Below are 57,679 nucleotides of genomic sequence, written 5' to 3' on the forward strand. Positions count from 1 at the left end.
GCGTCCGTGCGCTGGTGCCGCGGAACGGCCCCACGTTCTCCTCTTCCTCCCCCGGCCTCCACCGCCGTTTCGGCTCCCTCTTCCGCCTGCCGTGCTCGTCCGACTAGCTCATTGCCGTGCTCGCCCGCCGTTCGCTCCGCTCGGCCGCCGCCGCCCATCGCCGCTCTGCCCGCATCCTAGCGCCGCTCCGCCCGCCGCCGCTCTGCCAGCAGGCCGTGCTCGCCTGCTGCCACCCGGTGCTGCTCGGCTGCCGCGCGGACCCGCCGCAACGCTCACCCGCCGCTCGCCAATCGCCGCCGGCCTCATCCACTGAAGAAGAAGAAGAGAAAGAGAAGAGAAGGTGATGAAAATAAAAGAAAAGAAAAAAAATATGTGCTACTGACATGTGTACCCCACATACTTTTTTAAAAAAAATTTCTGACTAGGATACCATGTCAGCGAAACCATCCACAGATACTGCCATGGGACCTCCTTTGAACAGTTTGTGTGAGTTTAGGGGTACACATTTCTAGTTTGTGTGATCTCAAAAATTCTCGCTGTTAAGTTGAGGGGCCTCCGGTGAACTTATTCCGCATAGAATTGTCAAAATCCAGACCAGTAAATTTTTCGGCCCAGATATCCGGTCGAAATGGGCCTGACAGTCCAAGACAAGTCCGCCCCAACCTGAAGTTCAGGGACACGGACGGATCCTCTGTAGTCGATACTGCGTCGGATGGAAAATCTACAGCTGAGATCAGTTCATGGCTGTAGGAGTACTCCGCTAAGAGCATCTTCAAAAGTCTCTCCATTTCATTTGTCAAGTCAAAATGGTTGTTTACTCCAACAGCCTCTCCATCCGTCCTCTCTATTTTGAGTCTATGACATTGCGATCCATGCGTCAGCATCTATACCCATTCTTTCCCATCTTTCTCCCCCTCTTTCTCACCCTCTATCTCTTCCTGTTAGCACTTCCGACGACGGTGCGGACGACGCTGACGGCGGCGGAGGTGCGTGCGGCCGAGGACAGCGCGGACAGCGGTGGGCGCGGCTGGGGACAGTGCGGACGGCGGCTGGCTCCGGCGCCTCTCTCCTCCCTACTGTCGCCGTCGTGCGGTTCTGCTGCACTGCCTTCTTGCCGGGGGAGAGAGAGATGGGGTGGGAGAGGGAGTGGTGGGGCCCACGAATTGCCAGGCAGGGTGACTCTCCAAGTTTGGCCAGTGAGGGATAAGATTTGGCCATCTGGATAGCTTAGCTAATAGGATAGAGAGGCTGTTGGAGGGCTTTTTTTTTTTCCATACTTACTAAAATTTAACTTGGCCAGCCATTTGGCCATTCTATTGGAGTTACTCTAATGCCGCACCGCTGTAGAGTAGCGGAGCATGAATTGCTGCCGCTTCACGAAAATAGCATGTTATCGCAAGATTTTTGAAAGCTACATTCAAGTTGTATTATAATTATATTATGATTGCATTATATTTACATATGTTAATTTTTTTTTGAGAAAATTTATCGTCAAATTCTCCGCGCTGTAGAATAGTGGAGCATGAATTACTTGAGCCTTTGTGTTTTTCAATAGCTTGACTTTCTATTCTAATGCAGTTTACCCTTGTTATAAGTTTGCATCTAGGCTGGTCGGCCACTCAAGGAGTAAATGATGAACAGTTTCCACAGCACAGGGGCACACAGTAATTGCCATTACGCAGGATCTCATCATCTGATCTAGGAGTAGTACAATCAAGTGAATCAACCCTCCAGATAAAACTGCTACAGTAAATGAACGCCATCTCGTCCACACGGTAGACCGGAGCGGGTGTTGAGGCAGGGTAATTAAATCGTGTCATCCCTGTAGCAACAGCGCACGGAACTACTGTCGCTGCAGTCACCGGAAACAATGTGTAACCGTCGTCGTACGTGCGTGCGTGCAGCGCCGTGGATTTGATGAATTTGAAACGTTGTACCACGGCACAAGAGCAGTATATAACCGTATACTACGAAGTAGTAGTAGTTAGTACTGTAACTCAGTGTGCGCCGTGAAACAAGCTGGATTTTCCACATTTTAAAACTTTTTTAAAAACTTATTTTATAAATTGATCTTTTCAAAAACTTATTTAAGGAATAGATCTTTTTTATGGCGCCGACATCATTGATGTTGGGGTTCAACATAATAGCGTCTGACGATGTCCCCTAACCTTTCCACGAAAACTAACTCAATAATAAGAAGGGAGTCAGCGGCAATTATGTTGGCCTCGAGAATATATTTGCTAAAGAAAAGGATCTATAAATTTGCAACAAAATATATTTATAAATAGATTCCCCGATGTCAATAACATTGATGTCAAATAACCGTTGAACAACAGCACCAACATTAGTTAAAAACGTTGACATCATGAAAATGGTTCATTTTATATTTCTAAAATAAGTTATTCTAAGGATATTCTCCAGTGTAAACTACTCCATCTATTTCAAAATAAGTGTAGTCATGTAATTCAAATTTAAATTACAGGGTTATACTTGTTTTAGGATGTAGGGAGTACTCCCTCTGTCAAAAAAAAAAGCAATATAGGAAAATGACATTTTATATTCTAACAAATCTGGAAAGATTGTCTAAATTTGTTATAGGAATACTCTCTCCGTCCCATTTTAAATGCAGCCATGGTTTTTCGCGTCCAACTTTGATCGTCCGTCTTATTTAAAAAAAATTAAAAACATGAGTCATGAGTAAAGTAATATTCATGTTTTATCATCTCATAACAATAAAAAACTAATTATAAAAAAGTTTTAAATAATACGGACGATCAAAGTTGAATGCGGAATCTTATGGTTGTATTTAAAATGAGACGAAGGAAGTACTCCCTCCGTCCCAAAATATAACAACTTTAGGATTTGTTCTAAAATATAACAACTTCTCCACCCACATTTTCTTCACAACCAATCACAAACCTGCACCATTCACTTCTCCCACCTACCTCTACTACTAATTCAATTATAAACCTCCACCACTCACTTATATCTACTTTCTTAATAACCATGTCCAAAACTGAAACTTCTTATATTGACAGAGGGAGTATTTATTTTCAGGTTGATTTTTTTTTTCTTTTGACGAAGGGAGTACTCCGTACGGCAGGGGGAGCAGTCCGTCCGTCCAATCATCGGGGAGACCGGAGACACGAAATGACGAGGCGGATACGAGGGACGATACTACTGTACGTGACGCGACTGCAACTACGACGCGGTCCGGAGTGGCATGTAGCCTGCGGCGCGGCGCGGCACGGCACTGCACGCCATTTAAACGTCGCTGTGCTATGGCCGTACTACGTGTACTCTCACTCCTACTCCACCGCGCGCTCGCGCCCAGCATCAAGATGGGCATCAGCCATCGCAATTAGCAAAGGCTGCCCTCCCTCCCTCCCTCCCCGACCGAGCGAGCAAGAGGACAGCGGGGCACGGACAACCATCTCCATCGCGCCCCATTAATTGCTTCCCCCCATTCATGTCGGCCAAGCACTGCACCTCATCAAAGCTGCAGCTGCGACGTCAACTCCAACTGGACCAACTCCTCCCCCATCATCAACGACGAACGCGAGACGAAACGTGATACGCACTGCTACATCCCTAATTAAAACTCGCGTCACGAACTCACGACTTTGCGCAGCAATCGTAGTAACTGCACCTTCTGCTGCGACTACGTCGAGCAATTAATGAGCAGATGTAGTACTGCTACTGCTGTACTATGAGATCACTACTACTAATCTGGTGATTAATTGCTCTAATGAGATGATGATTAGGATGGTGGTCGAGGAAGACAAAAATGGAAAAGTTGATTTAAGGGCGAAAATGCTTTTTGATCAATTACATAGTGGAGCTAGGACTACTAGTATCATCATCATCATCGTCATGATCATCCTCGTGTTCTATGGAGTACGTGTTTGATTGATTGATTCATTGATTTCCTAACAGAATTGGGGGCATGGCTGGCTAGCTAGCTATGGCTAGTCACATGTGTCCACCGTGGCGATGCAGGTGAAGGTAGGGTAGGAAAGCTAGGTGCCGAGGAACCCCACGTTGAGGTCGATCCGGGGCTTCTTCTTCGGCGCCGGCGACGGCGGCGGCGGCACGTGCGACTCGCACCGCGGGCACCGCGGGTCCGACCGGGAGATGAGCACGTACAGGAAGCACCTCGGGCACGCGGCGGCCACCATGCCGCCGCCGCCCGCCGCGGACGGCGAGTCGCACCCGTCGCCCTGCTCCACCGCGCCGTCGCCGACGCCGCCGCCGCCACGGCGCTTCACGGAGGAGGTGGTGACGGACGACGACGACGGGGACGCGCCGGCGCTGTGCTGCTGGTGCTGGTGGTGCTGGTGCTTGCCGCGCTCGAACCGCTCCAGCGCCGTCTTCACCTTCTCGATCGTGCACACGCTGTGGTACGTCGTCGTCGTCGTCGTGGTGCCGCCTGCGCCGGAGGCCGCCGCCGCCGTAGACGACGGGCACGGCTTGGCGGCGGACGCGGCGGCGCCGGGGACGGGGAAGAGGTTGAGGTCTGTCGGCGTCGCCGGGCACGTCTGCTTCTGCAGGGACAGCTTGCCGGACTGCACAAACACAAGCAGATCAAGGTAGAAATCGGATCAGAGGAGAAAGATAAACCAATTTTGGATAAAAAAAACTGTGAATTTTTCAAGGTTACATATAAAAATAATGAATTGAGACCAATATTTGCTTTCATTCTTTCCATTGGAATTACGAGAAGAATTCTTGTTGCCAAGATAACACGGCAGAGGAAGATAAACTGGCCACAGAAAAAAAAAAGAATTGACTGTACCAACTCTTACGCATATTGAGTAATCGGCCAGTAGATATTCTGACAAAGCAAAGTAATTTAGTAATGAACATACTCCTGCTAGTATTTAAAATGGCTTGCTCGAAGTTTCTTAGATTAGGATTATCTACCTGTCTATCCATTAAAAAAAGAGACCAAATTTGAAAAGAGAAAAAATCTTGGATCGAATTAATTCCTCCCCTTTGTGTTACTCTGCGGTGCTGTTCCACCAAACACGCAGTACGGCCATAAATCACTACTCTGAGCAGGTTGTGATCATTAACTCCCGCTCTAATTACCCAACTAAACAAGCCAAACTAGCCAATCAAGCATCAATTGAACAGCGAAGAAGAAAGAGATATGTCAAGAACACGGCCTTACCACGGAGTCGTGCCTGGCAGTTGCTGCTGCGGCGGCGGCGGCGTCCCTGGCGTCGTCGGCGGCGACGCAGCCGCCGAGGAAATCCCTGGTGACGAGCTCCGCCGCCCTGCCGCCGTCCGCCGCTCTCGCCATGTACCCCAACGCCCCTGCGACCATCTAGCACTAGCAGCTACTAGCTACCACACCACCACCACCATACACAACCCCAAGCTCCGACCAATCAACAAAATTCACACCACACCACACCACAGCAAGCAAGCAAAGCAGCAAAGCTAGGCAATCCAACAGAAGATTTAGCTTAGCATGCAGCTAGGAGGAGTAGCAGAGAGAGCTGAGAGACGGCGAGACGGAGAGGGGGAGATAAATATAAACAGGTTAAAGAAGAGAGAGCAAGGGAGAGGGAGAGGGGGAAGGGAAACAGGGGAGGTTTTGGAGGCACGCATGGGCGCCATTAATTAAGGTGTTGGAAAGGCAAGGCATGAGGACAAGATGTGCAATCAATGCGGCCCGACCCCTCCGCATTGATGGCAAGGCCTCCCGGTGTGTGACGGACTGCGACGGTGGACCAGCCCTCCCTATACTACCGTACTCCACTGCACTGCTGACTGCTGCTGCTACTACTACTCCCTAGCGCTACGCGTAGCATCTATCTATGGCTCGCTTTCACTCTCTCTTTCTAATCAGAGGGGATTTGGAGTAATGGAGAGGAGGGGGCGTGAGGCTTATGTAATCCGTGTGCATGTGGGAGGTGGCGTAGATGACCCGGAGTAGGAGTATAGAGTACTCCTACCATACTCTACCAGATTCACGCACGTACTGGCCCTTTTGTTGGGGATTTCCAGGGACCCATGCCCGAGGTATCTTCTTTGGGATTGGTAAATTATGAGTGGGCTCTACGATATATACTAACCATGTGAAAAAATATAAAGAGTTAAACTATTAAGGTGGTTTTAGGTTAAAAAATGTTATTCTACCCCTATTTCATATTATAAACCGTTTTAACTTTTTAGTCAAATTTTTTTAAGCTTTAACTAAGTTTATAGAAGAATATAGCAATATCTTTTAGAAAAAATATGAATTACCCTCCAACTATTGCGATAGTACGAATTAATATTGTCGATGATAAGGATTGGGGGTACCAGAAGTACCGTGCTTAAAGGGGAGGTGCCGCCCTCGGCATCCACGTGGCGTTCGCCCCGAGGGGTCGCGTCCATGGACGAGTGGAGGCCGCCCATACCTGACCCAGAGGGTCGGGCCGCCTCGACCCCTCGGGGTGGTCACCACGTGGCCGCCATGCAAAGGCGATTAGTAGGCACCCTTCCGCGCCCACCTAACCGCATTCAATGTGGGCGGAGCGAGCGTGCCTTGCAAGGACGAGATGGGACAGCGGCAAGCCACGCGCGGTTGGTATGCCCTGTCCCATCAAGGTGACGAGAGGTGCAATGCCTGGGATGACGTTCCCAGTGCATGCAAGCCTCCAATCTTCATCCATTAAATGAAGAATCACAGGGATCCTCCCCAAAGTCGGAGTAAAAACACTCAACCCTAGCTTGTACACCAGAGATTCAGAGACTTCCAAAGCTCAGAAAAATCATCATATACAGGAGTAGGGTGTTACGCTTCTCAGCGGCCCAAACCTGTCTAATCCTTGCCGTCTCGCCGCTTGGACACGGCCCCGACCCCCCTCCTCGTTTCTTTGTAGCATACTCGCTTCCTCAAACTACACCCGCTGCCCCCGGCCGAACTGAAGAAGGAGGGGCCTCTCAGTCCTCCAACAAACATATTAAACCACACACTATTGAAACCGGATGAATTACCCCCCCCCCGACTTAATCTGGAGCTGTTTTGGTCCTACATGGCATACACGTGGCGCCGATATGGAAATCCAATCAGCAAAAAAAAAATAAAATAAAAAATATAGGGCCCACATGTCATATTAACCCCTTCTCTCTTTGTGTGCTGTTGGTGTTGGAGGTGAGCGACGCGCGGGTGCGGCTCCGGCTGGCGGTAGGCACAATGGGAAGGGAACCGGTCAGGGAGCGCCTTTATTTTCAGGGTGGGACGATTATAATCTCGTCTTCGGCCAAGCGTCTTAATACATTCCTTTTGTTGTAGTGGGGGCGGCGGGGCGTGACTGGGTAGCTCTGGTCAGCAGCGGGAGCAGCGAGGAAGGGGCGTGGCTAGGAGTGCACTGCAGGCAGCGGGGAGTGGGAATTGATCGGCGGCGAGTGGCGACAAGCATGTTTGGGTGGCTCTAGGCAGCGATGGGGAGGGGCCACGACTAGGAGTGCGCTCCAGGCGACGATGGGAGCGGCGGAGAGGAAGCTTTAGTCGGCGGCTAGCAGCAACGGGCGCGACTGGGATGGCGGTGGCGTGGCTCGCCTCGCCAGTGTCCACATAACTTCAGGGGGGAAGAGTGGAAGAGGGGCCGCAGCGGATGGCGCTTGCCTCGTCGAATCCTGCCTTGCAGGAGCCGCCTGTCGTTTTCCCTCTCTTGCCGCTACCACCTCCACTCTCCTGACATCCTCCTCTTCCTCTAACTTGTCTGGACGGCGCCACCTTCACCGATGCCGCCACCATAGCCGTCGCCGCTTTCCCCGCTAGTCTTGGAGGCTGCCGCGGCCATCGCCGCTTTTCCCACCTGCCCTGGAGGGTGCTGCTTGTCATCTCTTTTCCTCTCTCTCTCTCTCTCTCTCTCTCCCCTCTCCCTCTCTCTTCATCGGTTGGATGGGGGCAACGGCAGTGACGACCGGCTGAAGAAGGCGGGGTTCGAGATGAGGGCGACGATGTGAGTGCCTAGTGGCGGCAGTGGGACCATGGGGCGGCGACGCAGGTGCCTCGAGGAGTTGACGGGACCCTAGGGCAGCAGCAGGACCTAGGACCGCGGTGCAGACATCTGTAGCTGTGGCCTGTAGACAATGGAAGAGGAGAGAGCAGCTTACATGTGGGGGCCCTCTAGCTTCATAAGAGAGGGAGAACGAGGTGGAGGTTGACATCTGGGGCTTGTGCCACGTGTGTGGCAATGTAGGACTAAAACCGCTAGGCGGTTATTCATCTATTATAAATAGTTTAGGGTTTAAAATGTTCGGTTTTTGTGGTCCATGAGGGAATTTTGGTCGACCACGATAGATCAGGGCGGTAATTCATACTTTTTCCTATTTTAAACGTAAAACAAAGAAACTATCAAAGTATATTCAATGTTAGATTTAATAAAACTAATTTAGTTCTATAAATATTGCTATACTTTCTATAAACTTGGTCAAACTTCAAGAAGTTTGACTTTTAAATAATCAAAGCGACTTATAATATGAAACAGATGGATTAGTATTTGACAGAAAAATACCCTATAAAATCATGTGAATTGTGAACCATACATGTCGGAGCGTGGAAATCCTCTAACGGGTAAGTGTGTGCTACCCCTAGGAGATTCGACTAGGGGCAAGTTTTGAGTTCGGGCCCTAACCGTGAGCGAAAGATGAACACATGGGATTATGCAGGTTCAAACCGCATCGATGCGTAATACTCTACTCCTATCTACGAACTATGTGTGGATGATGAAATTGGTTTACATGGTGAGGAACTGAGGGGAACTGAAAGCCTAAGGATGTATGCTAGTTTGCTAGAATCAAAACCCTCTATCCATTGGCATGGATCCTCTTTATATAGTTTAAGGGAAGTCCACAGTGCCATTACATTGATGTGGAAGTGGGTCCTACACCACTAAATGAATCATGCTTGGTCTAATCATTGTCTTTTGATCCAGACGGGGATCAATGTTTCCCTTGTTGATTGATGGAGCGAGCATGCCGATAGTAAAAAAAAGATGCACCCGTCCTTATTGTCCGTAGGCCCATCTAGGTGACGTCTCGCATGGGTACCCCCACACTCCCCATGTTATCGACGAGATGGATGGAAGGCATGCACCATATCACTATTAATATGGGGGAGCGGTTGAGCAACTCCCTAGCCCGATAACTTTTCCTTGACGTGACTACAAACGTAAGTGAGAGCGCATGGAACGCATTTTGGCCCTCGCTCGGGGCATGAAGTGCACTTAGGCCCCTCTCCGGGACCCAAAGATATTGGGCTTCGTTTTTGGACGGCCGTCGTATCTGGGGCACCCTACATCCCTAGGGCACCCTAGGAACTTAGGCCACCCTACTACTAGGCATGAACTGTTCTTCGGAGTAGGACGAGCTTCTCGAAGATGTCGAGGATGAAGGAGTTCATGGTTGCACGACTTGGAAATGAGGCCCTTGCTTGAACACACCTGCCACTATACCTTGAAGATGTAGATCTTGTACGTCTTGATATGTATCGTTGTCCCCTGATGCCCTAGGGGAATTGGGACCCTAGTTCTTGTTTCTTCGACAGTATGACTGCTTCAAGATTCATGCAACAATCTTAATCATATCTCCTCCCTTCCTCTCCTCCCTCCTTACTCATAGCCGCCATGGGACTGAGTAGATCAAGCGCTCGTTCGCTCGACTCCCCCCGTCATTGCCGCTGCCTAGCCACATTAGCTGCTGGAAGGCATCAATCGCATCAGTGAGCCCATGCCCCCAGGCGGCCTCCTCCCCCTCCCCTCACCCCCTTCCACCCTCTCATTTTCCTCAAGCCGGCAGCAATGAGAGGCCCTTGCATTGTTTTCCTCCGATGGCAACGAGAAGGTGTCGCACCAGTGAGCCCATGCCCCCGGGCGGCCTCCTCCCCCTCCCCTCACCCCCTTCCACCCTCTCATTTCCCTCAAGCCGGCAGCAATGAGATGCCCTTGCATTGTCTTCCTCTGATGGCAACGAGAAGGTGTCGCAGGAACTAGAGGAGAAGAGCTGGGATCGTCAGAGCACGAATCGATGCAAATCCTAAGGTTAGAAATCTGTAAGATTTTAACCCCAATAATATGTCGAATGACATTTAACAATTCCGATAAAAGAACTTATTACTACGAGAGGTGCTTTGGGATTAAATGGATGATCGAAGGAATACGGAAAATTACTTCACATGGAGTGAACAAAGAATATAATGTATGGTAGCAATATTCTTAGGATGATGGCAGATTTGGAGTGCATAATGTATAGTTTGAAAAATTAGAAAATAAAACTTTGAAAACTTTTTAAATTTTTGGGGAAATTTGGATTTATTATTTTTCTTTTTTTATTTGGAAAAGTAGCTAAATGTACTCGTCATACGTTATATATGAGCCAACGCGTCATACAGAGGAGGGAGTATCTATTTTGTGTCGACAAATTAATTAGGTCAAAGATTGGATCAGTGACAACTTCGTGGTAGGAAGGTTAGTTTCTGAGTTGTGACACTATATGTGTCAACTTTCATAATTTAATACTCTCTCCTTCCCTAAATGTTTGACGCCATTGACTTTTTTAAACATGTTTGACCATTCGTCTTATTCAAAACCTTTTGTGAAATATATAAAATATAAAAGTATATTTAACAATAAATCAAATGATAGAAAAAGAATTAATAATTACTTAAATTTTTTAAATAAGATGAACGGTCAAATATGTTTAGAAAAGCCAACAGCGTCAAATATTTTTGAATGGAGGGAGTAGTATCCACATATGACATATATCACACACCTACCCGAGTAACCGGGAATGTGTTGAAATCAAACATTTGCACGGACTTTTCCCTTATTATCGTCAGCGTTATTATTGTTACGGCTTGCCGACCATAACGATTGACAACGCCCCAATTGAAAAAGAAAAATCTCGTTCAAAGAAACAAAAGAAAAACAGCTGTCTGTTAAAAAAAATAAAATAAAACAGCTGTTGTGTTTGATGGAGTAGTAACGTTGTTAGAATCAACGCAGGTTTAGCCGCACGTGGAATTTTAGCATGTGCTAACTGGCAAGTGGCAAAGCATGACGTCATGCACGCATGCACCACAACTGCTAGCAAGCTATATTAATCCATGGAGGACCGTATATGCTAATGGAAATCCCAACCCAAATACTTATTCATATTCGCTATGTTACATAGACACCACATATATAAAAAAGTGGTTTCTTACATGTGAAATATTTCTTCGTATTTTTTTCTATCCTCTCATTAACTCTCTTACTCCGTACTAGCTTATTTTTTTTCACTTATAGGACGGTATTTACAGGTACTTGTTACAATATTACTTCCTTAGTTACATATTAAATTTGTCAGGGTTACGGATAAGGTATACCCTCTATCATTGGATGTAAATTGTATACTTGTCAGAGATATGGGCCCGGGGGTATGCGAAGTGAGGGGAATCTACATTCCCATCCTGCCATGTGTCACTACAGCCTGGTCCTGCCCCCGCATTCCGCGAACCGTAGGAGCGGCCGGGGGGTCGGAGCCTCGGGGTGCCACGTCATGCCCCTCGGGCCCTTGCGCCGCTTTGCCCCGAGGCCCTCGCCCAGCCACCATTTGGCGGGGAGAGCAAGCGAGGAGGGGGGCCCTGGCTAAACCTCCTTTAATGTGCGCAGCGCCCCAACTGCCCCCTGTCGCATTTAATACAGTAGGGCAGACGTGCAGCGTGCTAAACTGACGCGTGATGGTCAAGAATGACCGGTCTGTGACTGGCCTGATGCCGGTCACGTCTGACTGGACGGACAACCGTGCTCCCACGTTGCATCTGCTTCCGGCGGAGTGGAGGTAGGTATGACCCGTCCCATCGGAGGGTCATTCGGATGGCGGCCATTGCAAGTATTCACCCATTAATGAGGGAATGACAGGGCTATCCCCCGTGTCAGGCGAGGGACGGCGCTGGGCCTCGCTCAAGGACAAGCTGTGGTTTAGCTTCCAGGCGAAGGCGCGGGCCAAGTTTTGGTCAAGATAGGGTGGGTCCCCACCCAAAAGAAGAGTAGGTAGATGCGGTGCATGTGGTATCCCCTTGAGGTATAAAAGGAGGACCTTGCCCACCGAGGAACAGGACGACTCTCAGAAAACCTGAGCTCGTGGAGGAGGGAAGTAAGAGTGTTCTCCCGAGTCTAGGAACTCTTGTAACTCTCAGTCTAAATCCCATACACAGGAGTAGGGTATTACGCTCTATAGCGGTCCGAACCTGTATAATTTGGTTGTGTTCGAGCTAGCTAGGAGCCTTGGGAACGAATGCGTGATTTCTAGAGGCGAGCTTTTTCCCCCAGCCGAACTCACGAAAGGGGGGTCTCACGATGTCCCGCTAGAGAGGATCACTCCTCGACAATACTGATACGGTATACCCACGCGTATACGGGTAGTCCCCGTATACATTAAAGATATCTATCACGTGATAGGGATGGTATTTACGGATGGAAGGAGTTCTACTCGGACAAGACTGGGTTTTTTACATATCGTGAAGGGTCCGATATCTCCGAGTCCTACTTGGAGATCAACTGACCTGCGGTATATAAGGGACCCCCTGGGCAGGACCTAAAGCATCGAATATCACTGCCAACATACCCACCACAGCCTACGGAGCCTACAGGAGCCAAGTCGCCGGGAGATCTAGTCGGACCAACTCGACTACGGTCTCGTCAGTATCATCGAGTTTTGTTATTCCCTTTATAATCTGTGATTTTCTTCATATAATCCCATACCAACTGGATTAGGGCTATTATTATCAAGGGGCCTGAGCCAGTATAATCCTTGTCTTTTGTTTGCTTGATGTTGTATTACGTAGATTCTCGTACCAACGGACCCCAATACCCTCTATATCCGGTCTACGGGTATCCCTCGTCGATAAAGTTCATTTTTAGCTTCCTCCATTTATTCCAAAATAAGTTCATTATTAAAGTAATCATTGCATCGAAATTTATAAAAGTAGAGAATAATTGGATGAAAGTAGATAAACTGATTAAAGTTGTATTGGGATTTGATAAAGTAGAGATATTCTAGCTTTTTTTTTTCTTTTCTATTGATATGTGTGTGTGATATGTGATAAATAAATTTATTTGGGGACGGTGGTAGTAGTACTGCCTGCACGAGCGTCCAGTTAATCGATCGAACGTGTATGCTGCACACGTCACACTGTCCTGCACCTATACAGGGATAACCGGGTCATACGTCTTGTAATTTCGCTTGTTATTAAAACTGGAGACAATTCTCGATTTTAGTTAGGGGTGAATACGGAGCAGATTCGGACGGACAGGGGTTATATCATATCTAGTGCAGACCTAGTTCGAAAATAAATTAAATTTATCGGATGTTATTGTGTATGCAACCAATACACCATCGAGTTAGTAACACAAGGATCTACAATGCAATAATCAATGAACGACCCATCGTAATAATTATGTATTTATGTATTAAAAAACATAAATGCATGATATCAATAATATAAAAATACAGCTAATCAAGTGTGAGATAGACGTTGAGGACAAAGAAATCTAGGTTAATTGATGAATTAGGCCATTAGATGGGTCAGCTCATGTTATACAAAATAGATAGAGTGGTTATATGGGTTGATAATTTTGGATTATCCGACAAACGGTCTATCCGATAATCTGGCAAAAATATTAGATAATTTGCATCCGCCGAATTTTAGAGATACCATATCCGCATATGAATCCCCATTGTACTATCCGCTGGATTTCTAAAAGCACGTAATATATCCTTGTTTCTGACAGATTCGGAGCGGATAATATTCGATCCGTTTTCACCCCTAATTTAGTATTTGATTTTAATATTTATTTAGAGCTTTCAGTTTTTTTTCATTAGCTATGTCTTGAATGAGAGCACTGAGCCAAAACTTCCTCTGTTTCAAAAAGAGCAAAAACTACCACTCAAGATTTGTTCCTGAATGAGGACTGCGCTGGAATTTCATGAAAACCGGTCAGTTTTTGTGAAATCGCTATTGGTATTAGCCGGTTTTCGTACGATGTTGACATGAATTCATCGTTTTTACCGGTTTTTGGTCGGATTTCGATAAACCAGTGAGGAGCGGTTTCTACTTCGAAATCGAAAAGGTAAACCCTGTTCATCGGCGATGAGAATTAACTGGTGTGCGTTCGATCCTGCAGGACATACGTTGCATTGCCTCACCAGGGTGCACTGAGGTTTTGTGGCCTCTACGGGTGTTTAGATCCATGGGTGTAAAGTTTTGGCGTGTCACATCGGATATACGAACACACATTTAAAGTATTAAACATAGACTAATAACCAAACAAATTACTGATTTCTCCTGTAAACTGCGAGACGAATTTATTAAGCCTAATTAATCCGTCATTAGAAAATGTTTAATGTAGCACAACATTGTCAAATCATGGTGCAATTAGTCTTAAAAGATTTGTATCGCAATTTACAGGCAATCTGTGTAATTAGTTATTTTTTGTTGATATTTAATACTCCATGCATATGTCAAGCATTCGATGTGACAGGGTGAAAATTTTTTAGCAGGGATCTAAACACATCAATCTTTATCCACAAAAGTACTACTCCCTCCGTCCCATAATATAAGGGATTTTGAGTTTTTATTACAATGTTTGACCACTCGTCTTATTTAAAAAATTTGTGCAAATATAAAAAATGAAAAGTTGTGCTTAAAGTATTTTGGATAATAAAGTAAGTCACAAAGAAAATAAATAATAATTCTAAACTTTTTTAATAAGACAAATGGTCAAACAGTGCAAACAAAAACTCAAAATCTCTTATATTATGGGACGGAGGGAGTAGTATATAAGTATACGTTTAGGGCCCCTTTGATTTAAAGGAAAAACATAGGAATTTTGGAGGATTTGAATCCTATAGTAAAATTTTCTATGAAGCCATTTGAAACAAAGGATTGAATCCTACCATATCCTTTAAAATTCCTATGGAATGGACAATACTATAGAAATTTTGGAGGAAATTTAGTAAGAGCTCAAACTTTCCTTTGAGTCTATCTCTCTCATCCGATTCCTATGTTTTTCCTGTGGTTCAATCAAACGGTCATTCCTGTGTTTTTCATGTGTTTTGCAATCCTCTGTTTTACATTTATATTCCTATTAGAATCCTATGTTTTTCTTATTCCTCCATTTATTCATTCCTACGATTCAAAGAGGCCCTTAGGATGTGCACGTGTGTTTGTGAATGTGAAGTTGCGTGTGTGCATGTTCTTGCTTGCATCTGATTTTCACATATTAAGAACTCTAAAAAGTGATTCTATTTTAAAACGGATGGATTTATAGTCGTGGCAAAAAAAAAACTTTCCATTTTGCAATCCTGCCATTGCTTAACTCGATGGGGCCGAGCAGGGTACTGTTTGATGCGCAGCTAGATATACTGCTCATCTCATCGCCTATGCTTATCAGTGAAAATTTAAATTTTCAATCTTAAATTTTGAGTTGATTTTAAGATTTTCTCATCGAAGTTTATTTTTTAGCCTTTACTTTTAAGATCACTAGCAACACATATATAAAAATTTTAACCACAATTTTTTTTCTGTTTGCAAGTATACCGAAACGATGAGGCTGATATATCCTGCTGGCTGCTGCGCCGGTGTGCCCATATATACGGAGAAAACTGGCCCGTCTGTCCCGTCTCCAACTTAATTAATATACCGACTATATCATCGACATTACTCGTAATTGAGACCAATCCGAGGACTCGAGCGCCGTACGCATATATACGTGCACCGTACACTCGCGGGCGCGTACTAGTAGTAGTGTGGGCCACGGCCAAGCCTGACGGCCCGGCGGTCGTCGTGCGTGTTTCGTACGCGCGCCGGCCGTCGGATCTCGCGTCGACGGCGGGGATCGACGCGTACGTGCAGGCCGCGCGGAGGAGTGGTGGGGGGAACAAACTGCGGTGGAGTCCCCGTCCATCGCGGGCGTCTCGCGGCCCTTTTTAATGCGGGCGGGGTCGTCGGACGGACGGATCGATCGACGCGCGTTTCTATAGACGGCCTCCGGCCGGGGACTTTTCTGGATGTTGGATTTGGATGGGATGAGAGACTTGCGTTTCGCTGAAGCAATCATCATATGTTTCATGTGAAAAGAATTAGAGAGCCAATAATCCATAGGCCTTGGATCGAGTTATGTTGCATAATAAAGATTAAGTGTGAGCATAAAAAAAACCATTAATACCTTAGGAATATAAATCATAAATAACTCTCAAATTGTTGAGGTTGAAAATATAAAAATTATATGACCTAGGAAGGTGGCCGGCGCATATGCGCGGGCATCCGTATTGTTGGATTATAAGATTATATATAGTTTGTTCAGAAATTAAGACTCCTAAACTAACTGAAAACTAAAGGTCAAACATATCTACAGGGTTTGAAGGAACTTATTTGTTTAAAATAGGACCTGAATTATACAAATGTAATTAGTATGTATAGTGCATTTATAAATTTTGAAGTGTTTTGCAGTAAATTATATTTTTACATGTAATTCGATTATAATTAATAAGTTAAATATGATTTACATCATCAGTACTAATGAAACTTAGTAAAAAGGGTAATGACTACTTAATTAACAAAAAATAGTTCGCCTAATTTGTTTTTTTGCAATTGAAATTAACACATATTCACCTTTTTTCTTGATGTCTTTGTCGCTATTAAAACTCTTTGCACGATATGACACATCATGCAATCACTCATATATGTTTGTAAGCTATTTGTTTATATTCTCTATCTACTCATTGCATGTTAGTATACTTTACTGACTCCTTTAAATTGTTTTCATGTTATTAACAGACCCGATCATATTCAATAATGATTTGATATGTCTTTACCTTAGCAAAGCGGTTGAATTGTGGCAGTCGTGATCACCTTGGTAGACCACTTTAGCTACCTCAGGCACCACACTTCGCCGTGCATGTAGAAGGCAATGGCGTGTGCTTGCGTAGTGCGGACGGACCGAGAGAGGTCTTCAAAGGCTTTATTATTTAAAAAAAAGATAGATCTGGCGGTGTCTAATTAAATAAAAATCAATGGTAAAATATTTTCATTAAAAATTATTCTAAAATAGTGGGTTCACTGAATCAGTACAAATTAGTCAATATAGATCGTAAATTGTTTATTTAATGGGTTCAAAATATAAAATATTGTAAACTTTTCTTTTTAAACAGTGCATTATTTGAAAATAATAATATATAACGGTCCACCGATTTAAGAAAAGAAATATTCTTTATTATTAATTTAAGGGCTAATTTGATATGTGTTTTCGTAAATGTGTCTGTTCAGATAGATGCAATTACAATTCGTCTATTCATAGCCGTGCCACTCAAAATTTTTCAAAATTGGAACCATGCAATCACCGTCACGTTTTACATCCTCTTCCCCATTTGCACGGGGGACCCACACATCACGTTTTACATCCTCTTCCCCATTTGCACGGGGGACCCACACGTCAGATTCACATTCTTCCTCCATCCTCCCCTCTTATCTTTTTTTCCCATCACTCTCCACCACTTCTCATCCTCTTCCCTACTCCAAGAAACCTCCGCCTACTCGAAATTTTCAAAATTGGAACCATGCAATCGCCGTCACGTTTTACATCATCTTCCCCATTTGCACATGGGACCCATCCGTCAGATTTATCTTCTTCCTCCATCCTCCCCTCTTCTCTTTTTTTCCCATCACTCTCCACCACTTCTCAGCCTCTTCCCTACCCCAAGAAACTTCCGCCTACACCACTGGTCGCAGCAATAGCTAGGCCGCCGGAGCAAGCCGCAATGGAGGTCGAAGGCGTGGATTCCCATGGTGGCAAGGTCGGAGGCATGGGCACCCGTGGCGGCAAGGTTGGAGGCATGGCTCTTGCAGCCACGAGGGCGGAGGCGAGGTCATCCGCGGCGGTGAAAATTATAATAATATAATAATATATAATCTTTGTAAAAATTATAATTATTTGAAGTTTATTATCACTAATAATAATAATAGTTATCTATATCTTCTATGTTTTTTGGGCTTTATTTTTTCCGGTAGTACATTATGTTTGTTTGTATATTCGGTCTTTTTTTTTTGACAAGGACTACGTTCATACTTTTCTGCTAGTCTGAAATAGATCAGTACGTACGTAGATCTGATCTGATCTCCCGTTACGTTTGTATATTCAGTTTTTTTTAATAGATCTGATCTGATGGTCTAAAATAACAGGCCCACAAATTTAAGTGAAAATCAAGGGCTAGATGTTTTGCTTTTTTCTCAGAATTTCTAGGATTTTCTCTAATTTATTAGAACGCCATGTGGCGACTTGAGAGCGTTTTGAGGAAGTTTAATGGACTTTTAGTATATAATAGAAGATAGATAGATTTGTCTTGAAAAATACTTTAATAAAAGTATACATATATCACATTTCAATAAATATTTTTTTATAGAAAAAAGAAGTCAAAGTTGTATTTTGGAGACCATGTCACTGTCCAAAACGATTTCCTTTACAAGTATGGATAGAGTACATAATTAGGGCTTGTTTATACATCTGAAAACAATGTGTACCTTAATAATCAGAAAAAGGACACCTCCTTGGTGTATCAATCGGTTGTACTGTAGCTACACTTATGGAGTACAGTATAGTACGTATAGCTGTTACCATCGTATTCGTATATATATACATACGAATAATATTACTGCACGTACGTTGGGGGGAATGCATGTACTACTACATTGTTAATTAACGTACTAATGAAAGTACTTTTATATCGCAATACAAATCTGCAGTAAAAGTATACACTACGTACCATGTGAACGTGCACGGATGAGCACGCAGTCCGACCGGAACAGTTACATGTGATGAAAAAAGTTGAAAGTTTAAATCTAAACACAGTCATAGAATTGTACCCCAATTAATTAACATTATTGGCACAGATAAAACATGAACAAGCCCACCGTGTACGTAGATCAGTACTACGTCGTCGGAGCGATCAATTTCGTGCATGGCCGAAAGGACGACGGCCGGCATGCATCGTTGTCATCGATCCCAAGACTGCGAGAGGTCCTAATTAGACTCGTACAATTATTAGTTGAGCTCCGGCCGGCTCGGGCCTAATTAGATGTGGACTTTTCAAAGCAGCACAGTACAAGATCGAGAGAGCGGCACAAGTTGCAGTAGGGACGACTATAGGGAGTACGCTCTAGGACCAAATAGGTATGAAGGAGCTGAAGCTGTTTTTTTTTTTACATGTCTCTCGGTAAAAAAACAAATTTAGAATTAGAAATGACATATCCTGTTTTACCTGTTTTAGTTTTTTTTTACAGAGAAAGTTAATCGGTTAATTATCGATCTACTGTTTGTGTGCCTTGCTTTCCTCTAACCATACGCGATTGCACGTTTTATGACTATTAAGAAGATGAGTGTAAATACTTTACTATCTTTTCAGGATAGGTACCTGAGGTGTATGTAAGCCCAAACTACTTGGCAATAATAAATTAATACTCCTAGATAGTAGTAGAGGTAGCCAGAATGAATAGTTTAGCAATAAAAGTTCTTTTAAAATAACAAGATTGTTATAATTGAAATAAATTTTGGACTACTCTATAATATTGTTATATTTTAGAATGGATGGACCGGGTACTTAAAAGATCACGAGGAATGGGTCATTTGGTTGGTGCCCATTAACTCAATTAGGACCTAAATTAATGGAACAAAGGTTTCTTTTGATGATTTTTTTAGGATTAAATCATATAAGAAAATGATCTATTTGTTCATTTGGAAGAAATTAAGGACTAGGACCGCAAGAATCCTATCAACTTCCTATGGATTGGTCTTTATATCAGAAGAAGATTTTAAAGGGAAGTTAATGTTTCTCGTTACAACAATGTCAACAAGCTTACACTCAATGATTATTAAACATCATTTTATCAGCTGTGATTTGATATTGATGTATATTTTTCCCCGTTACAACTCATGAGCACCCAACAAGTAACTAGTTAATTAATTTCCTTTTATCTTAAATGAATACCTTAAAAATAGGGAGGGGAGAGGTTGGACCAATCTATCTACTAATCTAATCTCTAATGGTTTAGAATATTGAACCCATACATTTAAGTATAAAAATTAAGGGACAAATTTTATCTTCTTTTTTTTTCAGAATTTACAGGATTTATTAAGACACGTGATGGCCTATCTAGGAGTGTTCTAGAGAAGCTAAATTAAGTCCTATTGGAGGTTGAAGAAGAAAAGAGAAGTGTGAACACTACATAGATAAAAATCAATTGATGAAATACTAGATCTTAAACTAAATCAACCGTATAAATACGTACACAAGTACTACACTACTAGTTTAAACGACAGTAGATCAACGATATACATAGAGCGGCCCACGTCTACTCCAAATACGATCACACGGTTCATAGCAAGGTCGGCCGTGCCCTCCTTTTGCCGTCCTAGCTATACCTCTAATTAGCTTCCAGGACTCGTACCATGAGACAAAACCTGATGGTAAGTTAATGAGCACATCTACTCTATCAAGGAATATTGTAAACGAAATAAATTTGGAAAACATTAGTACTATCAAGCTACCATGCATATTGAGCTTAAATAGAGAACGGGTACAATTTGTATTAAAAGTTTTTAATTGGATCATGGGGTACATGTCGCCACCACTGAGCTGAGCAGGGCTACGATGATCAATGCAGTATCCACAATTTTATGGTAGTTCAGAACTGGGCAGATATCAAGTTGGTACAGAAGATTAGATACCACTAGTGTACCGTTTGTACCCCTACGCACCAGGTTAAAGAAGAGCAGGGCAATAAAAGGAGGCGTATAATTAAATGGTGAGCCAGGATGCATGGTTGATTAATTACCCTACGTTAATGGAGATAATTTCGGCGGGACCCGTTTAGATGTTAATTAGTGCTAGCATTAGCAGATGATTCATACTGCTACTCTGCAGGATTGCTCACCGGGTACTTGTCCAGATGTTGACAAGCCCACAGTGCAGCGGCTTAATTAGCCTTTACTGACCTAGCTAGTATGGCTATTGTCATTGAAGTTGTGCGAAGTACTTCCTCCGTAAAAAAAAAAAAAAAAAAAAAGACAGACCCTGGTTTCCGTGTCCAAAGTTTGACTGTCCGTCTTATATGAAAATTTTTTATAATTAGTATTTTTATTGTTGTTAGATGATAAAACATGATTAATACTTTATGCGTGACTTATCTTTTTAAATTTTTTTTTATAATTTTTTCAAATAAAACGAACAGTTAAACGTTGGACAAGGAAACCTAATGCTTGTCTTTTTTTTAAGTACTCTTTTATCACTACCCATCTTCCTGTAGCGCTCCCCTGCATGCATGATCAGAACAATTTCAGTGCCTGAATGTAACTAGCTGTGTTAATGTGCATTCCTGTTGCATCGTGTTTATATATATCATCTGCTCATCCTGATTTTGGGCTCTGAAATGAAGATCATGTTCATGTTCCCCATGGATTTTCAGCCGTTTTGGCAGCTACAGATATTGTATAGTACAGTCTGTCAGGTTCAGCATGCAGACCTCAATTACCTCCAGCGAAATTCATAGCTAAATAAATACTCGCTCCATTCCTAAATATTCGACGCCGTTGACTTTTTTAAATATGTTTGACCGTTCACCTTATTAAAAAATTTAAGTAATTATTAATTATTTTCATATCATTTAATTTAATATTAAATATACTTATATGTATACATATAGTTTTACATATTTCACAAAAGTTGTTAAATATGTGCTAAAAAGTTAACGGTGTCTAATATTTAGAAACGGAGGGAGTATCAATTATACTTAGGCATTGAAAATGTATCTATCAGGTCGATCAGATTACTGTATTTTGACACTTGCTGCACTAACAAAGCATGTTTTTATCCGCTTTCGAGTAGAATTATAGAGTACTAGTACTCATATAGGAGTAGTATCAATTAAGAAAGTAGCCTTGATTACCGCCCCTTACCACCTCCACCACTTCCCAACCCTTAAGCCCTATTCTGTAGGTTCTTTGGTAGATATTCCCTCCATCCTTATATATAAAAACTTTGGTGGGATGTTACATATCTTAGTCCAACGAATCGACAGTCTAGATTCGTTGGACTAGGATGTGTTACATCCTACCAAAATCCCTTATATTTAGGGACGGAGGGAGTAGAGTTTTGGTGTCGCCGATTGTAGGGAAAGTTGTATGGGACATTCTGTCATCGCCGTTGGTAAGTCATAGGTACCACACTCCCCTCTCTCTCCTCTTTTCATTCTTCGCTGCTCTCACTGGGTTGTGTCATCGCTGCCTTTAGACCATTGCTTGAGGAGAAGATCGTTGAAATTAATAGATGGGCCTTAGCACATTTGAAGATTAATTCTTTGGAAAATCATAAACGCCACTAGCATACATGAGAATGATTAGTACCACCTTGCCTATTCTAGGAGAGGGAGATCTCCCTATAAGGGAGGGTGTTCTATTAACCACTTAAAACATGTGTGGTGGAAAAAATAAGAGGAACACACGCGCGCTCGCTCGTCAGGCTAGGCGAGACGGCGCGTGAATGGCCCGTCAAAATTGGTTACTCACCCTTGCACAGACGTGCCATTCTTTTGCAGTTTTGTTTTGCTGCAAAGTTCAGTTTTGTTTTTGGAAACGTAGTTTTTGGAAACACACCAAATAATCTAGTGCGTAGAGTGGGATGGAGTCCGGATAAGTTATATGAAATTTATCCGGTTCGGTTACACGGTATGGAGATCATGCAGGCACTCTTATCACGTGTCCTGATATCTCTATATGAACCGAACCACCACCTTCTCGCAACGCACGCGGAATCAAGCTAGGATTTGCCTCCTCCTCCGTATTGCGTCGTCGCTCGTTACTCGTAGTCAACTCTGTCCCACTCACTGGCGTGCGCGGTTATTGGGAGAGCACGCCTCCAGAACCTTCGTCTTCGATGTCTTGCATAGGGAGAAGGCAATAATAAGATTTTTGAAAATCACTTCACGTGACTACTTGCTTTTCGTCCAGCACGGCTTGTCTTCCTCTGCACTCAGGTGTTGCACACTATCGTTAACGCCTGGTACTGCGAGTTCTTCGTATTGTGCAGCCATACATCCAAAATCTTCGATACATGTTTTGAATATTCAATATACTGTCTAGTTACATGTGTAGATCATATGATACGAATATACTAGTTTATACGTGCAATGTCATGATTTATTTATAGAATAAATTAAATCAACTGTGCTTATATATTCATAAAAGAAGTGTTCGCCGGAGAAAAAGAAGAATTCGATTGGAATCTATGAGAATTTCATGTGGCTGAAAGCTGTCAGTTCTTTTCTTTTTAATATACTCCCTAGTTATGACAACATACATCTAAGGTAGTGTTTGGATCCAGAGACTTATCTCTGTATTTGGATACTAATTTAGAGTATTAAATATAGACTACTTACAAAACTAATTACATAAATGAAAGCTAATTTGCGAGACAAATTTTTTAAGCCTAATTAATCTATAATTAGAGAATGTTTACTGTAGCATCACATAGGCTAATCATGAATTAATTAGGCTCAATAGATTCGTCTCGCGAATTAGTCCAAGATTATGGATAAGTTTTATTAATAGTCTATGTTTAATATTTATAATTAGTGTCCAAACATCCGATGTGATAGGGACTTAAAAGTTTTAGTCCCATCTAAACAGGGTCTAAGAGCAAGTATAATAGTGAGCTATAAGCCTACTATAAACTTAGGTGGAGGAGAGAGGTAGTGAAAAATTAAGGATGTTGGCTCTAATGCAAGAGCTAGCTTATCACAAGCTCCAAGACAAATACATTAAATGTATAAGTGAGAGATAGAGAGAGGAGAAGAAAATTGTAGCCAACCTTAGAGCAAGTTCAATAGTATAGCCCACTGCTAGCTCCAAATCATCTATAGTCAATGTAATAGCCAATTCATACAATAGTTGCTTACTATACTATTAATACCTGGTCCCACCTATCATACACACATTGTATTTTGGAGTCCGTGCTGCAGCTGGCTACAGATCTGTAGCCCGCTGCTTTTCTCTCTCTTCCTTTATCTCTTTAAAATATGTTTATAGCTAGCTTATAGCCTGCAATTGTACCTGCTCTTATAGCTAATCTATTATATATGTTGACTTTAAGATGAGCTAATAGTAGGAAGTGGGCTCTATTATTATCCTTGCTCTAACCTTAATATTGTCAAATGTATTTATCAATTCTACTGTTACTATCATAAAAATGCGAGAGGAACTGGAACAATGATTTTTTTTATGCTATACTACTATAAAGTACTCGGAATTCAGTTTACTGTACAACGGTCCTTTAATTCGGAATTCAGAGAGCATGGAACTGTCTCTCTAGCTAGCTAGTCAATCAATTCCTGCGGCCAATGTAGGGATTAAATGTACCTATTAATTGCGGGTCCTTTAAATACACGCTTTGAATTGAATGCTTGAACTGGTTTGGGTTTTGGCAGTCTTGTTTTAATTTCTCAAAGCCATAAATGATAGAACAGTATTAGTCCTCCAGGTACGCGTATGCAAGCAACCGGCAAATTCAATTCGAAAATGATACTGCTAGAAAAGAATCATGCATACACACATACTCTCAATTTGACACACGACCTTACGACTAATTAATACTGTATTTAATTTGATTATTGCCTTGCATGCTCAGTTGCCAGGAAACAAATCAATCTTGAAAGAGTACTACTCCCTCCGTCTCAAAATAAGTGCAGTTTTACATTATTCACGTTCAACGTTTGACCGTTTATCTTATTTGAAAATTTTTTATTATTAATATTTTTATTGCTATTAGATGATAAAACATAAATAGTACTTTATGTGTGACTAAATATTTTCAAATTTTTCGCAAATTTTTGAAATAAGACAGATGGTCAAACGTTGGGTACGGATATCCACGACGGTAATTATTTTGGGACGGAGGTAGTACTGACCAAAAATCCGTGCTATACATTTGTGTACTTCAAGTGGGCCATTGATGTTAATTAGTCACTCAAATTTCTTCGATTTATAATTAAAATACTCCTCTTTGCTACTACTACTAGTAAACTCACCGATATATTTGATGGTTGCAAAATAAAAATAAAAATGGACTTCTACTGACTAGTCAGCCGAATCATTGCTAGATATGTTAATCAATGGCCAGGGTTCTGAAGCAATTAAAAACCGTTCCTTTATTTCAGTTCCGTGCAATGAACAGGAACGAGTACAATAACTCAACTGCTACTTACTCCTGTAGTCCTGTTACACGTACTGTGACAGCAATTTTTTCCTATTATACACAGGAACGTACATAGCATACACGCTACTATGTACCGGATACCATATGTATACGTACATACCCATAATTTAGTATTACCCACTTTAACATATTTTTAAGCAAAAAAAAAGGCCAATCATTAATCAGTATCCTCGTTTAAACCCAATTAAAAATACCCCTCCTACATAATTATAGGCACCACTACTAAGTTATTTGAAAATTTTCTAATAATGAAATTTATTATTGACTTTAATTTGCTAAAAAAAAAGCTACAACCAACTTTTACGGAGGTTGAAGGTAAGATTACAACTTCCAAAACCACAACTTGATGCAAGACAAGAAAACTACATGAAACACCAACCCGAAGACAGAGAAAACAACTCCCATCTATGGTTAGGCTGTGTTTGTTGCAAATAGGGCTGTAAAAAAAGCTCGGAGCTCGCAAGCTGCTCGAGCTTGATTCGTTATAGGCTTGACTCGAGCTCGGCTCAAATACTAGACAAGCCAAGCTCAAGCCTAGGCTGAGGCTCACAAGCCTAGCAAGCTCGAGCTCGAATAGCTCGGTAGGGCTTGATTAGTATAAGATGCATTACATGTAGGAAGATATTCTTGATGGGTCAATGTATACTTATCAGCGTGCTTGACCTACTAATGTCTCAAGACCTTATAAATGCTTCTCAATAAAGCAATTATCCGGCTGCCAGTAATAGTACTACTATTCCTATTAGATGTAGTAGCTAGCTTTTGTTAATTGCAACGTTTCAAAGTCATGAATTCATAAGAAAGCTGAAGAGGCTTCATTCAAGACAAGTAGCACCCATTAATTTTGACTACCGATAATTTGCATTAATATCTCTTATACAAGAGAAAGTTCTTTGGAGTTTCACCAAGTTAAACTGTCAAGCTCGAGCCTACATAGCCAGACTCACTCGAGCTCGGCTCGTTGACAGCCCTAGTTGCAAAGGGTTCCTGACCCCACTCCCTCGTGTTCCGCGCGTACGCTTTTCAAACTACTAAACGGTGCGTTTTTTAAAAAAAGTTAATATACGAAAGTTGTTTTAAAAAATCATATTAATCCATTTTTGAAAAAAAATAACTAATACTACTTAATTAATCGCGCGCTAATAGACCGCTCCGTTTTTCGTGCAGAGAGAATGAGTTCCCATCTCCCATATCCGAACGTAGCCTAGCGAGGAATTGTATAACCGTTGTTTCATAGCGGCTTGCAAGTTATGAAATTAGGAAATAGCATCTCTGAAATCAGTGACCAATCATTTTGTTGATCTTATTTTGCTTATATCACTATTGACGATTGAAGTCAAATCGAGGCAAAAGATAATGCTGAGAGTAACTGAGTAGTAGATAAATCGTTAGTCTAGATATTGCCACCGACACAGCCATCAAAGCCGATAAAAAAATAGTCACCGTCGCACAAATCCTCCAAAGCAATGCCTCCATAGAGGACGGGGCGTGAGACACCACCACCGCTCGTCCAGAAAAACAAAGCAATGTTTTCACTTGGGGGACAGTGGCGACGCCTCCAATGAGGAAATGGTGCTCGAGAGTGTCATCAAATCCCAGTTAGAATCCTACAAGGTTTTCACCATCCCATAACCTGCTCATCACACACAGTGAGTATTGGAGAATACCATTGTCATGGAAACACCACGAACAACGCACTGGAGGCGGGCAAGCCAGACATGCCATAAACAGCGGCGATCTACCCCCCTTAGATCGTTGTGTCGTCAACACCATGGCCCCACCGAGGCGCCATGCTGCCTACAACGCCTCTTGCCCTAGCACCGACGAGTAGGGATTAAAATTTTATTTCGAAATTTCCGAAATTCCGGTCCCCCGGCAAGTCAATATCTCAGCCGAAATTTTCGATTTTTCTCATGTTCTTTGTGAATTTAGTCAAATTCAATTAAATTGTGTCAAAATTTCATAAAATTTTGGCCCAAAAAATACTGAAATTTTAGAAATTTTGGTTCTACTGAAATGGTCGAAATTTTAGCCGAAATCGAAATTTAAAACCCTGCCGACGAGTAGCCCGCGCGCCGTCGTCCACAACCTCAATGAGTTGCCATGACAATGCTCCAACTGGCCTAGTTGGGGAGGCGCTCCATTCAGCCGAGCCCCATCCACGTGGCATGGAAGTCGCCGTGATTCGGTGATGGCGTGAGCAACAAAATCCCATCACCTGGGAAGCTTCGCATGACGATGACGATGAAGGCAAAGAAAGAAGAGAAAAAAAAGGAAGGGGTTGTGAAGTGGGAGCAGGGAAGGGCAGCTGGCGCGGTAGTGGGGATTGCTAGCTAAGAGCATCTCCAACAGCCTCACTATTCCACTCTCCATTCTAGCCAAAAAAACACCCTCCAACAACCTCTCCAACCGAATGACTAAGTCATCTAGCTGGCTAAAACCTTCCCTCCACTAGCCAAATTTGGCCAGCCAAAAGTGACTAGCCAACCATGGGCCCCACACATTCCTGCTCCCTATCTCCACTCTCGCATCATCCATCGTCCTTCGCGTCGTCTGCCTCACGCCATCGCATCATCCATCGTCCTCCGCGCTGTCGGCCTCGCGCCATCCATCCACCGATGCCGCCCGCGGCCGCAGCCGCCACTGCCGGTGGTGACGGCGCTGCGCCTGCCCAAAAGACGCCCCCGAGCCCACCACTGCCTCCTCCGCCGCCACCGCCTCAACCGTCGCCCTCCCTGGCCTCACCCCAGGAGAAGATGAAGGGGGCCACCGAACCAGCCGCGGAAGGAGAGGTGGGTCTCGGCGTTGGAGGCGGTGGGGGCAGGCGAAAAGGGGGTGGTGGGCTCGTGACGCCAGCGAGCGGGGGAAGGAGGTGGGTGGCGCTAGTGAGATAGGAGATGAGGCAGCAGTGGGGCCGGCTTCTCCCATTTCGCTGCCGCCGCAGTCTTCGTCATCCCTCACCGTCGCCCCCATCGTCAGCCTCCATCGCCGGAGCAGAGGCACACAAACCGTGCCCCCCCACCTCCGCCGGCGACACCACCGCCACGCAGAGGAGCGCCACTAGCACGGAGACGAGGGGTGTGGAGGAAAGAAAGAAGTATGAGGAATAAGAAAGGGCGGACGTCGCGTGGACTTAGCTCCCTGCACTCACCGTCGCGTGGACTTAGCCCCCTGCACTCGCTGCCTCCCCTTGCTGTCCGCCGTCGTGTGCATGTCGCCACCGCAGCAGAGGGAGAGAGGTGGGGAGGAGCTCAGGAATGTCTCGCCGTTGCTGCTCACGGCCACCGCCGCCCCGCCATCGCCGCGAGTAACTACCACTACCGCAAGCAAAAGGGGGCTTGGGGAAGAGTGGGAGCAGGATGATGAGAAAGAAAGTAGTATATAGGGTGACATGTGGGTCCTGCTGTCATAGACTCAGAATAGAGAGGATGAATGGAGATGCTGTTGAAAGAAACAACGAATTGACTTGCCAAATTAAATGGAGAGTTGGCTAAATAGACATTTGGAGAGTGGAATTTGGAGAGACTGTTGGAGATACTTTGAGGGTCGAGAGGGAGATCGCCTCCCTGTCTTGTCCGAAATTTCTGAATTGGTAATGGTTTGCCAAGTTATACCAAAGAAAGTTTGTCATACTAAAATTTATGAATTTGACATGATTGTTTCATGAAGAGAACCTATCTTTTCGAGTACATGTGGGACGCACGCGTATCACACTCGCACCTACAAACAGATGTTTTTTTCTTTTTTTTAGAAAGGAAAATAAAACAATTTCCTCATCTAGATGTGCGATGTGAACGGAAAACAGAACAATGAAGTGAACCGTGCAAATTTAATCATTTCCCTCATACTGGAGTATGCATTGATGCGTCGTCCTTGAGTAGTCAGGATTCTCAGTTACTCGTGGCAGGGCCGCACGGGTCGTGCGAGCTACTGTAGCTATGTATTCGCTCCCTCGCGAGGCCGAAGAGAAAGCCATTAAGGCTGTGTTTAGTTCAGCGTAAAGTTTAAATTTTGGTTGAAATTGAAAATGATGTGACTGAAAAGTTATATGTATGATAAATTGATGTGATGGAAAATGTCTGAAGTTTGGATCCAAACTTTGAATCCAAACACAACCTAAAGGGGAAGGCATTTTACCTGCACAGTCTTAAGAGAGTTGTGTTGGTCCTCTCAGGCTGGCTGTGTTGGCCCTGTACTTGCGCCGTCACGCGCAAGACGTGAAGGACGGCCCGGCCATACCACATTGAACGGCCCACTCCCCCTACGTGGCCGCATCCACTGATCCATATTGCAAGCGTATACGGGCTATATAGGTCGTACTAGTGTTACAGCCTCATGTTTTTACTTAAATTTAAATTTAAATTTTAAAACTTATTTCAGAGTTATTTTTTCCTTTTTAATCATAATTTATTTTATAGCATTTGCTGTTGCATAGTTAAGAGTACATATGTATAAATTTTACCTACAAATTATTTTTTTAAGTTGCTAATACGACTTATGGGTAAGCATGAATATAACCCAAAAGATAGGTGTTAGGGTTATGGATACCACATATCTAATAGTAGTTGACTAAATCTCGGCAGGACCCACCACATACCATGTCTTATACGGAAACAACCTTCGGATATAGGAGGAGTTCCGCATAAGGAAGGATGAATAGAGTTCTACATGGAAACGACAAGAACTACTCGGATTGTATCCATATTGGTTTCCCTAGTTCTACTTGGACAAGGGGACACCTACGGGTATAAATACAAGACCCCCTAGAAGGAGAGGGGACACGGAACAATAGATCAAACACAAGATCAACATACAAGCCAACATACGCCAAGACAAGACGCCGGATATCGACTTCAGAGATAAGCATGGCTAGTCCCCTACGGTGTCTACGGATACTGTCAGGAGAGACATAGCGCTGTCTTTGATCTCGCCGGACACGGATTCGAGGAGGAAGATTACTCTCTTGTCGACTACGAGATGGTTTTATGGCCGCCAAGTCGACGACAGATAGATAGACTACCCCAAATATTGTACTGGTGTGATTATGATAAATAAGAGCAACGACCGGCTTCGGCCAACAGGAGTAGGGTTATTACCTGACAATTCAGGGCCCCATCTCTTTTATTACAATCTCACATATATCCTAGTACCAATGATCCTCATAATATGCAAATACCGGAATCGCGACATCAAACGTCGACAATGGGCTCTTAATGCCTAAGTACGACCTTGTGAGCTCTTTTTTATGGTTACATAGAAGATTGTACACGTGTATACACACCATCCACACATACTATTTTTGTTCTGGTCTTTATTTCAAATAAACTATAACCAATTATTACATACTCCCTCCATTCCAAAATATAAAGCACAACCACCTTAGCTAAAAACTAAGAAATAATTATTATCACCTTATAGTTTGGATTAATCTAATAAATATAATGCATGCACCCAATAAAATTAGAGATCTCGTTAGATTTTGCCGATTTATTTCATCCACGTGATTGCAGCCGTACGCAGTGATGCTCCACTAAGCAGGTTGACATTAGAAATTATGCATGCCACTGAAAACTAGCTTGCAGTGTTAATTTTTGTATAGATCTTTATTATATATATGTGCCCATTTCTCCAAAGTTATTTAGGCACGATATCCCACAGCAACGCGCGGGGTATCATCTAGTTTCATTTACGAGGAGACCCGCGGCATGCCCAAGCGCATCTCCAGGCTCATCTACGAGGAACATGTGGCGTGATCAAGATCTTCCTCAAGAACGTCACCTACGACACTGTCACCTACACCGAGCACCAAATGGAACAGACGAGAGTGGTTTTTGGAAGCTCAATTGAGGCGAATGTGCAACTTTAGTGAGCGAATTCACACGTAGGATATCAAATCGGATGGTCCGTATGTAACCACTTTGATTGAGATGCTAGCTCTAAGTTAGTAATTGACGTATGACTATGCACATAAGAGCAGATACAATAGCAGGCTATAAGCCAGCTGCAAACATATTTTAGTAAGATAAATAAAGAGAGAGAAAAGCAGCGGTCTACAGATTTATAGCCAGCTGTAGCACGGACTCCAAGACGTAGTATGTATACGACAGGTGGGACTATATATTAATAGTGTAGTATGTAATTATTGTATGAATGAGCTATAAGATTGGCTATAGATGAATTGGAGTTAGTAGTTGACTATACTATTAAACTTACTCTCATGTTCAAAGTTTTATCGTTTCTCTCCTATCTTTTAGGCCTAGTTTCCCAACTTTTTCTTTAAACTTCTAAATTTTCCATTACATCAAAACTTTTCTACACACATAAACTTTCAACTTTTTCATCACATTGTTTTAATTTCAATCAAACTTCCAATTCTAGTGTGAACTAAACACATCCTTAGTGTCCATGTGCCAAAAGAGAACATGCTCGTGGGTACGTATTCTGAGTATGTGTTAAATGGGTAATTTATTATACGGGTAGGAAATAACCGTCATGGGTGTAGCCAAGGGCCGACCACAACGGGCAAGTACCGGGGCTCCGCCTCGTGTAGTAGTACGTCCCCTGCTTGATTAACAAAGTAATTAGCAAAGTAATTAAGGCTAACATAAAAATATATTAGCCTAGTCCATGCTAACATTAATCGATCTAACCTCTCATATTGGTTTTAGTGTACTAAATTACAGCTATATTCTACTCCCTCCGTATTTTAATGTATGACACCGTTGATTTTTTAACAAACGTTTGACCATTCATCTTATTCAAAAAATTTATGTAATTATAATTTATTTTATTGTGACTTGATTTCTCATCAAATGTTCTTTAAGCATGACATAAGTATTTTTATATTTACATAAAAATTTTGAATAAGACAAGTGGTCAAACGTTGATTAAAAAGTCAACGGCGTCATACATTAAAATACGGAGGGAGTATTAATTTTACCTTTATAAATCATAAATAGTCTATGTCCTTATATAGATCATGTGGATGAAGTAAATCGGCAAAATCAACTACTCTTAAAAGTTTGGTCAGAAACTTGCAAACTGTAAGCAGGAAGAGGCCAGGTAATGTTTGTAGTTAACACATATGGACTTTAGGCCTGAAAGAAAGAATACATGTTCATTGCGCTTTGCTTTGGTACAAAACAGAGACCAATAGTTGCATTGTTCTTTTGGTCGATATGATAGAGATGGGGTTATAGAATGGAAATAAATGATATTGCTGTAAGAAAATAAATTTAAAAAATCAATTAATATAGTGCTGAATTTTCGGAAATCACTTTCATGCATTTTAGAAGAGAACTGAATTCTCTTTTGGAATTAAAAAAAATTGAAGGTAAAAATTAATGATCAGAATTTATCTTCCCAGCAATTACCGCAAGAGCTGTTCTGCCAAATCGATCAGCAAATAGGAATGATTTAACATTACAGGGAAAATAACATAATAATACAAAACGAAAAAGAATTGCATCATGCAGGGGCCTCACCGAAAGAACACCTACAGCATTGCAGTTTTTTGTACAGGGAGAAAAAGATGAGTACAGTCAATGAACTCATCCAAAAGCTAAACCACCCTGTTTCAGTATGGAGAGCCCATAATTAAACTAAACATGACAGGATGAGGGATGAGAAAATGCTACCTTATCCACTTGAGGGTAGACGGAATACACAAATCAGCTGTTGTCTCACGTGAAGAAGCCGAGATGAAACGATGAAATGATTTGCACAAAATAATCCAACCAAGATAGAGATCAGAAGCATGCCAGTTGCAATAGCCTTCACGAATGATGAACCCAGTGATCAATCCTCCATAGCATGATAGGCACAGATCGAGTTGGGATTTAAAGACAGCTTATGAAGGCAACCATGAATATACCACATTCGTATCCTAATTTTGCTTCGATTTTGTGGCACAATAGGGCGAGCAAAGAATTTAACGTTACGGCATGGAATCACAACGATTGGGGGAGATAGGACGATTGTTGTTTCATTCCTACATGCCAAGGAGCCGAAGAGGCTGGCTCGCGCTAGGGATGACGCGACGCGGCACGGGAGAGGAAGCGAGGGCGTCGGTGGCGGGCCCGCGCCTGGCGCACGTGCGATGGAGGAAGCGAGGGCGTTCGGCGGCGGGCCCGCGCTGGTGCGCGCGCGATGGGGGAGAGGAAGCGAGCGCGCGTGGGGATTGGTGGGAGGAAGCAGTGCGCGATGGGGGAGACCCGGGGCGGCGGCGGCGGCGGCAACAAATCAGTGGCGGAGGGATGTGCGTGATGGATTGCAATCGAACGGTTGGCGAGGATTTGATCGAACGGCTGAAAAAAAGGGTGACGTGCCTTAACCACAGCTCAGGAAAATCCCTAATAACTGCACTAAGTGGGGATCACTTGTATAGTATTATAAGATTATAGGATCCCATGAACAAAACTGGTGTACTAGCCAAGAGAGAAATACAGAAGAACAGAAAATTTTAGGGCCTTATCTTTTCATTTATGTTTATATTTATCAGCCAAAATTTGAATTTTCAACTTTAAATTTGTAGCTGATTTTAAGGTTTTTTCATCGAAGTTTATTTTTCAATATTTGCTTTTAGACCGCTAAGAACACGTATATAAAAGTTTTATTCACAAAGTATTTTTGCTTTGCAAATATGTCAATAAGCGAAACGATGGCTCCGTTAACCACGTTCACCAGATCCCGTTCCGTTGTAACGCACGGGTTTGTGACTATTGTAGAGGAATATGTTGTGTTCGGCACACCCTTTTTCTAACCCCTCTCCCTCGTTTTCCGCGCGCATGTTTTTTAAGCTGCTAAACGGTGCATTTTTTTAAAAAAGTTTCTATATGAAAGTTGCTTAAAGAACTTAAATTAATCTATTTTTTTAAAAAAGTAATATTTAATTATTCACGCGCTAATGGATCGCTCTGTTTTTCATGCGTATCCTGGTTGGAATAGTGAAAATTTGCTACAAGACATCCAAAAAACCTTTAATTAGCTAGGGGACACCGTAAGAACCCGTATTTGCTGGAGAGCACCATAAAAAATTGGTAATTAGCTGTTGGACACTCACAGTATTATTTTATTATTTCCAGAGAAAATGGAGAGAGAAATATCCATTAAAGACAAGTTTGCCCCTATGGCTTCCTCACCGGCTCCCCCGGTCTGCTCCTCGTCGTCTCCGGTTCCGGCTGCGTCCACGGCCCCACGGGCCTCTTCCTCGCCACCGCCAACGCCTGGGTGCTCCTCGTGGTCTCTGGCTCTTGCTCCCAGCCGGACGCCGTGAGATTACAGGAGGCCGCGAAGGCGCTTGACGGAGAGGTCCTCGAGGAGGGGGCATGACCGGAGGACGGTGACGAAGGCCTTCGGCCCAAAACTGATGGATGCGACGGACAGTTTACGGATCACCGGCGTGGCCCCAGCGAGCGACGCAATCCCGTCGTCGAAGAGCTGCCGGAGGCCGCGGAGCTTGAGCCTGGCGAGCCATTCGGACGGCAGCGCGGCGACCACATGGCGTGCCCCGTCGTCAGAGAGGCTGTCCGTCCCGGAGCCCTGGGCGTAGCGGAGCGTGAGCTTGGTGATGGCCATGAACCGCGCGAAGATCCTCTGAGCGGTGTAGCCGAGCGCGGCACGGGCGTCGAGCGAGAGGCGGTGGCGCGTGGAGGCGTCCACCTCCTTCCACTGCGCGTAGGTGAGCGAGCAATCCTGCGTGTGGTCGCGCCCCGGCGGCGGCGCCGTGAACTCTATCCCTGGAGCCGCGATGGGTGGGGAGGGGCTGGCCATCATGGAAGAAGACATGACGAAGAAAGGAAGACGAAGGAGTACAGTAGGAGAGAAAAAGAAAAAAAATAATATTCCCTAATAGGTGGGTCCCACAGGAGAGTGAGCCTTTATTGGGGTTCAAGGGTAAAACCATAATTTCACAACTGTTTCTCTCTCTATTTTCTCCAGAAATAATAAAATAATGTCGTGAGTGTACATCAGCTAATTACCAGTGTTTTACGATGCTCTCCAGCATATACACATTCTTCCGGTGTTCTTCGGCTAATTACATGTCCTGTAGCAAATTTTGCCTTATGTTAATGGCTATTCTATATGGGCCTTTTTTGTGTCTCTCCGCACTCCTCTAGGCTCTAGTCCATTTCACCACCTCTGGACCATACATGCAGCTCCTAGGCCATCTTTATCAGCGACCTACTACGTCGAGCCCAAAATTATCGTGCCAAGCCCACTTTAATTAGTCGTTCTCTAGCGGTTGCACTGGGTCCCACATACTAAGTCAGCCGGTTTGGACCAGGTCAAAGTGCCAATTCAGCGAAGCTGTCCTCCAAAACTATTAAGGGAATCATATTATTACATAAGTTTTAATAGTTGGGGTTAAGATATCAGGTATTACGGTTGAAGTATAAGAATTAGATTAAAGCTATACCTGAGGGAGTCAATGTGGACATATTCGTTCTCTAGCTCTGCAGCTATACACCTGTCTGGTCTGGGTAACCTGCAGGCCGTGCAGCCCAACCATAGCCGCAAGTTAAGAACGCCGCTTGGTTATACTGGGCCAGAAACTGTTTACGAAACTAAGCTTCAGGCCTATAGCTAAGCTATTATTTGATCGCAGTTTCAAGAATCTAAGATATATACGTCGCTTTCAACAGGGACAATTTTGGAAAAGACCATTTAGAAATCTGACATTATTTTTGGACGAGAGAAAATTTGGAGTTGTACACAGGGAGTAATTTTAAAAAAACAATGGTATTAATCTAGCAAAAAAATGGCTGTCACCTGTTAGGAAGAGAAGTTAATAGTTAATTAGATGATATGATATCGGTTGGTTTAAGACAGACACAACATGTGCTGGTGCATGTGGACTGATGGACTCAAAACAGTCCCCTCCAGTCTCCGGATCCTATCTCGGAATATAATTATTGGTTGGTATGGTAACGTTTACAATCATCGAGTATATATATGTATGTACAATGACTTGATGATCATCATGATAATGATGCGAAAGAAATCAAGAACAGCATCTTCTCCTTGCAAATGCCATGGCAAACAGTATTTGAACGTGACAAGGCTAGAGCAATGTAACACTATGGACAAGTTGACAGCTAACTTTTCTCTTGATATCTATTTATATTAATCATAAAAAGAACACTTGTTGGCCAAGCTGTCTCCGTACTTTTTCGAGCACACAATAAGTCATACCAAACTTGGTTTAAATATACTAATAACAATCAGTGTACTTGTTTTCTCATTTTCTCTTCATTGGCAGGGGAGTGTACTTTCTTAGGGTATTCTTCCGTTCCAAAATCAATCGACTTGTCCAGATTTACATACAAAAGATTATTAAATTTTAAAAAATATAAATTATTTTAAAAGAAAGGGAGTAGTAAATTGTGCATATGTATGTATATTATATATATATATATATATATATATATATATTCACGTACGAAAGAAATTCATTTTAAAAGGTTCTTCTTCCTCTAAAATAGTATTACCTCCGTTTTAGATTATAAAACTTTCTACGATTGTCTATATTTATATATATGTTAATGAATCTTGACACATATAAGTACCAGTACTATGTACTCTCACATGTGAACTACTCCCTCTATCCCAAAAAAAGCCAACTTCTGGCTATGTGCAAGTAGAGAACTAGTGAACTACTTCCTCTGTTAAGAAAATAAACCTACTACAAAACGTGACACATTATAGTGTTGTAAATTTGTATAGGAGGACTGCTTAAATTTGTAGAACTAGGATGTGTTATATTTAGGACGAAGGAAGTAGTACATATCAAAATTCCCAAAGGATGTACACATGTGGACGTGTAAATGAAGAGATTTTATGACAGTCTCTACCAGGTAACAAAGGCCTTTAAAATTAATATGGATCCATTCCTCTTGAGACACGCCTTAAAAAATTTTGACATTCAGAAATACTACTAGTGGCAAATATGCCAATATAATGTGCCCTCTAATAACATATAACTATCTTTCAAAAAAAGTTGTACCAAAAAAAAAACTTACCCCATACTAATACTGTAGTAGAAAAGTAGTGCTCCATGATTTTGCTATTTTCTTCCTCTGATCTGTAACTAGGCCTAAGTGTGCTTGCAGGTACCAAATTGATCCGTAGTAAATTAGCATTGATCCCATTATTTGGTGACCCGCCACTGCACCCAGCCAAAAATAAAATGTGGCAGAAAAAATAGACAGCACAACGTGATCGTCCCCACACCCCTTTGATACCACAGTACCTCATGCGGTCTACCCTGGCACATCTTTACATACTCATGGAGTCATGGTCTACACAGGTACTTCAATACTCACATCCATAATTCCATATCGCTAATTAAAACGAACATTTAGTACAACTAGATTTATACCTGACCTGCAACAAATCCACAACAAAATTTTTAGTATTCTCTCCGTTTTATATTATAAGTCATTTCAACTTTATATTTAATCAAGTTTATAGAAAAAAATAACATCTTTAACATCATATTAGTGTAACATTCAGTATATCTTGACAATATGTTTGTTTATGTTAAAAATACTATTGCATTTATATTAGGAAAAAAATTAAAACGATTTATAATATAAAACAGATGTCCACACAAATTAAGTACTTCGCTTGATCAACCTTTCTTTTGCAATAACCAAAACACACTCAGACCAAAAATAACGCGTCACCTATAAAAATTTAAAGTTCCAAAGAAAACCGTCTCTTTAAAATTCGAAGACAACCGTAAAAAAATAAATAAATTGAAGCGATATCAATACGTGTAAGCATTTGTCCATACACCTGGTCCACGCACAACCATAACACCCAGAAAGAGAAGCGGTTCCCTCCAAACGCGGGATATAAGCGCCCACGATCCCTCCTCCTCTCCTTCCCACGTTCTCCACCCTCTCTCCATCGATCGATCGCAAACCACCTCCCAAGAACAACCAAGAAAGAGATCGGATCACCGATCGGCGCGCGGCGAGCGATCGATCGAGGTGCAAGCGATCGAAGATGAGGGAGATCCTGCACATCCAGGGCGGGCAGTGCGGCAACCAGATCGGCGCCAAGTTCTGGGAGGTGATCTGCGGCGAGCACGGCGTCGACCCCACGGGGACGTACACCGGCACGTCGCCGCAGCAGCTCGAGCGGATCAACGTCTACTTCAACGAGGCGAGCGGCGGCCGCCACGTCCCGCGCGCCGTGCTCATGGACCTCGAGCCGGGCACCATGGACTCGCTCCGCTCCGGCCCCATCGGCGGCATCTTCCGCCCCGACAACTTCGTCTTCGGCCAGTCCGGCGCCGGCAACAACTGGGCCAAGGGCCACTACACCGAGGGCGCCGAGCTCATCGACTCCGTCCTCGACGTCGTCCGCAAGGAGGCCGAGAACTGCGACTGCCTCCAAGGTAACGTACACGTCGATTTTATATATACATATCCTCTTGTTCTTTAAATTCACTGTGTTTCGTTAAAAAAAGAAAAAACGAATCCTTGCGTTCATGGCATTCCTCTGCATTTTCTCTGCATACGTGTTTCTCGGGCCTCTGTAAACCGTCGCTGAAAATTTAGAATAGGATCATATGATTCTTTAACTTTTTTTTTGGCAAGATCATTTTAGACGGTGGCATCCTAAAAGTGGACAAGGTTTGTACTTTCTGTGTGTATTTTTAGGTAAGACAGTATTATGCTACACATTATTAGCCTATCACCGCAGCGTGTTAAGATCCGCATGAAAAGAATCTGGAGTTTTTTTTTTCTTTTGTTAGACAACAGAGTAATACGCCAACTTGGCAGCATTGATAATGAGCAATCTGGTATGAATTGCTTGTGGGTCTCAGAAAAAAAATAAAATAAAAATGAATTGGTGGTTCCAGTTATGAGAGTGTGAATTGTTCAATTTGAGGAGCAAAACAAACCAGTAGTGCTGCAAATTTCAAGGATGAATTTCAGTGTGCAAACTTATCATACCATTTTAGGTTGGATTTGAATAGGAATACCAGCAGCACCAGTTGTTGAACCCAAATTTGGACATACATGGAAAAGACCATACATGATACATAGTAGTACTGGTTGGATCGGGTTAATCAGACAGAAGCACAACATCTTTACTCGTGGTTGAAATTGGGAATATCTTCAAAAAAAAAATCGAATAAGATGAAATTATTATTTTCAGTCCCCATCACATTACACCACTTCCACCTGTCGGAATGAGACATTCATCCTGTGTCAAGTTGATCCATTGGCATGATGGGAAATCGGGATCAACACAGGCTAGAAATTGAGGCGCCATATATTGTTGGTTTAAATTTCAGTAGTTCTCTGTGTTAGATCTGTAAATCTTATATCGAGTTGAATCAACTGCTTAAAAATTGGAACACTATGGATACATGTTATGAAGGTTCTAAAAACTTCAAGTGCACAAAAAATTCACAGAATACTTGAGGTACAGAGTACTGCTTATGTGCGCTGAATACTATTTTTCCCTCTATGCATAAAAGGTGAATCTGACTATTATGCATTCATTCATTGCCAAGATGTAAGATATGCATGTTAAAAATGTTACCCAGTAATCAGTAATTATCATTGTTTTCTTGAAAATGCGAGGTACAACGTATGCCCAAACGAATTGAACCCAGCAACAAACTAAAAAAAAAAATCCCCTAACTGCTACTTTCTGGCGAATAGAATTGTCGTTGAGAGAGAGTTTTCATCAGTTCCTCAGGTGGCAAACAACTGGTATTGTCGGTCAGATGCGAGTTTTCGGTACAGAAATACATCACCATCGCATCTCACCATCTTCTTTTGCCGGTGAAGGTTCATGAGGTTATCATCATCACAATAATAATGTACTACTAGTAGTAGAAAAACAATCATACTGTGACTAGTGACAATGTTGTACGACCTAACACAAGAAAGAGTGAAGGAGGAGGAGGATGTATCAGCTAATGGAACAGAGCCGTCGGTGGTGGTTACAGCGGATGAGACACTCAGACAGGCTGTTGCCAGTCTCTGGTGGTTGGGTTACATGATAGATCGATGGATGGATTATATTAGTGATGATGTTCTGATTACTTGCATATGTACTTAGCATGATTGCCTTTGGACGTATTTGGGAGATGGATTTTAGTGCACGTAATCATCAGAAACAGAATATAAACACATTTTCGGATTCAACTTACATATTATTAGAAACACAAATTAGTACTACAGGAATATGATTAGTCCGGAGATCTGATAGGACAGATAATGCGGTGCTAGTTTCTTGAATTGTTTGCACTTTCATGACTCTTAACAGGGGCATCTGAACTTTAGCTCGGTTAAATGTCTAAACCTCAATGTACAGTAGAGTTCAGATCATTTTCATTTTCAGTTAAGATGTCTCATATACTTATCCTAATCTGAGTAATGTCCTATAACTACTGATGGATAGTTGGTTTGTTTTGATACGGAGGGAGTATGTAGTAACGTGAGTGACATGCAATTTTGTGAGTGCAGGATTCCAGGTGTGCCACTCGCTGGGAGGAGGCACGGGGTCGGGCATGGGCACGCTGCTCATCTCCAAGATCAGGGAGGAGTACCCGGACCGCATGATGCTGACCTTCTCCGTGTTCCCGTCGCCCAAGGTGTCGGACACCGTGGTGGAGCCCTACAACGCGACGCTGTCCGTGCACCAGCTCGTCGAGAACGCCGACGAGTGCATGGTCCTCGACAACGAGGCCCTCTACGACATCTGCTTCCGCACCCTCAAGCTCACCAACCCATCATGTAAGCGAAGCGATCATGCACCTTGACCTTGTGTGTGTAATTTGCTTGAAATTAACATGATGGAAATAATGATCAATTTGCTGTTGTTGTAGTTGGTGACCTGAACCACCTGATATCGGCGACGATGAGCGGGGTGACGTGCTGCCTGCGGTTCCCGGGGCAGCTGAACTCGGACCTGAGGAAGCTGGCGGTGAACCTGATCCCGTTCCCGCGGCTGCACTTCTTCATGGTGGGGTTCGCGCCGCTGACGTCGCGCGGGTCGCAGCAGTACAGGGCGCTGACGGTGCCGGAGCTGACGCAGCAGATGTGGGACGCCAAGAACATGATGTGCGCCGCCGACCCGCGCCACGGCCGCTACCTCACGGCGTCCGCCATGTTCCGGGGCAGGATGAGCACCAAGGAGGTGGACGAGCAGATGATCAACGTGCAGAACAAGAACTCGTCCTACTTCGTGGAGTGGATCCCCAACAACGTCAAGTCCAGCGTCTGCGACATCCCCCCCGTCGGCCTCTCCATGGCGTCCACCTTCGTCGGCAACTCCACCTCCATCCAGGAGATGTTCCGCCGCGTCAGCGAGCAGTTCACCGCCATGTTCCGCCGCAAGGCCTTCCTCCACTGGTACACCAGCGAGGGAATGGACGAGATGGAGTTCACCGAGGCCGAGAGCAACATGAACGACCTCGTCGCCGAGTACCAGCAGTACCAGGACGCCACCGCCGAGGACGACTACGACGAGGACGACGACGCCGCCGCCGCCGACGAGGCCTGATCGATCGATCGATCGATCCCTCCCGCTTTGCCTCTCTGGCTCTCTGCTACGCTACGCTACATATATTTCGATCGGTACAAACACACAATGTGCCGTTGCCGTGTCTGCTGCTACTGCTGCTGCTTGTGTACTGTGCGCTACTACTTGTTGCATGCCTTCGTTCGTTGTCATCGTTGTTCTCTGTCTAAATTTGTTTATTCATGTACATGAACCGTGGTTTACTCTTTTCTATCTCTGTATATGTTAGGAAATGTTATCTACTTCATTTTCATGGGACTAAACTCTACTGTGTTCATCATGCATCTCAATGTGCAGTTTTTTTATTTGCAATTTTCTCGATCGGTTACCATCCTGCATTGGTTTTTCTCTGTTTTGAAGGGAGACATGAATTGACATAAGCAAAAGTTAGTTTACACATTGCTGCAATGTATCAGCATAGGCCGCTTTAAATTACTCTACAACTGTGATAGCTTTGCATTTGGAGAGCTTTGCCAAAGGGGGCTCTAGCATGATGCCCGTTGCTCTGTCACTGTCATAGTGGCACAAACAAAAGACAGGGTCCTAGTGTTGGAAGCACTTCTTATTCGAAAAAAAGAAGTGTTGGAAGCACTATTTTTTATTTAAAGTAAGTTTTAGGTGAATGCAGAGACTTAACTTTAGTCTCTATATTTAGATACTAATTTAGAGTATTAAATATAGACAACTTACAAAACTAATTATATAAATAAAAGCTAATTTGCGAGACAAATTTTTTAAGCCTAATTAATCCATAATTAAAGAATGTTTACTGTAGCATCACATAGGCTAATCATGGATTAATTAGGCTCAATAGATTTGTTTCGCGAATTAGTATAAGATTATGGATGGGTTTTTATTAATAGTCTATGTTTAATATTTATAATTAGTGTCAAAATATTTGATGTGATAGGGATTTAAAAGTTTTAGTCCCATCTAAAAAGGTCTAGTTGTTCCTGCAAATGTGGTGATCTCTCTCCTATCCATCTACTAGTAAGATCTAAAAGCCACATCATGACGCTTTAAGTGTATATATGCCCAAAATATTTCTGTCTTACGTGTTGTGCCTATCTCTCACCCAAATGAAACCCCCTATGATGAGATGGTACTGCTAATATACTAGGTGTGACCTTTTGGCATTCTGAAAGCAAAGTCATTGTTTAGTGGTGACTTTCAGGCTAATTCTTGTCCTAGCGCACACTGAATTCTGACCTCATACAGTCATACTCTTCCATCATCCCTACTCCTTATTTACAACAAGATGCGGTATATAGTACAACTACAAATCCTAAGCCGCAAACCGAGATATATCCTCTCTTGTGAAAATGTTTACAGTACAGAACAGATAAAAAATATGACCAGCCAAACTGAATGACATCTCTCTCTCTTCTTTTTCTTTTTTTTTTTTTTTTGCCGGGTTGGCCGAAGAGACGACCAATCAAATATTGTTAAGACTGAAAGGAGAGTTTTACAGATTGCAAATGCATCGACGGTAGAAGCTCAATGACATTATAGCTAGCCACGAAATGCTATTCTTCAGCTAAGCCAAAAGGCACAAATAACATATCTGAAACACACATATATTCTGTCAGAAAGTATCATTCCCCGGAAATATGTGGATCGATCGACCAGCAATATTTTGTGAGGTTCATCTGTGACGCGAGGGCGACATGAAGCAACAAAGGTAGCTAGTGCGGCTATTTTCTGAAGCTCAAGTTGGCGAGGAATTCGCACCTGCTTTCCAAGCACAGGGCCACGCAAACCCGTATTTCACAAGTTAGGGCAGGTTCCAATCCAATTATATTAGGGGTACAAGACGCAACTTTTTTTTGGCTGATGAGATTTGCCTTTTGATAACAACAACAACAGCTAGCTGATGTTTTCAGTGAAGGGGACATGCACGGTGAAAAGAAGAAGAATCAAATGGAAGATCACGAAGAGGCGAATATTCACGTGATCATCAGTATAAGGACGAAATATATGCAGTGGATAACCTTTATTCTTAGAAGGACGTTAAAAAGGGGAAAAGGCAAAAGGAAACAAATGAGGCTGAGCTTCTTTTTTCCTTGCTAAATTTGACTCTGGAAAAGGGCAGCAAAGAAAGATGATGCTGTGCAGAGTATTCTAGCCTTCTAGGTTCTAATTTCTATTCGCCTGATGAGTTTGTTGCTGAAAATAAACAGGTGAGATTCTGCTCAGTAACTGGGTACAGTTCATTTGACAGTGATGCTTGGCGCTACGCAGGTGACACGCAATATATTCAGGATTCAGGACAACGATATGTATGCTAAGACATGTATCACGCATGAAAAGTAGGTTTAATCAGTCAGATCATGCAAAAAAGGCAATGGCTGGGTTTGTTGTTTGGGCATCCTACACCACGTAATCTCTATTATTTGATATTCTCATTGGAATGCAACAAGTAGCTAGGATCAATGTTGAGTTAGAAAGTGTGAAAGAAACGCAATGGAACGGACGCGCAAGTCTCAATCGCATTACTCACGTTGGAGAAAAGCTTCAGAAGTTGCCCTGTTTGATGGTAACACAAAAATTGCAGTGCTCCTACGTTTCTTCATGCATCTCATATAATGGAGTACTCCCTCACTCTCATTTAGCGCAGTCATGAGTTTCCGTGTCCAACTTTAATTATCCATCTTATTTGAAATTTTTTATGATTAATATTTTCATTGCTATTAGATCATAAAATCTGAATAGTACTTTATGCGTGACTTATGTTTTTTTAATTTTTTTCAAATAAGACGGACGATTAAAGTTTGACACAGAAACTCATGGATGCGCTTAAAATAGAACGGATGGAGTAGCTTTTTAAATGGGCTGTAAAACGTCAATTAACCCTATCGAAAAAAGCATTAGGGTTTCCCAAACCATCGGTAACCACGCGGTTACCGCATTGACCATATTTGCAGTGGGGGCACGATAGGGTTACTTACAATTGGGTTTGACAAAAATTGTTTGAATTCAAATTTTGAAAAAAAGGAGGGGGGGCGGGGGAAATAGCAAAAAAAAAAGGTCCAAAGTGGTTCTACATGATTTATAATGATATTTGTTGATAAAATTTGTGAAAAACACTAAGCTAACTCTGTATTTTGGCATGACTATAAGGTGAAATGAAGATTTAATGCTTGAGACATATATATTGTGGATGTCATAATCTTTGTAATCTATCTATTAACTTATTAAAGGAATAGAAAAAGGAGCCTCCACGTTCGCTCTCACGGCCTAAAAATTTCCACATTAATCAGAGAAAAAGAAAAACAGAGTTCATATAGAAATATAATTTAGAAATAGTTGAAATTCAGAATTAAAAAATAAGGAATATTGGAAGAGGAGACTAGAGTCCATATAGAAATACAATTGAGAAACAATAGAAATTCGGAATTAAAAATAAGGAATATTAGAAGTAGATTATAGAGTCCATATAGAAATACAATTAAGAAATAATAGAAATTCGGAACTAAAAATAAGGAATATTAAAAGTAGAGTATATAGTACATATAGAAATACAATTAAGAAATAATAGAAATTCGGAATTAAAAATAAGGAATATTAGAAGTAGAGTATAGAGTCCATATAAGAATTTAAAACTAACTAAAATTCGGAATAAACACAATAAAATTAAAAGTAGAGTTTAGAGTTTATAAAAAAATACAATTTATAAATAACTAAAATTCGAAATTAAAAAACATGGGAAGAAGAGTCTAAAGTCAATATAAAAATACAATTTAGAAGTAACTTAAATTCGAAATTAAAAATTAAATAATATTAAATGATGAGTTTAGAGTCCACATAGAAATACAATTAGAAATAATAAAAATTCATAATTAAAAATAAATAATAGTCGAAGAAGAGCCTAGAGTCCATATAGGAATATAATTTACAAATAACTAAAATTTAATATTAGAAATAATTAATAACTAACACGTATATAAAATACAATATAAATATTATACATTAGTAGTTTCGTAAAGGTAGTACAAAATTAAAATTATGTTGTCATTTTAATATATTTGAATAATACATTAAGAAAACATATATGTTATTATATGACAGAAAATATAATGATGCTAGCCGCGTAATCTGCACGGGTCACCATGCTAGTTATATTATTAAAGGAATAGAAAAAGGAGCTTCCACGTTCGCTCTCATGGCCTAGAAATTCTCATATTAATCGGAGAAAAAGAAAAAACAAAGTCCATATAGAAATACAATTTAGAAATAGATTAAATTCGGAATTAAAAAATAAGGAATATTAGAAGAGGAGACTAGAGTCCATATAGAAATACAATTTAGAAATAGTTGAAATTTGGAATTAAAAAATAAGGAATATTAGAAGAGGAGACTAGAGTCCATATATAAATACAATTAGGAAATAACTAAAATTCGGAATTAAAAATAAGGAATATTAGAAGTAGAGTATAGAGTCCATATAGAAATACAATTAGGAAATAATAGAAATTCGGAATTAAAAATAAGGAATATTAGAAGTAGAGTATAGAGTCCATATAGAAATACAATTAAGAAAAAAAAAAGAAATTCGGAATTAAAAAATAAGGAATATTAGAAGTAGAGTATACAGTCCATATAGGAATTTAAAACTAACTAAAATTTGAAATAAACATAATAAAATTAAAATTAGAGTTTTGAGTCCATATAAAAATACAATTTACAAATAACTAAAATTCGAAATTAAGAAAAACATGGGAAAAAGAGTTTAAAGTCAATATAGGAATACAATTTATAAGTAACTAAAATTAAAAATTAAAAATTAAAGAATATTGATAGATGAGTTTAGAGTCCACATAGAAATACAATTAGAAATAATAAAAATTCAGAAATAAAAATAAATAATATTGGAAGAAGAGCCTAGAGTCTATATAGAAATACAATTTACAGAAAATTCGGTATTAAAAAATATATATTAAAAGACGAGTCTAGAGTCCATATAGGAATATATATAATTTACAAATAACTAAAATTTGATATTAAAAATAATTAATAACTAACACGTATATAAAATACAATATGAATATTACACATTTGTAGTTTCGTAAAGTTATTGCAAAATTTAAAATTATGATGTCATTTTAATATATTTGAATAATATAATGAGAAAACATATATGCTATTATATGAGAGAAAATATAATGATGCTAGCCGCGCAATCTGTGCGGACCACCATGTTAGTTTGTTACATTATTGTCAGTGTGAGGTTGTGGTTTTCTTTTATCCTCGTCTTTTTTATTCCAAGTCAAACGAACCATGCCTCGCGGTAACCATTATATAACCATTATCTTCGATGAGATTTGAATATTCTGAATTTATCTTTTTAAGATGGAATTCACATGGTTTTTGACAGTTACCATGATGTTATTGCAATAACCGTCTTAGCAAGGGGGACGATAACCTCTCCACGGATGCTATGGAAAACCCTGGTTAGCATCGCACGCCACTTTACACTGCTATCACTGTGTCACACTGTCGCATGCTATTTGGAAGGTTCTCCAAAGACTAATGATCAAGCGAGCACTTGCTCTCGCCACGCGTTCCTGCCGAGGGTTCACGAGATAACTAATTTCATGAATTTCGAGCGAATTTTTGAAATTCACTAAATTTTGTTTGAAATTTGACCCAAAAAAAACAGAGCAGATTGAGGGAGAGCTTCAAATTTTAGGCGATGAATTTTGAACAAGATGTGAACCATGTTCCTGCCCTACGAAATCCAACTAGCTCACTGCTGAAGGTCCCTAGCCCGGGGTCTAACGAACTTTGCAACAGGATTTGAACCGTTCCATCCAAAAAATAAAAATTCAAGGTATATATACTGGACAAGACAAAATTCAAAAATACATAAGGGATTGAAAAAAAACGTAATGGGACGTAAAGAATTTTATGACAAACGTCATTATATTTTTATTTGTATGAATAAGTATTATTAATTGGGTGCCGCCCAAAAACTGAGAGCATACGGACTACAGAGTAGTACACGTATGTACTTTTGGAAGTTGGAAACAATATTTCCACCGTGAAAAGCGTTGCCACGGCTGGTACTGCACAAAACTGAAGGTGGCTATGCCCCGGGAGATCGGTGGGCGGTGGGCGGCGCCGCCGCGCGCACAGCATGCATCGTTGCTTGCTGCACAGCGCGCTCGACTCGAGCCCTGCGTGAGCACGGAGATCGTGAACCCCTCACAAGCTACCTAACCACCCGCGTGATGGGGACTTTGCAAGTTGGAGTAGTACTAGTAGACTGGTAGTAGTACGGTAGTACCCTCGAAATCGCGTCACGTACATTGGCCGCTTTGGCTGGTCAGGGGAGAACTTGCTAGTTGCTGCAATGATATGCTACATCTATCCGTCGACTCTAGTTAATAAAAGGGAAAATCTGTTTCGTAGGAAGTTATAATACGTGAGCTTAATTAGTGTTAATCAATTGGACGGAAGACAGTAGTCTTATTCAACTCGTCCAATCGCATTCCTATATTGTGAAGAATTAACAGTGGAAATACCGACGAGCTAGTCGATCTGCCCATGCGTATGTACGAATATGATAGTTCATCTTCGCTAGAGTGAATCTAGCCAGGTTGAGGTGTTTGAAACGGATGAAAATGGAGATTAAGTTGGTACATTTAAAATGAGAAAATCATTAGCACATAATTAATTAAGGTTTAATTATTACAAATTTAATAAATAGATATATTTGATATTTTAAAATATAAAGTTTTTCACGGAACATACCGTTTAATCGTTTAAAAAGCGTGTTAACAAAAATCGAGGTAAAATCGACGCGTTGATGCACTGTACAATTCGAATTAAATTTTATATTGTGTCCTTTGCCTCCTACAAAAGGATTTAACAATTTTTACCAACTACTCCCCCTTACCCAAATATAAGGTATTTTAACATTTTGCTTACATTGTTTGACCACTAGTTTTATTTAAAAAAATTGTGCAAATATAAAAAACGAAAAGGTATGCTTAAAGTACTTTGGATGTTAAAGTAAGTCAAAAAAATAATAATTCAAAAAAAATTTAATAAGACGAATGATCAAACAGCGCAAACAAAATGTCAAAATCCCTTATATTAGGGGACGAAATCCCTTATATTAGGAGACGGAGGGAGTAACATGTAACACTTATATTAGGGGACGGAGGGAGTAACATGTAACAGTGATTAAGCTTATGCTTATAATTAAGCAAAAAATTAATTCACTTATGCCCATTATTTCACTTCTAATTATGCTTATAATTAAGCTAAAAGTTAAATTTTAGAGCTTAGTTTTAGTTCTAGAGTTGATTTTGTGGTTTTTTCGTTATAGATTATTTTACAATATTTGTTTTCAAAACGCTAATAACAAGTATATAAAACTTTTACTCACAAACTGTATATAGATTACTAATAAACCATACAGATAAGATAAGCATAACGAAAGCAATAAGGCTAATAGTCTTATATGCATTACAAAAGAACCGACTTGCAGGTAAAACTTGGCCCACTTTAGTTGATACTACTGTAATTAAGGTCCCGTTTGGCACAACTCCAGCTCCTAACTCCAACTTACTTGAAGTCGGAGCTGTGTCAAACAGTCCAGATCCTTCTTTTTTGGCAGTGGAGTTGGCATAGCTACTCCTAATAAATGAACTACGGGGGTGGAGCTGGGTTTTACTGCTCCATAACTCCACTCCACCTCAAAAGACCCACTACCCTTTAAATTTTTAATGTATTTACATAAAAATGCCACTGAACTACCCCTTCACACCTCTCCTCCCATTCTCTCTCCTCCCCATCCTCCTCCCTCCCTACAGCAGCGACGGACGGTGACGTCGGCGTCAGCGGTGGGCGTCGACGGGCTGCGTTGGCGGCGGCGGGCAGTGGTGGCGCGGCAGGCGCGCGGGCGTCGGCAGGCGACAGCAGTGACAGCCGATGCCAACCTGGTGTTCAACGAAATGCCTACAAGGAACGTGGTAGAGTGGAGCTAACTAATCTAGCCAAACACTTTCGTACCCACTTCAGCTCCTATAGGAGCTAGCTCTCACTGCAGTTGGAGTTGGGAGCTGGGAGTTAGAGTTTAGAGCCCTACCAAACGGGGCCTAACTAAACTTTATTTTTGAAGTCTAAAAAGTGATTCATAGTTCATTTTAGAAAATAAGTATAAATTACCCCCTAACCATCGTGATCGACCGAGTTATCCCCTGAACTCGAAAACCAGATATTTTACACCCTCAACTATACAAACCGGATAAAATACCCCTAACTCAATCTGAAATGGTTTTGATCCTACATGGCAGTCCAGTCAGCAATTGTTTTTTAAAAAATCAGTGGGCCCCACATATCGTACTCACCCCTCTCACCTTTTTCTCTCTACTCTATCCCTCTCTTCCTCAATCCCCATCCTCTCTCTCTATAATCGAGCTGAGCAGGGAGGAGATGGCGGATCCCATAACCTGGCGACCGTGGTAGCCAGTGGCCTCCAAGGGGTGGAGCTACACAGCGGCGGGGCTCTACTCACGACAGAGCTCGTGGATGGCTCGCCTTGGAGAGGGCACTAAAGGCATCGGTAGAGGTAGCGGAGCTTGCACAAAGGTGATGGCTGCGGTGGCAGAGTTGGAGCTTGCATGAAAGCGGCGACGAGCCCACTGCCGTCTACCAGTCTACCATCGCCACTGGGCTTATTCGGTCAACCGCGCATCGTTGCTGCCATAAGATTCTCTGGCCAACCATGCTCCACTGCTGACGCCGCGGGGGACTAGTCTCCGCCACTGCCACCCTAGGCTTGTCCGGTCTGTAGGATCGAATCACAAGAACTAAGCCAACCAGAGGGGGGTGAATGGTTGATATACCCAAAAACCCAATCTTTTAGCGGAAATAAAAGTTACCATCAAATTCGATGTAGATCGGTCTGACTGAGGTTGATCCGCCAGTCTGACCGAGCTCGTGCCGCCGGTCTGACCGGTGTTGATCCGCCGGTCCAACCGCCTGAAGATTGCCTGCCACGTGTGAAGTCGCTGCCAGTCTGACCGCCTCTCCTCCGTCGGTCTGACCGCCGCCTGCCGCCGGTCTAACCGCCGGTATGTCGCCGGTTAGACCGCTGAAACCCGATGAAACACAAATCGAAGAACTCTCAAAGTAGATGACAACTTTATTACTTCTGTCTGTGTTTATAAAGTACACCAACAGCACTCCTTACAAAAATCTCGACTAAACTCGAAACCCTAACTAAACTAGCAACTCAATTGCTCTCAAAAGCGATACCGGGAAGCCTCACGCTCCCCCTCTATTTATACATAAGGTAGGCAGCCTAAAGCCACGAACCAAACTCATACTAAGAGTCCTAAACATCTTAGGAAACCCTATAGTACAAGACACAAACTTTACATAACCAATTGTACCAAATTTGGACTCCTTCCAAATTCGACTCCGCATCCCATACGCACACAATACCTCCATCGTATGCCATATGGAATCTTCACCAACCACGTGCATCAACTCTAGTCTTAGTATCCCGCATGATATCTAACCACCACGGACATCGTCTTACCACCAAGCCGACTCCCGGTCCATCACCGCAAATACTCTCCCGAGGCATCGAGTCACCTACACATGAAATAAACAAAGAAACCATATTCCGAGACCAAGCTATCCCCAACTTGACTCATTGTTAGCAAACAACAGTATTACATACGTATAATATCCATCTAGAAGCCATAACCATGAAACAATCACGGATATCCAAACAAACAACCCGAAACCGAAATCGACGTAGCGTCGGCCGGTCAAACCGTGGGCCGGCCGGTCTGACCGCTTAATCACCACCGGTCTCACCGGTATACACCACCCGGTCGGACTGGTCACATAAAATAACAGTGAATCCGATCATCACCTGAAAATTGATTATCTCCAAAACCACTTCGACGATAATCTCCAAATATCAAAACCAATAATCATAGATGCCAATTATTCATCACAGAATAAGAATCAAAACACACTTTGATCTTACACGGTCGACCGCACTCCACCACCGGCACCCCGGGGGACTAGTCACCGCCGCCGCCGCCATAGGCTTCTTCGGCTGACCACACTAGGCTTCTCCGGCCGACTGCGCTCTGTCGCCAACATCCCAGGGGACTACTCTTCGCCGCCACCTTGGGCTTCTTTTGTCTCCATCTCCTCTCAGTTCAAGGGTAGAGAGAGATGGAGGGGGAAGGAGGTAGAAGAGTGAGAGTAGATATAGAGACCGACATGTGGGCCCATTATTTTTAAAAATATTTTTTGCCACGCCGGAGTGCCACGTCAGCCAGTTTATGCCAAAACCGCCCAAAACAATGCTCGGGGGTAGTTTATCTAGTTTGCATAGTTAAGGATGTAAAGTGCTTGGTTTTCGAGAACAGGAAGGTAATTCATAACTTTTTTTCCTTCATTTTATTGAAAAGTGTTATGAGGATTGACACAGTTGGAGCCTCTCATGTTGTTTTTTTTTAAAAAAATTATTCCAAGGATTATCGGGTGGCCGACTTGCGCCCTTCCCTAATTCGTATATACATTCCATTATATCTTATATTAGCTCATGTAAATGTTATAAATTGATACTTTATTTTTTTTCATGTTATTTTGGGAATTTCTATATTTGTTATCAATGTGATAATTTATATGCTTTTTCTTGTCCTTTTAGAATTACTAAGAAAATTCCTTCTCTTGATTCTTTGTTCAATCCCTTGCACAGACATGAGTTTTGCTCGCCTTCCAGTTTTTATCTATGACCCTCTCTAGACCAGTGCTGCTAGTTGACCACTCTATCAAGTCCGTATTAAGTCTAAGACTTACCACATGAAACCTAACCAGTTGAGCTATTAACAATTTAGTCACGAGTGCTCGCATTTACAGTTAATTACTCTTTCAGCGGTATGTGAGACGTACTCGTCAACAACAAGATGCCTAAGGTGGCTTCATCATTCTCAGGATATATATGTCAGGCTAACACTGGTGGAGAAGTAGTTTTTACTCCTGGTTCGTAACCCCCCTTTAGTCTCGGTTTTCCAACCGGAACTACGAATCCGGGACTAAAGATCGCTATATTTAGTCCCGGGTGAAATAACCGGGAGTAAAAATCTATCTTTAGTCCCGGTTGGTGTAGATAGAGCCAGGCCGATCCCTGGCTGCTCCTTTATTATATTCTTTTCTTCATTGTTTTTAATATATTGATTTCACTCCATCCCCATCCCCAAAATCCCAAATCAATTATCACCTCCAAATCCTCAAATCGATCATCTCCAAATACATCACAAAATCTTTTAAAAAAATTACATCACAACTTCTACAAAATTCATCACAAATACATCACATATTCATATCACACACAAATCAAATACATCTCAAATCCGGATCACAAATTCTCAAAAAAAAATAAAACAAGCCGCCATCTTCCGCCTGCCGCCCAGCCGCCACCTTCCGCCTTCCGCCAGCCAGCGCCGCGCGCCGGCCGCCGCGCGAGGCCGGTGCCGCGCCTGCAGATCGGGGATGAGTGGGGGGAGGGGGAGGAGGAGCCTCGCGTGGCGCCGCCGCCTGCAGATCGGGGAGGAGGGGGGAGGGGGAGGAGAAGGAGAGGAGGGGGAGGAGGAGAGGATCCTCCGCGTGTAAGATAGCGAGGAGAAGGGGAGGAGAAGAAGAGATAGAACCGGGAGGGAGGAGGGGAGGAGGAGATATGTATCTCGATCCCGCACGCCTTGATCTCTCCGCGCCTCGATCTCTCCACGCATGCTGATCTTTTTTCCTGGTTGGTGTTACCAACCGAGACTAAAGATTGATCTTTAATCCCGGTTGGTAACACTAACCGGGACTAAAGATATTAGAGGGGTTTGACATCACCTACCGTTTTTTAACCGGGACTAAAGATGATCTACCAACCGGGACTAAAGATCAAAAAGTAGCTCTAACCTTTTCAACCGGGACTAAAGATAATCTTTAGTCCTGGTTTTTATTGCAACCGGGACTATTGTGGAATTTGGTCGACCGTCCAAAGATGGTTTCTCCACCAGTGTAATCTTTCGAATGTACTTATGAGGATATGGTGTGCGTGTGTACGTTTTATAGGGATGAGTGTGCACATCTGTTTGTATTGTTTCTAATAAAAAGGTTGGGTGCACTTGTCCAGCACATATGTGGTACTTGCACTCTTGTAAGTTAGTCTCACGTATCAAATACACGTAAGCAACAAAAGTTATAGTTTTTTAATAAAATAGTTTGTTATTTTTGTAATTTTATGAAATGTTTGGCTTAAGTTGTAGCTAAGTGATAGTTTTGATAAAATAATTGTAGTTATGTGAAATTTACTTTATAAAACTTGAGTGGTAGACCTATGCCCTGATCCCTACGTCAAAACCTTAAAAGGGCGGTTATTTTTTAAGTTGTGTGAATTTGTTTGTGAAATTAGACGAATCCAAATCAACAAAATGTGAAACTACAAAAAATTTCTAAAATGAGGTCAACTAACATGATTTGTACATACGGATGAGAACTGTGAGGTAGTACAGCTATAAAGAAATAGAGCAAAACTTTGGGATGTAGAAGTGATTGAAAAAAAAATAAACACACAAGATGAATTTCCTTAGAATTACTATATGTTTTAGATAGCAACAAGATAGTATTTTTGTAGTATTAAAAGAAGGATTTGGGGGTTTCTTTTTTTCTTTTTTTTGAGAAACTATTTGGGGGTTTCCGAATGGGCTTGCATGCCTACATAGCTACATGGGATGGGAACTAGGGAGACAAACAGTACAACCGCGGGTCCCAAGAGAATATAGTCTGTTCTTCTCGTTAAGACACAGCATCAACAAACTAGTAACTAATTAGATTACGAGACATACACAAGGTTAACAAACTAAGTAATTCGCATAGCTAAGCTTATTTTCACGTGCAAGCATGTGACGACCCTGTTAAGAGAATTGACCTCACATCAAGAGTCATGATCGAAGCTTAATTTTTACTAGTACGTACTTTAACCTCCTGAGACCCAAAAGGTCCTATAAACCTCCAAAAAAAATGAAGAAAACACCAAAATAAAGGCCCCAAATGCTTAGCGCCTTAGCCAATCGATTTAATATACACTTGATTAGTACTAATCAATCCAAAGCAATGATGCATTAATTGACTACGTGGAAGGTTAGCGAGGGCGCTGTCAGCCACTGGAACGTTGTGAGACCGGCACGAGACAGATTAGTCAAGCGGTACGGTTGCCGGTTGGTTCCGGCAGTGAGACCAATTCATTCCCCCTCTCCCTCTCTCTCTCTCTCTCTCTCTCTCTCCTCACGTCACATGAATCTCGAGAAAGTATGTAGAAATTGGCAAAGTTCTTGTGACGGATTAATCAGGTCATGTGAAGAAACAATCCCTTCCCTTCTCATCAAGGAGTTGCTAAACCCATCATCAACCTTATCCAACAAAACTTTCAAATTTAGCCGTTCTAAAATTGAAACCCTCTTCCACTCTCCCAGGTCCCTTTTTTTGGACGAGAAAACGCATGCGAAACGGGGGAAATTTGGATGGTTTTTATTTTTCTTTTCGTCGAAACGCACCACTGGCTATCGCGTCGTCCACTACTATTCTCGCTCTCCCCTCTACCAAGGCCCCCACGCCACGCACGCGCACAAAGTCTGAGGCGGAACTAACCCACCAATCCGCCACCAACCCAGAGCGCCGAGAAGCCCAACCGCGGCGAGCAGTGTGCCACGGGCCGGCGCGCCGGCGAACTCCTCCTCCTATGCTCGCCGCCGGCGATGCCCAGCCCGCTGAAGGAGCGACCCGCCGGCCGACTCGGCCGCCTCCTCGCCGCGCTCCGCCCGGCGCGCGCTGGCCCGCTCCCCGTCCAGACAGGCTTCCCCACCTCCCTCGCTGACCTCGTCGTCAAGAACCATGGCCGCCTCAAGAAGCCCTCCGCCTCGGCGTCCAGGCGCAAGAAGCGCGGCGGGCCGGAGGCTCCCCCCTCGCCCTCGCCCTCGCCCTCGCCTTCCCCTCCGCCGCAGCCTTCCTCGCCACCACCACCACCACCATCCCCGCCGCCTGCGGCCGCTGTCTCGGTCTCGCCGCCAACCCAGCCGAGACCGAGACCGGAACTTCCGCCGGTGGAGGCCGTCCTCCGCCGCCAGCCCAAGGGCCGCGTGTTCGGCCTTGGGCTGGGGTTCGTCTCGCTCGTCGGCGTGGTGTCGCTCGCCCTCCTCGTGATCTGGAGCAAGAAGGTGGTCGCGGCCGTCACCGTCGCCTCCTTCTCGCTCTTCCTGCTCGAGTCCGTCAGGTCCTCCGCGCTTTCCCGGCGGCCGCGGCGGCCGGCGGCGAACAACAAGCTGGATTTGGACGGGCGCGGCTACGTCTCGCCGATCCGGGAGGTGGAGCCGGCGAGGGCAAGCTTCTCCGATTCCTCCAGGCGAAGCGAGTTATCCATCCTCACCATTGAGGAGAGAAGCGAGGTAGGCGACGATTCGATAGTCGCCATTGAGGAGAGAATCGCGGCAGGCGGCGACGACTCAAGCAACGCCAAGGTCAAGACCAAGAAACGGTCATGGAGGAAGCTGATTCCCCGCAAGTTACAGAAGGGCATGAAGGGCAAGGAGGCGGAGGATTCGTCGGGTTCTTTCCGCAGCAGCGAAGGCAACCGAGGTGACGCCACGGCGACGGATTCCTCGGACTCTCGCCGTGGAATGCGCACCAAGGCCGCGGACGCCTTCGTCGCCAGATCGATGGATTCTTCGCCGTCTTTCCGCGGGAACGGAGGCGACACGGACGCCGACGCTTACAGCAATGCCACGCGGGTAGAAATCGACGCGCCGGCCGATGTCCTCGCCGGAGACGGCGACGCCGTGGGAGGGACCCGGTCCTCCGTCGCGCTCCTCGTCGTTGCCGTCGTTCTCGTAGGCCTCGTCGCCGGCAAGCTCCCGGCCGTCGTGTTCACCGTGCTTTGCGGCGTGTTCATTAGCTCGGTTCAGAGATTGCCGGCGGGCGGTGACGGCAACGGCGATCGGAGCTTTACATGGTGGTTTAGGATCAAACCCAAAGATGTAAATTAGTGGCAGAAGAAAGGGGAGAGTTGAGTGACAAAAGAAAGAAGCAGCAAATACATAAATATTTGTTCTTGTTGCTCGTGTCGTTCGTGCTTTGCATTCATTCCTTACTGAATCGGAACTCGAAGTGCAATGTTAACTTAACAACGTTATGTAGTGTTTAGATGGGCTAAAACTTTTTAGCCCCAGTCACATCAGATGTTTGTACGCTAATTTAGAGTATTAAACATAGATTAATAAAAAACTAATTTTATAAATGAGAGCTAATCCGCGAGACGATTTTTTAAGCCTAATTAATTCATAATTATCAAAAGTTTACTGTAGCATCACATTGTCAAAATTATGGCGTAATTAGACTCAAAAGATTCGTCTCGCAATTAGTCCAAGCTTATGGAATGGGTTTTGTAATTAGTGTATGTTTAATACTCCAAATTAGTGTCCAAACATCCGATGTGACAGGGACTTGGAATAAGTCCCTGGAAACCAAACATCCCCTTAGAGTCTCGCCCGAAATCTGTCTGCAGTTCATCCTTAGGATTACAGCTTTCTTTGCACCGTGTTGTTTTTTTAAACAATCCGATAGTGCGATGATTCTATTGATTGAGCAGAAAAAATTACAAGCCTGTATAACCCTCGAAGGCATAGCCTCGAAAAGAAAACAACCACATCATGCTTCTACAACCAAATCGCGCTACTGAAGGGTAAATGAACACGACACCCCTAAGAAAAGAATCTTCTAGACGATGCCACCCAAAAGTATCGCC

General features: G+C 42.8%; 4 protein-coding genes across 4 annotated transcripts; 2 read left to right on the forward strand and 2 right to left on the reverse strand.

The window, feature by feature from the left end:
* Positions 1-3,777: 3,777 nt before the first annotated feature.
* On the reverse strand, positions 3,778-5,506 carry LOC4333631 (protein CURLY FLAG LEAF 1). The gene is made up of 2 exons (XM_015773101.3): positions 5,174-5,506; positions 3,778-4,565 (listed from the first exon to the last, which is right to left on the reverse strand). The coding sequence occupies exons 1-2, from the start codon at positions 5,327-5,329 to the stop codon at positions 4,020-4,022; spliced, it is 702 nt and encodes a 233-aa protein (XP_015628587.1). The 5' UTR covers positions 5,330-5,506; the 3' UTR covers positions 3,778-4,019.
* A 29,072-nt stretch (positions 5,507-34,578) lies between these two features.
* LOC107280326 (F-box protein SKIP2-like) lies at positions 34,579-35,073 on the reverse strand. The gene has a single exon (XM_015774115.1). The coding sequence runs from the start codon at positions 35,071-35,073 to the stop codon at positions 34,579-34,581; it is 495 nt and encodes a 164-aa protein (XP_015629601.1).
* A 3,075-nt stretch (positions 35,074-38,148) lies between these two features.
* Positions 38,149-42,168, forward strand: LOC4333632 (tubulin beta-8 chain-like). Its single transcript, NM_001418394.1, has 3 exons — positions 38,149-38,707; positions 40,797-41,066; positions 41,159-42,168. Exons 1-3 carry the CDS (start codon positions 38,314-38,316, stop codon positions 41,833-41,835), a joined length of 1,341 nt encoding a protein of 446 aa, NP_001405323.1. The 5' UTR covers positions 38,149-38,313; the 3' UTR covers positions 41,836-42,168.
* Positions 42,169-55,492: 13,324 nt separating this feature from the next.
* LOC4333633 (uncharacterized) lies at positions 55,493-56,987 on the forward strand. The gene has a single exon (XM_015773233.3). It carries the CDS (start codon positions 55,638-55,640, stop codon positions 56,919-56,921), a length of 1,284 nt encoding a protein of 427 aa, XP_015628719.1. The 5' UTR covers positions 55,493-55,637; the 3' UTR covers positions 56,922-56,987.
* Positions 56,988-57,679: the final 692 nt, after the last annotated feature.

The sequence above is a fragment of the Oryza sativa genome, chromosome 3 (genome assembly GCF_034140825.1).
Source record: "Oryza sativa Japonica Group chromosome 3, ASM3414082v1".
NCBI classification, from domain to species: Eukaryota; Viridiplantae; Streptophyta; class Magnoliopsida; order Poales; family Poaceae; genus Oryza; species Oryza sativa.

What these genes read in the sequence shown, in the direction of transcription:
- LOC4333633 (XM_015773233.3), top strand. Translation starts at nt 55,638, where the DNA reads ATGCCCAGCCCGCTGAAGGAGCGACCCGCCGGCCGACTCGGCCGCCTC.
- LOC107280326 (XM_015774115.1), bottom strand. Translation starts at nt 35,073, where the DNA reads ATGGCCAGCCCCTCCCCACCCATCGCGGCTCCAGGGATAGAGTTCACG.
- LOC4333631 (XM_015773101.3), bottom strand. Translation starts at nt 5,329, where the DNA reads ATGGTCGCAGGGGCGTTGGGGTACATGGCGAGAGCGGCGGACGGCGGC. An exon ending in CTGCCAGGCACGACTCCGTG is followed by an intron (nt 4,566 to 5,173) that starts GTAAGGCCGTGT and finishes GTGTTTGTGCAG; the next exon opens with TCCGGCAAGCTGTCCCTGCA.
- LOC4333632 (NM_001418394.1), top strand. Translation starts at nt 38,314, where the DNA reads ATGAGGGAGATCCTGCACATCCAGGGCGGGCAGTGCGGCAACCAGATC. An exon ending in GAACTGCGACTGCCTCCAAG is followed by an intron (nt 38,708 to 40,796) that starts GTAACGTACACG and finishes TTGTGAGTGCAG; the next exon opens with GATTCCAGGTGTGCCACTCG. An exon ending in CAAGCTCACCAACCCATCAT is followed by an intron (nt 41,067 to 41,158) that starts GTAAGCGAAGCG and finishes CTGTTGTTGTAG; the next exon opens with TTGGTGACCTGAACCACCTG.